Genomic DNA, 71,853 nt, shown 5'->3' with positions numbered 1-71,853 from the left:
TATAAAGAGAACACAGAGACCAAAAACAATACCATGGGCATGTTGCTAACAGAAGCACTGCAAAACTGCGAAAAACTTGAGCAGTCGGTCAGGCTGGAAGAAAGGTGAAGTGAAACCCCAGTACCATGATAATGAAGAAGCACCAAACTGTCAAAGACTGTGCTGGCAATTTGATTCCTGAGCAAAGCAAGAATGTCTGGGAGTAGAATGACACAGAGCAAAAGTATTGAAGGGGAAAGTGCTACAAAGTGGCTCATCCCTTAATGCTTCATGATTATCATTAAGGTTATGTTTCTTTCCTGCAGAATCTCTTTCTAACTCAGTGTGTTTCTAACGTGGTGAATTCCACTAACTTGTGTCTGGGGTTTCTCTTCCCAGAAGGGGCAAAGCAGTCATACGGAAGGGTGAAGGAACAAAGTATGAGGTGCAGACAAGTAGAACACCACCTTTCTTCTCTGCTACAATACATATACCACCACTGCCCACTCAAGAAAACTGATATTTTGACCTTATAGCCTTCAGCTGCAGCACAAACAGCTCTAGGGAAGACTTTGAAAACAAGAGAATGGAAGTGCTGAGTGACTATAGCCAAAATAAGTTACAGGGCAAGGAGGAGAACAAAGCATAAAGACTCCTCTAGTCTGTGGTCCATAGAATAGAAACATGCTTTAGAAAGTGATGTTATTGCCTTTACAAAAAAATGTTCATGCCAGCTCATATGGTAGGAAATCATTTTAAGCTTACAAAGAAATATATGGAAAAAGAGGAATCAGACCTAAGGAAGAGAAGGTGCTGATAAACTGTCTGTGAGACTGAAGAAAGCAGAAGACAAAAACACTGATCAAATTAACTTGAAAGAATTAAAGAAACATTAGTTAGCCTTCTGGTCCTTGTACATGTCTTAGAGAAATAATCCCTGTAGACGAATGAAAATAGTAGCTAAAATCATCATACGTACCTTCCTAATTTCAGTAGCAACATACCTAAATATGGGTTTGCTGCAGTTTTAAATAAATAAAGCATTCTTTATTTCTCTTTTAAGCTGACCTACAGGCCCTCTAGACAATGTTCAGCAGGCCACTCAGAAGTGGTTGTTCTTTAGTGAATTCCAGAACAGCAATACTTGTGAGAGTCAAAACTACACAGAAGAGATATTTCGCTATAATCCCATGTTTTCACGGACTCAGACCTCCCCAGGGGGAAAAATCGACAGAATCGTTTCATGTTCCTAAGTATAAAAGGAGCTTCCCTGCTGCCCCCACCCTCTAAAACTTGAAAATTATTCTTTGGACTACAAGGGTTTGCAAAGAGGGTGTATGGGCATGTGTATACCAAAACTACTTCAAAAGAAAACTAAGGATACACAGTCAAGCACTAAGTTAAAGTCAGCATTAAAGTTGCCAGGATAGCTTTTTCTCAGGCTCCCTCCCTTTTTTCTAATTATTATTTAGCATCATTAGCACATTCATCTTTTTTCTGCAGGACCTCTTCCTCATTGATCTCACAAGGTGGGCAGGAATCACTAAATGGACAGCTATTCAGGATTACCTTTTATCCTCACTATTCAGAAGGTGCTCTATGAGTTAATTATCATGTCACCCAAATCCTACCTTTGAGCTTTTTTCTATGATGCCCTTATTGTAATGAACTAGTTCTTCACAAACCATAGTAAATACATTTCACCAAGCTCCTGATGTGACTCACTGGTATTATACCTTACCACTTGAGGAACTTAAACAAAAAATCATTTAATACTTTATAGCACTTAATATGTATGCCCACACTGTCCAAGGAAGTCACCTTAAGGCTAGATTAACTGTCCATTCAGACAGCAAGCCTAGAAGCAGAAACCTAGACACAGCCAGAGGCTACCTCTGTCACACAGGAAACCGTCTGGGGGTTAGAACCCTCCGAAGCAGAGGGTTTCAAATAGAACCTTGTATTTTGGAACTGCAAGAGACTACTGGGCAATTTCACTGGAGTTTTTTACAACAGGAATACCAAAAAGAGATATAATATTCCAAGGACAAGTAGTGTGTTGGAGGGGGCATCTACCTCTGCCCTAGTTTCAGCTCGGATAGAGTTAATTTTGTTCCTAGTAGCTGGTACACTGCTGTGCTTAAACCAGTCTCTCTGCCTCTAATTAGAAAGAGCTGCTCTATGAGACTTCATATATCTCAAGCTAATACAAGGATCCTAGGACTACCCATGCAACAGAACTTGTCTTTTCATCACTTCCCTTCAGTATTCACAGAACAACATAGACATCGCAATGCTGATCTGTAAGGGACAGGAAAGGAGGAAATGGTCTCCATCCATTCTTTTTCCCCACTTCTATGCCATAGAGGAAGTACTGCCTAAATTTTACAGTGGAAATTGAGAGTCAAAGGCTGTATGCATCCATGTACAAGGGCACTACAGTACCACACTAATATGAATAATGGCTTGCATACCCTCAGAATCATGGTAAGGCTGGCAAGTACGCATCACCCATTACAACAATTATGATAAGAGCATTGATTGTATTAGCATGTAAAGATGTTGCAATGTATCAATTTTGTCTACACTTTTTCTGGCAGCTATCCTGCAATTCTTTTGGAAAAAGAATAACACAAGATGAAATGTAACTTCTAGATAGTTTTCCTAAAGCTGCTTTACTCTTATAAGGAGCATTTAACTGGAAAGAAAAGGGAATATGGAAGGAGAAGGTACGCCAGATTGTCCCTTAATTCCACATGCATCTACAGCATAGAGCAAAGAGAACATTCCTCAAAACAGGGAATGGGATTCTTCAGCAAGTCTCCCATTCTGCATACGCTTCACTCTTGTAAAAATCGGTGTTGTAAGTTTAAAACTCTCCTTTTGGATTGTGTGAGCTGCATTTCTTCAGCAGATTATCCCTGATCTCACTGCCCTTGGCAGCATTAGAGGGGTCACATTTTTACACGTCTGAACTACTTGAACAATTTTTTCAAAGTAGGAAATAAAAACATTCTTTCCTTCAAAGCAGCCATGAATGCTTTCTTCTTTATTCTGTTTGCTCAGTTTTTCTTTTTAAGTCAATAAACACTTTATACCTTGTATTCATTGCAAGGAAAACAAATTCTACTCTATTACTAGTGTCTACATTCTGCTTACAGCATCAGCTGCTGAAAATTAAATATTTCACGTGTCTTAGATTCTTTTCTAAGATCTAAAATGCAACCCCTGAATTATTTTATCCCCAGCAAAGGTTCTAATTGTATTTGGCAGGAATGGAGTGGAGAGTGACATATCTGATTGTCTTCTGCCAAGCCTCAAAGAGCTGCTGTGTCCTCTTTTCCAGCTCCCAGGAGAGCACCAGCACAGTAAACACCATCTTTTAGGTACTACGTGTAGCAGCAGCAGACGCATTTGCAAAGGTCACCTAGCAGAAGGCATTCCTGCCAACTTTTCTCTTTCTTTCAAATCCAGATGGTTACTATGAACTATTTAAAGCAGAGTCAGCTTAAGCATGGTACAGCGAACCCAAACTGCATGTTATAGCTCTATTTTTTTATAAATGGACAAGATTTACCCAGGTATTAATAGAGTACAGAAGATGGATAGGGGTATTGCTAATATAAGGTAACCAAACTCTCACTCAGTCCTTTTATACGGTCAAAATTTAGCACTTCTGTATATATGAGACCATAAAAAGATGAAACATCTATTCTTGAATGCTTTTCCTCTTTGAAAAGTGCATTCTCATACATGTCTAATAAAGGAGATTACCTCCAACATTGAGTCAACTTCTATATCTTTTTTTTTTATTTCCTAGACAGACTAACAGGATTATTGGTATTATATCCTGAAATTGATATTCAAAAGCAATAGCAGCTGAACCTTTGCCATGGAGACCAGTGCAGAAGGTGAAACAGTGGAGGGGTTTTTGTGTGGTTCTTCAGAAGGTATTAAAATGCAGTCAGTAATCTCATCCAGCAGAGAGAGACTATGAAGTAAATAGCAGTGACATGCCTGTAAGAATCCAGAAGGTCTAGTTGCTCTCAAAATAAGAACAGATTCCTTTGTGGAAAATTTTAGTTAGTTTACAAACCACTTCATCTGAGGTATATTATATTCGTGCACCCATATCCTCATTTGGTACAAAGTGTTCGAAAGCTAACATGGGCTCTTCCATTCTGTGCCAACAGCCTGTTCTGTCATTCCAACATACTTACCCTTTTTTTCTTCCAAGTCACACCATTATGAAGGTCCATTTCAATTTGAGCTGCCACAGCCCTTCTGTCCACAACCCTGTACATGCCAGGCCAACTCCTGCTCCATTTCAGTGTGGAAGCTGTCTTCTCCTCTTGCACTTTCCTGAGCAATCTATTATCACTTCTGCAGTCTCTGTCCCTGTATCCAGCACTGCAGGGCACAAATAGCAGTGACTGCAAATAAAAGTCTTACTGAGCCCTGCACCAGCACCAGAACAGTGCCCTCCAACCTGAAGACCGACAAAAAGATGGAATGTGTTCACTGTAAAAGGGGCCCTTTGAAGAAATTCCCTGTTAAGTCAGTTGCCACTGAGCACAGGTAAACTTATTTTTTATAAGTAATAACTATAATTATGCTCAGATTTATTTTTATGAGATATACTTCATAGATAGGCAACTTTGCATCTTCTTTTCTAGTGCTTTTTTTCTAGATCTGCTTCTCACACAGAAATACCCCCAAATGGACTGATTTACATTTTTCTTTTTTTTAAGCTGCAGAACCACATACTTTTCTGCAGTGTGCTTCTCAGAAAAGCCAGGAACAAACCTACAGAAAATAGGGTGAGTCTTCTGGCAGACCTGCAGCCCCAAAAAAGTTCAGCCTCCAAATTTAGCAAGGTTATAAGCTTCCCTAATTTGAGGTTCTGGGCATTATTAACCAGAAGGCATGCAACCAGCTCCAAGCAATACATTTCTGATGTCCCATGTAAGAAATAGTATAAGGGGAAAAGACGAAGTAAAATGACTAGATCTTGCCCTTGTAAGCAGCAAATCAATCTAGTTTACTTCAGTGGGCTCTACAATTACAAATGAGGGAAAAATCACCTGAAGTTTTTTAAGCTCTGTTTTCATGCTTCTGCGTCTTTCGGGTGACTGCCGGTGAGAGCCTGCATCTCTGAAACAGCCTCCCTAATGCATTATTTCCTGAAAACAAAGAATACCAAAAGGCAGGCATAATTATTCTCATTGTTGGATACTTGAAACAAATGGCAGAAGACATAAATTATGAGAAGACCTATAAGCCTACATCTGATGAAGAATAACGAACGATTGTAAAGACAAAAATTGAAGTGCAAAGGATGTAACATTTTGCACATTAATAATGTAATCAAACTTTCTAAGATCACAGATCTTTCTCAATTTTTTTTAGACTGGCATCAGGGTTTTGCCTTAGGACATATTTTATCTGGACCATTTCACCTACTGTCATTACCAGGGGACTGTAGGGTAACAGTCCTTTTCCTAATTGACTTATTTAAGCTTAAAGTACGTAAACTGTTCTGTCTCACAGAAGCAGGATACTGACAGCTGAAAACAGTTCAGTAACAGTTTGGGGTCTTTTTTAAATATGTGTGAATTTTAAGTAGCATTTGGTGCTCATCATTAGCACAAACGTTCAAAAGGCTAAATATACCCTAGTACATCATGAACTAGCATTACAGTTGCCACTGGACTTCATTCTGTAAAACGTGATTCCATTTCACCTTTCTCTAGCCCCAGTAAATCATTTCAGAGGTCTCCAGAGGCCCAAAAGGATAACAACAAGATCTTATTTTACAAAGCTGATGGCTGCAAACCGATCTTAGATGCTCTGGGGTTTGCCCATGGTTTAAATGCCAAGAATATTTCTGTGCTAGTGAACTCCTTTGCTAGTAACATATTCATTTTTCATGCACATGTTTGTCTTTACATACATGAACAGAAAAACTTCAATCTAAGAATTCTGGAAAACCAGCGCTCAAGTATTGGCTTGTGGAGTTTTGGTTTCGGGGGGTTTGGTTTTGATTTGTTTTTTTGGTTGTTGGTTTGTTTGGTTTTCTTTGTGTTTTTTGTTTGTTTGTTGTTGGTTTTTTTTTTGGGGGGGGGGTGTTTGTTTGTTTTAATTAGAAAGAAATTGGACACAGACTAGGTTATTTAGATCAAGGTCACTGGGACCAGTGTAATAATTTTGTTTCTAGTGGGATGAAGACTTGACCCACATCCCTGTTACTATTTTGGACCAAAAAAAAAAAAAAGCAAAATGTATGAACAAAGTTCTATTTCAAGGCTAAAAAAAAACAAAAATAAAAATTAAAGAGTTCATTGTCAAAATGCAAATAATCTTTTATCAAATCTTTTTAAAAAATAACTAATCCTACAAATTACAAGTACATAGATTGTCATTACAAATTCTTCTTCAGCGAAGTGTCACTTGGTCCGGTCTGTGGTTTACACTCAGCCTCCAGCATTTCGGATTTTGTTTACTACAGCAGCATATCTAAACTACAATCCACAAATCTAGGGGTCCAAGAGGAGAGGAGAGGAAAGGAAGGAAGGAAGTAAGTTCTGTGTTCTGTTGGGAGTCACTGAGTTGAGGAACGCAAGTTAACGAAACTGCAGATCTTCCTAGATCATGAAAAAACATACCTGCTGCATCCAGTGTTCAGAGGCTCTGCCACTGTCAGCATCAGGATGCTAAAGAGGTTGGGAAAAAAAAAACAAAATCAAAAACAAACAAAAAACCCCTAAAAAATAAAATAAAAATAAAAATAAGCAAGTTACCAAGACAGGCTGCAGGAACTAATTTTGCCATGCATGAGATCCTTTATTTCTTGAAATTTCCAGACTGAAGTAGTTATGCAAACTACCACAAAGTAAATGAATACAGCCAACAACTTCCCAACTTAAGGTTGGCTGTTCAGACAACGTGGTCCATCGCAAAATTTTTTAGTCTCTCCAAGAATGGGCATAAATATAGACCCACAGCCCTATTAAATAACAAACTTATTTAGAAAACATTCCTGATTGCAGCTGGGGTGCAGCCAGAAGCATGCCTGTAACCTCCTTGTTGAACATCTGGCACACGGGTGTATTGGAACAAAACCATACTCTATGTTACTTCACCAAAGCAACTAGTGCTTCTAGGACGACTCTCTGTCTCATGTCCTCCACTTCCCAGCAAACACTGTGGAGGTCAAAGCACTTCTGAAAAGTCTGGACCAAGCTCACTAGTTTCCTGAACATCTGCTAACATGCAATTCCTCTTACTTTTGCTATTAACAATAAATGGTCTACCAGTGCTGGGCAAGATGATGCAGCTCCGCATTTATGAAAGTATCTGAGTAATGTCAGCAGTATGTGCCAACTGTCAATGTGTTGTTTTTAAAGTGCTATTATAGTTCCCTGCATGTTTAATTTTTCATAGTTTATAAATTTATAACCATTGCTGTTTGCAGTGTAGGAAGGCATAGAATCAGAAGTTCAATACTGGGTCATTTTAAGGTCTAACCCACAAATTATTTCTTCCATGGTGCCAGCTAGAGAATGGAGTTGAGGAAGACTGTAGAGTTTCTGAGGAGAAATAGCACTTTTCTGAGAGTGGTCACTGCATTCATTAAGAACTCGGAAGCCTGTCTCAGATTTGGGCCAGAAGCAGAAATTACCACTCTCCCAGATGATAGCAGTGAACTACACCAGGCCCACCGGTAGCAAAATTCAAACAGAAGGTGATAAAAAAGCAGACAAAACAACACAATGCCAAGCATATTGAGTACTGCAGCATCGGGATGCCCATGACCCTAATCTTGATCTCTGTTCTGTGCTGCCCTTTGACCCTACAGGGCCTGAGTGAGCCTTACTTTGAGCCACTTGGACCTGCAGCTGTGTTTCTCCCCTTTGCTCCTGCTCCTTTCCACAAAAGACTCATGGTGGCTTCTGTGCAGGCCCTGTGGTCTAGTATGGGGACAAGCAGAAAACAAGGTGGGTTTTGCATCTCTTCTCTTTGGTGATGCACCACTTTGTCAGAGAAAAAGGGATGAGGTGTGACAGAGGAGAGCGTGTTTTGTATGTGAACTTGGAGACCCAGAGAAAAAAGAAAACACTTTGGGGCATGAAGATTTTTTATATGAGAAAGGGCCTCGTGCTCCAATAGGAGAGAAGCTCACATCCTGTGAAATCTTGCTGGGGTGGGGGACCTTGCTCTAGGGAAGATGTAAAATAGGGACCTCAGCACCCAACTGGGTGACAGCCTCTACCACAAAACAAGCCTTGGGATGACTTCTGAAATCACCTCAGTCAGACTCCACCAGTGATTTCAGCAGCAACTGAGGATGATATTTTGTTTGTTTTTAATGGAACTTTGACAGAAGACAGCTGGAACTTCAACATCTTGTATATTCAACTGCAGCCAAAGGGATATATCATCACACAGAAAACTAATTGCACAGACAGGGATCAGACACCCCTGCTCAGAGATTCTCTATTCACAGTAAAGAGACGAAGGGTGCTAAACATTTCCACCTGCATCCCCAATCACATATTCTCCAGCCACAAGACTGATTTTGGATGAGCTCTCTACATGGTGCATATTCTCGGTCCTTAAACAAGCCCAGAACTGCCCATGCCCACACTTTGGCACAGGAGATCACAGAATCATATTACTAGAGCCCTGGCAGTATCACTGGAACAGCTCTCCTAGGTGCCACATCTTTCATCCCACGGGGACTTTGCCTTCAAAGACACACTGCCTTTGCAGACATGCAACAGAGCCAAATCATGTGGCATTTTCTGCCACTTGTTTACTGTTCTGTCATTTACCAGCAACATTTCACTGGATTAGGCCCAAAATATGAAAAAGCTGATTACAAGGTGACCACAGACAGAGAAGACCATTTGCCAGTCAGGTCCAGGAAGAGCAAAATTTCCCCTCTCCTATGGCTACTGCATTCTGCAGATTAATTGTACACTGCAGGTCCAGCTGGGTTTCTTTCAGTGTGCAATTACCAGTGTGCAATAATTAGCAGTAAAAGAGCAATCAGTCTTCTGAAAACTGAAGTATTGATTATACTGACAGTAGAAACACAGAAAGTAGACAAAGCAGTTTTGGAACAGAAGTTTTCATTTTGTGTCAATTTGCCCTTATCATTGCATAGTGATAGCACAGGTCAGCGTGATCTCTTCAGATGCATCACAAAGAACTACTTCGGCCTGAGCAGTCCCCTAACAGCTTCCTGTTTTGGAAGGAGAGGATCTCTTTTTAGCCATCCAGAGCTTCTTTGCTCAGATCAGCTCCAGCACTTCCTCTGCATCTTCAGCCGCCTTCGCCATTCCTGCTTGTTTTCTCAGCAGTCCTGATTTAACATCTCCGCATAGCAACTGTCCTTCTGAATTAGTTGACATACCTTGTCAATAACACAGAGCAGCTGCATTTTTATTCTGTAAATACTAGTGGAAGATTATGTTATAGGGACATACGTTAATTCACTGTCAAATGGCTCAAGATTTAAAGCACGACAATAACATAAAATTAAATTAATGCAGAGTTGGATCAAAGTCAAGATATACTTGAAAATTTATACATGGACAAATGAGTTTTTAAAAAAGGCCTATTTGATATTCAAAGATTTTTTTAAATTATTTACTCAAAGAATAAATATTTGGAATAAAAAAAAAAACAGAAAACAAAGATTCTCCAAATATTCTAGAAAACAAGGGATACAGACACTTAAACTTGTGTCTATTTCAAGCATTTCATTTATTTTCTGTATGTGATAAAAAAAAAGAAATAAATGTTCATATTGACTTTAGTGGCATTCATTGCATACAGATGATTTCTCGTCCAAGGAACATTTTGGATACAGTTACATTCAGCTCTCTGGGAGGACTTTTTAATGTCTCTTTCAAAAGCAGTTGTTTACACTGCTCTTTCAGGGCCCATTCCTGCCATTGTTCATAAATGCATTGGGACTACTCACCTGCACATGGCACAGTCAAAGCCTTAGCAGATACCTAGGTAAATAAAGAAGCAGACAAGGCAAGGCAGAAACCTCACTACACGCCATTGCACAAACACAAGCCCTGCTGTGATGATGCGATGGGAGCACAGAAAGGTTATGCATACACCATTTCATATGCAGCAGCTCTCTGATGTGCATTTACTGTGAGAGTTATCTAGGTCTGCGGAAAACAGGGTAGGAAGAACTTTTACCAAAGAGTATGAGAACAGGCAAGTTTTCTCTTGAGCACTTGAAGGCTACACTATATCTTCTATACTTTGAAACTATACACTTCTTTTGACAAGAATTGCTTCAGCCAGAAGTATGGTAAAGTATCTTAGCAACAGTAGCAACGGGGTAGATTTACTGTACTGTAAAAGAATTAAAACAAAATGTATATAGCTGCTGACTGTTATAAATACATCCCTACCACTCTGAGGGGGTGTTCAATTATACTCCTGATTACTTTTCACATTTCCTTTCTCAAAGGGGTGGGGGCATTTCTCCAGTTTTCAGCTCACCCATGAAGAGCCCTAAGCATTTTAAATCCCCTTCAGCTTCAGCTCTGGCTAGTCAGGCCTTACAGTATAAACTGTCACTATCCCAGCTACATTAGCAAAAGCCATTACTGTCGCACTCTAGAGATAACCTCTGCGTGAGCTACTCCTGCAGGTGTTCAGCTGCCATCAGCCTAGAGCAGCATTTTCCAGCTCTGTCTACAGCAGGTGAGATTAGGCATACCAGGACTGCAATACTTCACATTCCTACTTGTCAGGCAAATAGAAGGCTTCCTGCAGTGGGGAAAGTTCACATAATTTCACCTTTTACACAGATCTGTAGTTTCCTGCGAGTAAAATAACCTGATCTCAAGCTTCATCTATGCACTCTACCAAATTTCCTAGTCAAACCAAGCCCTTTGCAGGCTTCCCACCTTTGGCACCGAGAGGTTAAGAGCACTACAGCACTTTCCTCCTTCTGCAGGGAGCTCTGAAGTAGCAAGGACAGGGCCTGCATCCCCCTCCTGCTGTGGGTGCAAGGGAGTATGCTCAAGCACTGAACTGATCTAAGGCAATAGCTACAAAGTGAGAGCGAGGGCTTTAGATTTGAAGTAACAGAGAGACAGAGTACTGAAAATATCAGTGGGAAATATGAAAACAACTTTTCTTTCAGCAGGGGCAGATGGGCTCCTGTATTCCTTTTAAGGATTATCCTCTGCAAGCAACTCTGGCAATGGCCGTGAGTAACACACTCACCTGAGTATCCTTCCAGCAAACTGTTCAGCCTTCCTGGGAATAAACACTACAGCTGTGCACCTTCTTGTGAAAGTTCATTTAATACCTGTGAAACACTTGAAAATCTTGTGGAAGATTATTCCCTCTCAAGGAAGAAAGGGAGCCCTTCCCATTTACTATGGCAGGGGAGGGATCTCAGTCCACACAGTTTAGAGCAGATTTACACACAAGGACAGAGCAGGTGGCTGCCTAGGACAGCAAGTTGGTTAGGAAATGCTGAAAGTACACATGACTTAGGCTAGATATTTTTCAACTTCATCTACCACAGAGTGGCACAAAAGTGACTCTGCTTAGATTTACCCAGCTTTGTTTTTCAAGGCTTTTGGACTATCTGCTCCATCCAATGATCTGACACTGTCATTACTCCAGAGGTGTGGAAACTAATTCATCCTAAGTGTTCCCGTATTTCGAAAGGCTGCACTTGACTGCTGTTATTAATTCTGTGCATGATGAAGACATTTAAAGCCTCGCAGGCTTTCTCACATGCGGACGTCTTTCATGCCTCGCTCTTACTAGTACAGCAGATGAATTTCCACACACACACGCACACGCCCGCTCCTCACACCAAACGCCACCGCTGTGAATCGCGGCTGCCATCAATCACCCGCGCTGCAGGCACACGCTGACACGGACACCCGTGGGAGAGGCGCACTCGCGTCCCCGAGCGGCCCCGAACCCCTTCTCTTCTTCCTCTTCTTTTCCTCCTCCTCCCCCTCCCCCCTTTACCCCCCCCGCCCAGCCACAGACTCCGCTCCACCGGGGTCCTGAGGCGGGTGCCTGCGCGAACCCCTAAGCCGGCCCCCGCGCTGGTGAGGGTCGAGGAGCCGCAGCCACACCGAGAGGGGACCGTAATCCCGGCCGTCTCCCGCAGCGGGGATCCCCTCTCCTCCGCTCCGCTGCTCTCCCTTTAAGGCTTTCGGAAACTTTTCTCCCCATCGCGCCGCCACGCTCCGGGGCTACGGGCTAGGCTAAACCGAACCGGGAAGTTTCTCCATAGGTGCCGGTCAGGAGCGACTTTCCCGCACGGTCCCCGGGCAGTCGGTAGAACCGCGAGGAGGAGCTCGGTTCGGGAGGAGGGGGAGATGAAGCCGGGGCGTGGGTAAGCCGCTCCCTCCTTCCTTCTCCTCCGCCTCCTCCCCCCTCCGCCCCGGCTGCTCCAGTCTAGCAGCCAGGCGGCCGCTGCCTCCGGCCGAAGCCGCTGCAATTGGGAAGCGCCCCCGGCCCCCGCGCTGCTGCCGGGATGGGGACGCCGCTGACGGCTCCCTGCCTCCTCCTTCTCCTGGCCGGCACAGCGGGGCCCTGCCGCGCTTTTTTCTCCCTCCCGCTCCGCGTGTCCCGTCCGGCCGCCCCCAGCGGGTCGCTACCCGCCCCGGTGGTGTTGCGCCCGGCAAGCAGCAGCCGGCAGCCGGAGGCCCCCGGTGGCGCGGACGGCTTGGCCTTGGCTTCGGATCCTGGGGGCACCCTTAACCTTTTAGCTATGGTGGAGAATCTTCAGGGGGACTCCGGCCGCGGCTACTACCTGGAGATGCTGATCGGGACCCCACCGCAGGCGGTAGGAGCGGGCCGGGAGCTGTGGGTTGTTTTTTTTTTGGGGGGGGGGGGGGGGGGGGGACACGACTAGAAGGGGAGGCAAACTTCTACTCGGTAGGCGGGAGTCCGGCGCCCCCCTCGGCCCAAACTCAACTTTCTCCCTTTGCTCAATGCTGGCGCCTCCCTTCCCCTCCCTACCCCAAAAGACGGTGCTCGTGCGCGGCTGCGGCGGCAACGAATTTCTTTTGGGCCGGGCGGGAGGCTCGTCTCCAGGTGCCCCCCGGTGCGATGGCCGGTGACTGCTGGGGAAATTCTGCGGGGCTGGTGCCCGGTTTCAGGCTGTGTGTGTCTGATAGCGGTTTGGTTCGAAGCGAGCTGTTCTGTCAGTCGAAATGGCTGTGGTTTGGAGTCAGAGGGTGCTTTTCTCATTCTTTCATTTTTTAAGCTGCGTTTCATTGTGATCGGGTGCTCTGAAAGATCCTCCCGGCAGAATCACTCGAAATCTTTCTGCTAAACTAAGTGATGGGCAGGCAAAACCAGCCCCTTCTTTCGGGAATTCATGTGTTACTGATTAACTACACAAAGAATGCGTGTGTTTAGAATAATTGTTTTCAAATAGACCGTGTTTCCTTCAATCTCCCCCGTATGCTTTCGCCAGCATTGCTGAAGTTTTTTTGCAGCGTAGTTGCTCTTTCATCTGTGTCATGAGATCCCAGGAGGAGCGGTGCTGGGCTGCTGGTGGGGATGACTAGTCAGCTGAGTGGGGATTAATTTCTTGAAAGCCCTCAGGGCTTTCCTTCAGAACTTCATGTTTGCTTTGGGAGTTTAGGTCCTTACGTTCCCAGTGTACACAAAAAAAAAAAAACAAACAACAAACCCTTGTTCTTCTTTGGCTCCTCTACATAATAAAAAGTCATTGAATGCCAAAAAGCCTAGCCAGCAAAGTGTTCAGCCGTTGTCACATTTCTGGACTTCTGTGAGCAATCTTTTTTACACCTTGACGTCACATCGTCACCATAATTGAAATACATGATGGTAAGATCAATACATGTATTAAGAAAGTGTAGCATTATTTTATGATCAATAAAAGGAGTTTAAAAAACGAAAGCTAACTGGGACTGATGTATCAAGGTGTGACCCGATAGCCACAGAGGCCATGAAATAATTTTTCTTCCGTGTTGTGTGCTGCATATTTGAGTAGCTCCATTAGCCTGGCATTGTGTGTGTTTCATTACTCCAGGGAGTGTGTTGGTTTCTGCCAGAATCAAGGTACCGGGTTTGATAGGACTAATAATCCAATTCAGGATGTCTTAAATGAAAAAATAATTTTAGGTAGAAAAAGTGACTGTCAAGCCTATCATCTCCTTATATGTCATGGGGGATTCTGAAATTGGAAGAAATGGAGAAGGAAAAATATGATAGGCTTTTAATAATGTGACTAGAGGTCTAAGAGGGAGAAATGTGCTGCCCTCAGTGCACCTGGAGACTTCACTTACACTTAACAGCTAGTATTACTTGTATTGCATGTGATGTAAGGTTTCAGATAAACGCCTTGGTGATTTTTTTTCCATCTGAAAAAAAATCTGAATCTGGTTGCAAAGCTTTTACTATTTTGAACTAGTTCTGAGATCTTGCAAAGTTAATTATTTAAAAGACCGCCACTGGTGTTTAGCGCATGTGAAGTTTTATTCAAGAGTAGGCCCACCAAGGTTGTAAGCAAGGTTATAAATGCACTTGTGTTTCCAAAATCAGATCTTGGCGTATAGTGACTCAGTAGAGTGCAGTTAAAATTTATTCTCTACTTCTGATGGAGATGAATTTGTTATCTCACTCCCTGCCTGAAACTGGAAGACTTAAAGATCACAAATGTACTTGTTGTTTTTCTGCTTCACAATGAATAGTATAAAGCTGCAAAGCCACTACAGGCTAGTGCTACTTGCATCCTTCACAGCGCTGGTACTAAAAGCAAGTATCTTGATACTGCCAAGCATTGGAATAGTCTTAAGCTCCTTGGGCAAGTAGTTGCTGGAGTCAGAGTGAGCCATGATCAGGTAGAAAAAGAAAGATGTCTCATATTGATTTAAATCTCCTCCCAACCTGGCTTTCCCTTATGTTAGAAGCTTCAGTGTAAAGTCATGCTTGGGCATCTTCCTTTGCTCTTGCACCCCTCCAGCATGGGACTTTCCTCCAGATGAGCACCCTTCCTTACCCAGGCCTCTCTCAAGACTGCCGAAACTGTACAGGGGTTAATGCTGCCTGACATTTTGCCAAGAGGAAGAAGGATGAAGCAATGATGAAGAGCTACAGAGCAGCACGGCTTCACTTCTGCGGAGCAGAAAGGTGGGCAGCAGAGCTGCTGCTCCAGATGGTGCCACAGAGAGGGGATAGTTAAACGCAAACAAGGCTGTAGTGGACAAAGACCAAATAGCAGGTTATGAGAAGAGGCACAAGACTTAATGTCATAGTTGCAGTAGTGCTGGTGCCTGTGACTTTGAAAGTGTGTGTGTTGTGTGTGTTAAGCATTGAAAGCTACTGGGCCAGCAGTGTTTGTGAAAGACTTCAGCTTTACTGCTCAATTGCAATTTTAGATTTTTTTTTTTGTTTAATTTCTGTTCTTGGAAAGAAGCTACTACGAAAAAAAATTGTTTTTCAGGTCATTTGAGGCAGACTATTTGGCTTACGTTCCAGTTCTGATTTGTCATATAGCAGATAAATACAGCACAGAACTGAGTTTCACAATGGCAGTTCTGAAACACTTGTTCTGACAATATAAAAATAGAGCAGCTGTGTGAAGTCAAATTTATTTTATTTTCAAAAGAGGAACCCTAAATGCAGTCAATCCAGTTTTACGAAGTGTTTGCAGCCAAAGTATTTCCGATCCTTTCCAGTCTTACAATACAGTGTCCTTCCTAATCGTATCAGATCTCCAGACTAGCTACCAGGTAGGTGTCAACTGTCATTAACCCCATTAATCCTCATTCATTCACATACAGACCTACTTAAGAAATGTGTGAAAGGTGAAAAAGAAGGTCTGTTGTATTGAAGAGTGTGATAGATTGGTCTCTTATTTCATGGATGTATTATTGTGTCCTACTTCTGACAGATTATGTGCTTTACACGTAGGTGCACTTCTCCAAGTCCAGATTTAACTCAGAGATGGCAAGAGCCCAATATGAATTGTGTGCACTGTTCTTACTTCTTCTTTAAATAATCTAATGGAATTCCCTTGCTCTATATTTTATTATTTTGTCTGTGCTGAGATTATAAGCACTGTGAGGAATTCAGTCAAAGATCATTTGGGGTTATTTCACTATTATCACTGCAGCTCTCTTCATATTAATTTTGTTTCTTGAATGAGCTTTTGACCAACAGAATAGTCAGACTCTCAAAGCACCCCATGTTCTTCACAGTTTTCTTGAAGTCCATCTGGAGTGCATTAAATGTTTGCAAAGGAAGTACTCTTGCCTCATCTTGCCTCTTGTGCTAGTTATCATTGCATGAGGTAGCGGTAGTCCTGCCAGGCCCACTGTATTTCCAAATTCTGTTTTTATTGAGACCAGGTACATGTTATTATTGCAACTTCATTGCGAAGAGAGTCTGGGCATGTGCCTTCTGAGAGCTGAGAGTCACGTAGCTGTGGTGTGATTGAAACCACGATAGGATCTGATTTGTGCTCTGAATGCCATGGCTCCTTTTTGAAATTTCAGTGTCAATTTTTCATTCTATGCATGAAGAGGTATGGTCTGTTGTTTTTCCTAATGGCAGTTTGTTCTGTGCAGGGGGTGAATAAAAACCTGGCCTGTAAACTTGCTCTGAGTTTTAAGGTCAACGTTTTAAGGTCTAATGGTTTTCACTGTGAAACACAGACTCCAGTTCCCATGTAATTGATTGGAGGGGATATTTGCTTCAATTTCTTCTGGCTATTAAATAAAAGAAGGATAAAGAAGGATATATATTAAACACCTCAAGTGTGTCATGTACTCTTATAATTTACAGCTTGGTATTTTGAAGGTGATGAACACACATATTAGTGAGTTCTGAACGTGCAGCCATTCTTCCTTAACTGTTGATAACTCTTATTTCCTGAGTGTTGGAAGGAATGAAGCCTATGAGGAAAGATTCAACTGCTCTTGTAATTTCATCGCTTCACTAGTCTTGTTATATTAAGTGATAAGGGCCCAATTTCTGGAGCAGTGCTATTCCCTAAGAAGCTAAGCTCTGCTTTCTTAATTTAGCCGAAAGGGGGTTTACTGTCTTTCTAGATACAGAAGTTTTGAAAATGTGGTCCTTCCAGGTTCAAGTACCAGAAGGCAACCTCCAGCTCAGCTCTCTCTCCCTTTCATTCTTTTTTTCCTTTTTCTTTTTTTTTTCTTTTAATAATTACGTGGGTCTTTTGTGTTTATTTCTGAGCTCTTCATGAAAGTTGAAAGGGAGGCCTGAGAAGCAAAGACAAATGCTTTGGCATATTGAAGTGTTTTGAGGTGGCAGTGTCAAGATCCCTCCAGGTCTCTCTCATGGAAATACTATTGAAATGCAAAATGCAAAATATTGCTGTCGTTACATGATGAGTTGGGTAGGTCTTGGGGGTTGTTGTTGTTGGATGCATGCAAAATAAAAAGGACAAGGTGAAACTGACCTTAATATTAGTGCTGAACTTATTACTAGTAAATTAGTAGTGACTAATACAGTACTGTGGTGTGGTGGAGAGTAGTGTTTTTTGAGCAAAGATAAAGCAAACAAACATACCAGGTTTGTGTTGACAGAAAGATCCTTGCCTTTACAAATCAGCATTCTGGCACCTCTTTCCATACAAAAGTAGCCCTTGCAAAAGGAACTGAATGGAGGTAGTGGAGCCTGTACTACGAAAATAATCTAAAGCGTGACTATTAATTGCAATGTAGCTCCCCTTAGTATAGCACAGTTATTGCTTTGTAGCAAGGCTTTGCCTTGCTGTGTTTGTAAGTGCAATGCAGTGTCCTGCTTTATCTGCGCAGGGTGACACTGAATGGAAGAGGCTTATCATGGTTGTTCCTCAGGATGTGCTCCTGTCCCAGGGTCAGGCAGGTTAGAGCCCCACTAACTGCTCCTTTAAAAGTTAGTTCTCTCCTTCAGAGAAACAGTGAAAGCTTTATAATCCAGGGTCATTGACTGTAGCAATTGTGCATTTGGATTCTGGTGGGTTGGGGCAAAAGGTCCGTGGTGGGGAATAGGAGTGGTGGCAATAGGTATCAGGTTCACGCTTTTCTCCACTCCTTGAATTTCACTCTCCATGAAGGCAAAAACATCAGTTAAATTTGAAAAGAGGGGAAGTAGAAGGTGAGCAAATAACTATTTTGCCTGTTAATAAGAAGTAAATTAATTGGGATTTGGAACAGAAATGAGATGGAAATGAACAAATGGACAAAAGAAAGGCCATGTGGAATTCCTGGATGCTTGGATGCTTGGGATTATGAAGGACTGTTTTTCTTTTTTTTCTATTTTGTGATGGTGGTTTTGTTTCCCCTCCTCTAACCACAGGGCTTAGAGCTCTAGGGATAGTGTCTGGCAAGACAGATTTAAAAACTACTGTGCCTTGCAGGGGTCTTTATTGCCATAAAGAGCGCTTGAAACTTCAAGTCTGTGAGGACATGTTAGCTATTATGTTGCCTCCACATTTTATCATCTGTGAAAATTTCTCACTTATTGTAGGTGAAGTGAATCTGACCTGAAATGTTATCTGGTCATTGCCAAGTATAGCCACATTAGGTAAAAAAGAAGCTGATAGAATGTTGTATCCTTGCCTGTGTGCATCTCCAGTATGAATCAGACATGTTTCTCCCTTTTCTTACTGGTTCTAAAATACAGATTTAATCATAATTTGTGTAAATAAATGAAGGAACTTGTTGCTCCTATTTTTGCCCAGAATAAGACAGATCTTCAAAGCAAGGGAGGCAGCACTCAGCTGCCTCAGAGAAAGGAAGTGTTTTTTCCTGCCATTGATGGGACTATCATACATCTTGCTGCTTTTCAGCCTGGTTTTGCTCTGGAGATCTGAATTCATGAAGCAAATGTAGTACATTTTCTGCAGATACCAGGCTGCTGTTATAATAAAAAGTTTTATATTTCAATTTTTATCCGTTAGTTCAGTGTCCCTCAAGGCACTTGAAATAGTCCAGGACTAAAATAGATTTTATTCGCAACTTTCTGCACATCAACTCCCTTAGTTTTAAAATAACGTTAGCTCCGTCTCCTCTTCTCTGCATATGCCTACATAGCAGCTACCCATGTGACTGGATTGAAGCGTTAAAGAACTGAGCTAGTAGAAACTAGCTTAACTCTGCTTGGTAACAGTCTGGTTGTGACAATGGGAACCTCCGCATGAGCGATCTCCTGTGCTTTTATGGGTGGTTCCGCAACACGGAGCAAGCTCCATTACTGCTGGCAGCACCTAAAGCATGTCTGCATCAACTGCGCAGTTTGGTTTTGCTACAGCAGCGGCTGCATGCTGTGCACAGCAAAGGCTGCAGCAGCCCAGAAACGGCCAAGAGCCTTGCTGAGGAGCTTGGTAAACTTTCTCCCCTTGGGATGGAAGTTTGGCTGCTGAACTTGCTACTGCCCATGTGCTCGCCTTTTTGACAGTCTTCCTCCAGGCATGTCTATCCTATGGGCTTTTAGCCACGTACACCTGAGAGCAGTCGCTTAGCAAAGTCAGCTCTTGTGGCCTCAGAAAACCTTGGGCCAGAGTGAGTGTTTGCTCCCTCTTTTTCCACAGGTTGATAAAATAATACCTTTTTTTCCCCTCTTCTCGTTCCTCCCTCAAGAGTTCTTCTCTCCATCTTCCTTTTGCCTGTCCTTCCTTCTGCTCTTGCTGTCTTTTTATGTCTAAGAGTATTTTTCTGGGAGGACATCAGATGACAGAAGTTCTAGACCTTTGTTTGTTTTGCCTTTTTTTTTTTTTTGTGAGAGTCCTCAGATAGATGAAATCTGTGGGGTATGGTGGAGAGGGAATTTCAGGAAAATAGGCTAGATGGGGGAAAAAAACACCAACTTCTTCAAGTGAAAATCACAATTCATTGAATACAATTTATGTGTCATAATTAAAAGGCTCTTCTGAAGGGAATCTGTTAAGACAGTAATTGCACTCTACAATCGTTTTTTTCCCCTCACCACTGCTTACTAATAATTAAGAATTGTGAAAAATAAATTACTGTAGATTTTGTCCCCTTTGCTCAGCTTGTGAGCACTAAAATTAGTTGATTTTATTTAGCTTTATGGCTGGTTTATTTTTGTACCTACTTACTAGCAAAAACTGCTGTAGCTAGACTACATGTATTTATGGAAAATGCTTGTCTCAAAGTTGTTGCTACTCTGGTTTTATTTAAAAAGAGGAAAGGTATTAATGCTGCAGTAACACTTAGTAAGCCTCTCCTACATAGAGACACAAATGAATCCATTCCTAGGGATCTAAAGCTGCTTGATAGCACTACTTTTTCCCACTGGCATTTTTGTTTTAAAGAACAGATGACAACTCAAGAACTGAGAGTCACCTCTCTACTTGAGCGGGAGCATAAGCCTTCTTGCATTAAAAGCTAGCTCCTGCCGTTTGACAGGGAACAAGTAATTGGATCCTTTTGGCAGCTATTTTTATTTGTGTGTCTGCCTGCAACAGTGGTCCATGCAAGAGCACCTTGGAGCCCGCCACTGTGCTGCGGCTTGTGTTTAGGCTCATGTCAAGGCCAAAGTTTCTCATTTTGCTGCCATAGGGAGCATTATACCAGAGAAGATCAGCCATTTGGGGCTTCTACAGAAACAAAAGGCTTACCTGCTAAGCCACTATATGGAAGGTCAGGTCCTGTGTGTCCACCGTTGAAAAGGTCATGGTAGTATTAAGGAAAACAAAATACATCAGGCCAGCAGGAGGTGTATTTTGAAGATTGCCTTTGGCAGCAATAGTTTTTTCTCATAGAAAATAATATACTAGGGTGTCTATTTCAACTGCAGGCTTCAGATTTATTTTGGAAATTGCAACTTTGAAATCTTTTGGGAGGTTTTTTTCTTTCACTTTTTTCCTACGTAATTGGAAACTTTACTTTTGAAATTCCATTGTGATACTTGTTGATACAGAAACCTTGACTGTTGGTGTTTGCAGCATAAGAAATCGATAGTTGTAGCTTTTTTTCAAGAGCATACCATACCAATTTGGAAGGTCTTCAGGGCAATATTACCATACTGCATAAGCATGGTATGAAAAGACCTATACTTTCATTTGCTATGCTGTGTGGTAGATGTCTGCTATGGGTATGAGTGAAATGTGAGGCATGTCAGAAAATGATTCATCAGTCCCACCGGTACATTTCTATGACTAGAAAGATTTTCATTTAATTCATTCATTTTTCTTCTTGGTGGCTCTCTGGTTGCAAATAACACAGAAGAGTCCAAAGGTGGTCACACTTTCCAAAAGTCAGATAAGTGTTGTAGCAAGATAGCATCTCATACAGTCACAGTGCTTCAGCTTATCTGTCACAGGATAATCTTCTCATTACTCCACGTATGCAAAGTCCTTCAGGGAATACCACAAACATTTTGCATGATTTAAAGCACCAGATTTTTTCATTTAAACTGCTGAGATAAATAATGTATGTGAGGGGAGAAAGAGTTCAGAAAATTTCTCTACAGCTGTAGTTATGAATATTGGCGTGTGTTACATGTTCCAGATGAAGTTAACTTTCATCTGCACTCTGGTGAGCCTTTGGGTTGACCTTTTTCTTGGCAAGTGACCAAGCACTAGTGATAACACCTGTACATTTTTGTTCAGGTTTGAAAATTGTCTCCACGGCAGGTGTGCACGACAGCATTTGCTGTTGGTAACAGACAAAATTCCACAATTCAGTGGCCTGAGCACCATGAGCTCCAGTGTGTAAGTAGCAATGTGTTGCCTTCCTTGTAGCAGCCCTGGGCTGCTGTAGAACACGAGGTACCATTATCACACAACGGATTGTAACCACTGGCCAAAGTAGAAGATAGCTTAGTCCTGTGTACTGGTTGACATGCGGAGCAGTGGGAAGTAGGAGATTGTCTTCTGTGTGTTGTTGCAGTGTGTACTAGCAGACTTAGTCTCAACCTGAGAGCAAGACAAAGCCTTTTAACTTCCTGCCCTACAAACTCAACCTGGTACCTGGAAATGAAGCTGCGTTCCTGCATGCCTCTGTGTTCTCCTGTGTAATAAAGATTTTTATAGTGGAACTTGGTTAACAGCTGTAATGATGTATGAACCACAGGCGAAGCTAGTTCATTTCCCAGAGCTGCTGCCTTTACAGCATTAGCCAGGGTAAAGAGTAAAGTGTGCATGTTTGAGAAGGAGAGAGAGAAATAAAGAAGTCCAATAACAGGGGGAGAGGAATGCTGCTGCTTAAATAAAAAAAGAATTTTTAAAAAAAATCATATCTTACTTTACTTCAGAATCAAATCTGCCTTTTAAATTGCCCTGCCAATTTTTTAAGTAAAAATGTTAGAATAAATACAAATAAAAATGATTGCTCTTATTTTTAATAAATCAAACACATTATTGTGACATAGCTTAACAGCTTTTGCTTACTCTCTCCATCACACAGTCTTCCTGGTATTATGGAGTGAAAAGCTGCTTTCTGTTTTTGTCTTTGAACTCATCTGTATAATTCTAAGAAACACCCATGATGACAATCAAATTCTGCTCCTTGGTAATATCCTAAATAGGTCAGGTGGAATGGGGATCAAAAGCCTTCCGTCTGTTGTATTCCCTTTATTAATTATCTGGGAAATAAAAACACTGGAGTTGCATCAACTTGTTTATGCTGAGACCTAGGACCACCTTCCTGTGGTTACTTAAGACAGCACAGACCAGTGGGCAGCTGCCTGACCATATGCCTTTTCCGAGAGATGTGGCACAGCTATTCTAGCAGGGAATACAATCAGAATAACCAAAGGCCAGTCCTTGTGCCTGTCATAGCTGGACTTTTTTGCAGTCCAGAAAGCCAACCTTATTCTGGGCTGCATCAAAAGAAGCGTGGCCGGCAGGTCGAAGGAGGTGATCCTGCCCCTTTATTCTGCTCTCATGAGACCCCATGTGCAATGCTGTGCCCAGCTCTGGGGCACTCAACACAAGAGGGATATGGACCTGTTGGACCAAGTCCGGAGGAGGGCCATGAAGATGATCAGAGGGCTGGAGCACCTCTCCTATGAAGACAGGCTCAGAGAGCTGGGCTCATTCAGCCTGGAGAAGAGAAGGCTCAGGGCTTATCTCGATCTTCCAGTAACTAAAGGGGGCCTACAAGAATTCTGAAGAGAGACTTTTTACAAGGATATGTAGTGACAGGACAAGGGGAAATGGTTTTAAACTGAGAGAGCATAAATTTAGATTAGATGTTAAGAAAAGAATTCTTTACTAAGATGTTGGTGAGGCACTGGCACAGAACAGTTGTGACTGCTTCATCCCTGGAAACGTTCAAGGCCAGGTTGGATGGGGCTTTGGACAATCTGGTCTAGTGAAAGGCATCCCCGCCCATGGCAGGAGGGTTGGAATTAGATGATCCTTAAGGTCCCTTCCAACCCAAACTGTTCTATGTCGCTTGGCTTTCATGTTTCATGTTTCATGTTTCATGTTGGCTTTCAGTGTATAGACAAAGAAAACACAAGAAAAATTATGCTTAGCCACTTTGGTTTTGTTACAGTGTTTTAGGGAAATTACTAGAAAGTATCATGCAAGCGTTCAGTGGTGTTCTTGAAGAAAATCACTAAAAACCATAAGCAAGCCATTCCTGAAGGCAGATAGAAAGTGCAGCTAGGAGGATGTTATAATGAGTGGCCCCCCTGTGTGGGTACGGCAGTGCTGTTCAGAACAGCCTGTTCTGGGGAGGACAGATAGACCTGATGTGTCAGGAGTGTCCTGCCTTCACCTCTTCTTTGTGCAGCTCTCCAGGTTTTGAAAAAAACCTTTGCTAACAAACACCCGTCTCCAAAACTAACATCTTGACAGAGGAGGGAAAAAAGCCTGAAAAGAATCATGTCGCTGCAAGAGCGCGTTGACAGGGGGAGGAGAGGGAAGAGATCAGACCCGGCATGCAGCCTTCTCAAAACTCTGATTTTTCTCACTGCCATCCTGCAAACTTCTTTTTTTACTACCTGTCTCTGAAATGCAGCCTTTTTCAAAGTTAATCACTGCCTTCAAAAGGTGCTTAAAAATTGCAGGAGCAGCTTTAGCGCTTGGTTTCACATCTCCAGTGCAATTTGAAATCAGGGTCTTAAATTTAAATTTGAGATTGAAGTTCAGATCTTTGGTGTGAGGGAGACCTTTTAATGGAGGTAGAAATATAGAAGCGAGACTGAATCTCTCCTGAGAAGTTTCTGCCCGCTACTGAAGGGCAAAGTTACTGTGGTGTCTTTGACAAAAGGGACAAAAAAAATGTCATGAGCCTATAGATATATTAGGAAGAACATTAGGAATGGACTTCATAAGCTGGATTGAAGTTTGAAACATAGCTGTTGATTAATTCTGGTATTTCCTAATGGCACAGGGAACAACGGCAGTGACTTACAGTGCAGGAGCTTCTGCAGCAGGAGAAAGGTTTAAAGATTAGTAAGTTCAGGTCTTCCTGAATTTCCTTAGTATAGCTTGGTTCTGTGCAAATGTGTATAAAACCCAAATAAATAACGTTTCTGTCTTACAGCTGCTACAGTTGGAGGGCTGCTGCTTTAGTTTCAAAACAAACCTTTACTTTTTTCTTATAATGTAGGGCTTCTAAAGCTAGGTAGAGAAGAACTGAAAAGGCCTTTTCTTTTTCAGACAGCAGTTTCTCTGAGTCTAATGAACAATAGAGGTAAAGAAAGGGTGACCTGACAAAATAAATTGGAAGCTAATTTTGGAGAGCAAAAGCCTCAGAAGATTGAAATTCTGAACTGTATGCAGTTTCTATCTGTAATCATTCACTGGGTATAATGCATTAACATGGGCTTACTGATTTCATTTCCTTAAAAAAAAACAAAAAAAACAACTAAGCAAAACAAAGCAAAAAGCCCTCCTTGGATATCGCATTCTGAAAGGCAGTGTATTAGCAGAAGTCTCTTTCTCCTTTTCATTTCCCTAAAAGAGAACACAACTCTAAAATAGATTGACATAAGACTATTTTTGTAGAAGTATCATGGCCTAAGTAGTGCTGGTAAACATAATAGATGTAGCAGACATTTAGCCTAAAACACTTGAGGTGGATGGTTTGTTGTTTTTCAGTGGGATGGTTGTCCTTTTTTACAGAGAAAGTTTAGCTTCAGGTCAAGTGAAATAATTTAACAGTGGTTTTCTTCAGGAATGAAGCTAGACAGGCTGTGGTTAAGTGCAAGGGTACAAGTGTATAGAGGTTTGCTTGAGGGAGCTCTCTGGGGACAGCTAAACCCTTTTGACTTGGCCAGTGACGTCTGTGCCCCTGTATTGTGAAATACACTTGAGCAGCCCTTCACCCACCTTGGCCATTTTCGTGTTTTCTATGGAGCTAGAAGCTATCCCTTCCCTTAGGTCCTGCTACAGCACCCATAGCACTGTGGACTAGTAGTCATCAGATGTGTGTGGCCATTGCTCCAAAGAGTTTAAAATCCTGCTGAGCAGTGCCCAGCAGATTTGCTCTGTGGTGGCTATGCTTGGTGACTTAAGAGTGAGAGAGAGGTTTAGGTTGAGACAGCGACTACGAAATCAGTGATGGCATTTATGAGTGTTTCTCCAAGAATCAGGCTGGTGGTAGAGGTGTAATGCAGGCATTTCTTCAGTTTCTTTATAGCTGTTGAGTTAGTAAATAAATAGCCAAAATACTTCTGGCTGCCATGTTCTCTGGGGACAAAGGGGTGATCTCTGGATGAGATGCATACTAATTTAGATGTGGCACAATGCTTAGACATAGCCTGTCTCGAAACTAAGGCTGCGTGGGCACTGATTCCTCATGAGTCTTGCAGTTAGACATGAGAGTTAGTCCCAGTGGCATTCAGCTTAGTCTCACTGTCTCATCAGTGCTGTACTGTAATTATCAGAAAATTGATGAATTTAATTCCTATACACCTACTAACAGGTGAAAACTTGTTTTTAGATTTAACAAGAGCTCTGTGTGTACTTAAGTGCAAATAACTGATGTCTTGCATTCATTCTTGAATTTCATGGTGTGTTTGTGGGGTTTTTTTCAATCTTCCGTTCATTGAGGCACTCATTAATCGTTCAATTCAAGAACGTGTTCAGTATAAATACAGAAAATGTATAGATTTTCCTCACTCAAATTTGTGAACATTTGGGTGCCTTACTGCTCTTAGTAAGAACTAAAAGTGTACTTGATGTTAACATGCAGTGCTGGCTACACTGAGAAAGGCTGGTGAAGATACCAGCTGGCTCATATACAAGCCCTTTTTTTTTCAGAAAGATGTGGCTCCCAGGGGGTCTCTGTGACAACCAAACATCTGTTTATCAGTTTTCCTCAGTTGTCTCAAGCCAGTTCAAGGCTTTCAATGGTTATTTACAGGTGAGATTTTTATAGACTTCTACATCATTGTTGTTACTGTGCTTGTTCTAGTCCAGATTTTCCTTAAAGCCTTGAGCAAGGCATGGCTTCAGCTGTGAACTAGAGGGTTGCTTCACCCACTTAGTTTTTTGTCAGCTATAGGGTCTGATATGGGAGAGGGACTTGTGTCAGGGAAAAAGAAAAAAAAAGGGGGGGAAAAAAGGTTAATCTTTTCTAAAAGGCAATGAGATGAAATTGCTACAATTCACACAGTTCTGAGATAAGCAAGTAATAGCTCATGTTCAACAGCAAAACATGTTCATATAGCATGAATAGGATGGATGTGCTGTATGATAAATCTAGACACAGCAAATAAATTTCAGCCTGAAAAATAAGATACCACATGAGACGGCATGTGCAGAAAGAATGCTAATGTTTAAGGAACCAAAGGCATTGGCAGAAAGGAAAGCACAGAAATGAAGAATAGGTATTTTGGTTTGTTACCAGGATTGATTGGGTGACTATTTTTTTTGTCTTTAAGCCATTATAGCCTTCCCTTATTGTCAAAATGATAATATATATAAAGCACTTCCTGTAATATTTCTCTTCAAAATGACTATTCATCAGTCCCAGAGTCAGATGCTCATATTTCAACTCACAATTTACTTTAGCAAGTTTATCCTTCAGAGCAATCAGTCACTTCAGCATTTGTATTTTAATACAAGTCTCAACTACAGAAGCACGCAGAGCTCTTAAGCACGGATAGATTGGCTAATCCAGATAGTGCTTTGTAATCTTCTGGCAAAGAAAGAGATTATTGCTTTTCAGAGAGAGAACAAAAAAACAGTATTCTTCCCAGTCTAATAGTGCAGATCATTAAAAGATTGAGGGCAAAAGACTCTCAGTCTTCTGCTGGGCCCACTGCAGGTGTGAGACTGTCCAGGGGTAGCTGAGTGGTTTAGGTGGCTGGGAGAGAGAGTGAATATAAAGGTAGGATAGATATGGGGTCAAATCCCAGGTTCTGACACCAGTTGGGAATGTGCTGAGGGAAACGACAGCGAATGCCAAACGTGCTCTGGTGGGCTTGATCTGCTACTGCCCTGAAGAGCCTCCATTCGCCACTTGTTCTGTTTACTCCATAGCCAACACACCACGGTTTCTGTGACAAACTTCAGCTGTTGCGAAAGCAGGAATTATCTTTGATAGACTTGACCTTCTGGTTTGGCCAAGTTTTTATGCTGCCATAAATCACATTCCTCTGTGTCCCCAGTCTGATGTTGCAGTGAAACGTGGGCACCACCTGCTAAACAAACAGCATTAAAAAGTCATTGATCTCTTCCATTTTTCTTTCTCACACCACCTCTCTTATCTTGGTTAAACCCTTCTTATGACTACAGGAGGATGTTTTTGGAGGTAGTAGCAGATAGGTATGTTTTCTCTGGCAAGGTGACCTCCCTCGGAGCACCACAGGAAATACTTCTCCTCAGTGTAACATGTGGGCCCCTTCCTCCTCAAAGATGAAGTATGATACCATCCAAGCTGCAGAGAATCATTTGGCTCTGGGTGGGGTGTTTCTCCACCGTCATGGCCATGCAGTTTTCAGCCAAAAAGCTGAGTTGTTTTCTGGATTGCTCTACTTGGCACGGCTGAGGCCACACCTGGAGTGCTGTGTCCAGCTCTGGGCTCCCCAGTCCAAGAGAGACACGGATATGCTGGAAAATGCAGTGAAGGGACAAGAAGACATTTAAGGGATTGGAGCATCTCTCCTATGAGGAAAGGCTGAGAGAGTTGGGACTGATCAGCCTGGAAAACAGAAGTCTTGGGGGGATATCTCATTTGTGTACATAAATACCTGAGGGGAGGGTGCTAAGAGAACAGAGCCAAGCTCTTTTCACAGGTACCCAGTGGCAGAACCAGAGGCAATGGGAATAAACTGAAACACAGGAGGTTCCCTCTAAACATAAGGAAAACCACTTTTTTACTGTGAGGGTGACGAAGCACTGGCACATGTTGCCCAAGGAGGTTGTGGAGTCTCTATCCTTGGAGATGCTCACGAGCTGTCTGGGCATGGTCCTGGGCACGCTGGCTCTGGGTGGCCCTGTTTGAGCAGGGGATTTGACCAGATGACCTCTAGAGGTCCCCTCCAACCTCAACCATTCTGTGAAGTACTGCAAAGCAATGAGAACTTGGCTGCTCCAGTCCAGGGACTGCTTAGGAGCAGTGAAATACAGGAGAGTCCTGTCACTGTCCCAGTGTTCAGGGGCAGTGTACCAGACTTTTTTTTTACCCTTTTTTGTCTTACCTGTTCAGCAAATTATGTATTATTCTGCAAGCAGAAATGTGGTGTTGTGGGAGCTTTTTCAGTTTATGTCTAAGTTTGCAGGCCTCTACATCTAGAAGCACTCCCAAAGATTCCTCTAATTCATCTTTTAATTCAGTTTTATTTCTGTATCTTAAGAGAAACAGATGAATAATCTATATTAAAGCATAGACTTCTGAATCTGTTCATTAGAAATTAGCCTGTAAATGCTAATTCCAAGTAACACAGGAAAAAAGGTGTACAGTACGTCTATGCTTAAAAAGCCACTGTATATTGTAATATCACTAATTTGTAGAAACAAATTGCTGAAACAACCTGACTGACAATCTGTGCCAATAATAACACATAATAACTGTGGGCAAACACAGCATATACTTGCTAGTATGTTTTCTTTTTCATGTGATGGTTGTAAGCAATTCTTGCCAGATGGGCTGATAATGTAATTAGGAATTGTTGTGTTAAATGAGGCAGTATTTAAATTGGCAACTAATTTTCCTATCTATTAACCAGCTTGAAAAAGAAGAGCTGTTACCTAAATGATTTCTAGCAGCTAATCCCTAACATGAAATGTAGCACTTCTTTGCACCCTTTTTAAACACTGCCTAGCAAATTATTTTCTGTAGGGCTTATTATGTGTCTGACAAAATAGGAAAGAGAGGGAGTTAAGAGATGTTACAGGTTCAGGGGTTGTTAGATGGGGTGGACTTCCACTAAGTCAGTATATCATGATACGTGGTAACAGCTCATGAGCCAGTAATGGGATGCTTCCTATTTATAGTCTCCACATGTGGACAGGACAAATATTTTTACTATGTGATAGTTCACTGTGTGGCATACTCCAGCAAGCAGAGTAGGACTATAAACCCTATTTTAAGTCTGTGAATGGGAGAAATCATGAAAGCACAGCAGGACATGATTTTGAATGGCATATGAATGCTACTAGTGCACAACGGTCACTTTCTTTACTGGGGACAGGAGAGGAAGGAAAAGAGTGGGGTGCCCTTGGGTCGAGTTAAAATCCCAGAGAAGGCATGATTGCTTGTAGTTTTCATCATGAATTCTTACAGAGCTAGCTTCTTCGGTCTACTGGCTTGTGCTGTAGAAGCTATCAATTGCTTATCATTAAGATTTTGACTGAACCCCGGAGTAAACATAAGGCTGAGTGAGATTGATTATTATATTTATGTCTCTATCTGTGAAAACCTTATTCCTCCCCCCATGCTTCAGCTGAAGCGGGGCTGAAGACCCAAATACTTTTTTGCAGTCTGATTTTTTTTCTGTCCAGTGGTGAAACTTTATTTCTTGACCTAAGAGGACCAGACCTGTTAACTCGAAAAAAAAACTACACTGGATTTTTTTTTTTCCATGGGCCAGTTTTTTAAAGGGGATGAAGATTATCATTAGCTCAGTGTGGGAATCACATCAACAGCAACAGTGTGACAGGGTTGCATGGAAGCCCTAGGATTCCAGACCTGGAAAAGGCTCTGCATGCCTTCTCATGCAGACAGGTACTTCAAACAAATGCATTATGCACTTGTAGCCATGAGTTTTGTTTTGTACATTTTTCTGAAAGTTACCAAAGCGTCACAATCAAACTAAAACAAGTAACGGATAGGAAGTCTGAGTAGGGCGTAGATCAGGACAGAGGCCAGGCTGTCCCTACATGGAGGATGCTAGCAACCTCTATTCGATAGAAATGGGATGATTGCTATATTTAATCACTTTTCCTTGAAAATGTGAAAGGAGTTACTTTCTGAATGCCTGGTGGGGTAACTGCAAATTGCTGTTTACCAGGCAGTTAAATGAAGCATAGATAGTGCTGAGTGTTGATGACATCATGTTGATGTCACTTGCTGTAACAGGTAGAGCAGGTGCCTGAACCGCAGACAGACAAAGTTTTGCTGAACGAAAGAAAGATGACAGATCAATAGGGGTTTTTTGTTTTGGTTTTTTTTTTTCCTGGTAGCAAAATATAACAATATTTGGCCATGGAAAGCTTAGAAATATTAAAGATACCATGGTAAGTTAAATTATTGAGTCAGGATAGCATACATTAAGTGCTATTTGATGTTGGCACTAAATCAAGGACTGGAAAGTTTGAGTGATTCTTGAAGTATTGGCAATGTGTTTGGCTACCAGTTGAAATAAATCACTGCAACCGGGTTTTTTTTTCAGTGTGTCTACCCCTTTGGAGTAGAAAAAATATAAAATGCATGGCCTAAGAAGGCTTCTGCTTTCAGTGTTGGTGACTTTCAGTAAACAGGTGTGGATTTGTTTCTTTTTATAAGCACAGCCTAATGGCATATAGATAGTGTCAGATTTCCTCTTTAAGTTTGTCATGGCAGAAGCGGATGTTACAATCTTGCTTATTCTATAGCAAGGGATCTTTATTAACCTCTTATTAACAATAACAACACTGTTACCATATAGGAAATGCATCCAGCAAAATAATCTCCAGGTATGATACTAGGTGCAGATTTTATGTCCCATGGCTGTGATAAAGGTGATGTTCAGGGGGGAAAAAATGGCCTTTTGTGTTTGCTATCTGCTTTCTGCTGTATAGGTCGGAAATTGAACTTGGAAACCACAATAAAAAAAAAACCCTAAAGCCTTCTTTCTATCTCTCCAAAAGCAAAAGGAAAGTAGTTTTTCACTGTTTTTAATGCTGGGCACATGATCAGTCAGCAGTCGTTGGGCAGTTTTTTCCTTCATAGCCTCATTCAGTGGTGTCTCTCAGACCTCAGCTTTTGCAAAATCTGGCTTCATCTGACGATCACTGGCAAAACAGGGTGAGCACTAAATAACCAGCTCTCAGTGACAGGAAGTGATTCATTTGTAATAAGCCCATGCCTGTAATAAACACAAAGAATGTTCTCTGCCTGCCTGCAAAGCTCTGATTTCACCATCTCTGGGCCTTCACAAGAAGGCAGCTGGAGAGGATGCTACCACCGCTGTTGGCTCTGCCTTAGCATCAGGGTCTTCTGTTCCTGTGGTAGAAAGGTAGAGACACAGAGAGGTATGACCACACTCTGCAGCTGTCATGGCGCATAGCTCAGTAAATCAAGTTGAGGTGCCACTGATTTCGGTTTTCAATAGTAAGTTGGGTGGTGAAATTCAGCATCTGGGGAGCAAGCATGCAGTGTATTTGGCCTCATCTTTTGGGAGAGGGCAGTGCTGACCTCTGGAGATGGGGCAGGATGGGAAGCCCTAGACTATAGCACCTTTGGTTGCTACCTTGTGACTCACCAGAGCTGGCCTTAAATTCTCCCAATAGCACTATTAAACCTCCAGCAGGCAGTATGGAACAAAGTAGGCTCCAAAGGTGACAGCATGAAAGTGATTCTTAGTGACATGTGAAGGCACTAAAGAAAATAGCCAGGAGAGAAAGAGAACTCAGTAAGTTATACCCACCCCAAAATGAGCTGCTAATCACTGGTGCTATTGTGAAGATTACAATAAATCAGTGTCTGCCCTGGCTGCCTGCATCTCATTATGCAAACATGCAGATAGAGAATGTCAGCCTCAATAGCAATCTGTCATGTGAATGCTGCTGTGTCCGAGTGGGCTGGCACTCTCATGGTTAGCCAGCTTTGTGTTTTCTTTTCTTTTTTTTCTTTTTTTTCTGTGGGGGAAATCTATTTTCTTTTGGAAATGTTGATTTGCTTCATACTGTGGGTAGTAAAATTGCCCTTTTCTTCACTTATTTGTGAATTCTGTGATGATAACATTGTATTTAAGGTGTGGGGGTAAAATATCTTTAATGTATGTCATATTTAGTGACTGGGGGGTTGCTTGGGGTTTGGTTTTGGTTTTTGTTTGTGAGTTTTTTCCAAGTCCTCCCCCGTGTATGGTGTCATGCATATTACTGAAGCTAAGGCAACACCTACATGTATTTATGCAGCTGATGTATAGTGCCCATTACTCAAGCCTCAGAAAGACTAATTAATTTAAGCCCTGCAGCACCCCTCTGAGGCAACTTTTGTTGGTCCTGATAGATGCACACATCGTAGCTGCTCTTTGTTATTTATTTTTAATATGATTTCTATCCCAGAGGGGAGGGGAAATGAATAGTTCTTACTTCATTAGGTAGTTGAAAAAATGTTAGGCTTTTGATATCATCAAAATAAAGTATGTAGCAAACTTTGGATTTTACTGTAAGCCATGCCTCAGAGGTTCTTATTTTCTTTTAAAGCCTCAGATCCTGGAGCCAGGTGAACCTGTAGTTGTCCTGTTGTCTTTAAACATCCATGTCTACCTCACATGGTTGCAAAATAAATTTTAATGTATTGTCTCAGCTTAATGTAAAATCTGGGATGCAGTGAAGCACTTGACTAAGGTTGTGAGTTTGTTTCTGTTTAGTCTTTAAATCTTTGCATGGTTGGAATACCTATGACAGTGTGCATGCAGTTCAGAAGAGAGTGCCACAGATTACTTACTAGTTGTTTTTCTGTTCATACTTTAATTCAAGAGCTTCTCATACTGTATTAACTAGGTAAAACAAGACTAACCATCTTCTTCCTCTCCCTCCATGAGCAAACCAAGTGTTTTTTAACACCGACTCATACCCTTTTTTTGTTTATGCTTGGTCTTAAACTTATTAAAAAGAATTCAGCCTATCTTCTCCAAATGCTTGATCATCCTTTGTCCTTTCTGAGCTCAGCTCAACTTCCTTTGTCAAAACTAAATTCATTTCCCTTATCATTCTCTCTTACCCTTCCCATATCCATTTTCAGTGCTAGATCCCTAGCTAACTCACATCTTAAGGATTGATGAAGACTAACGAAGTGGCTTGTTTGAGCTGGCTTTAAACCCCAGGCAACCCAGTCCTCATGCCTTACTCCTTCTTACAAGAATATTCTTAAATCCTGGGGAACAGGTGTCCCTTACTGCCTAGGGCATAATTTCACAATCGTTTTAAGCCAGTCTGAGACCATACTGCCACCAAAGGAGGCAGTCACCCTTTCTGGTATCTCAGTATCTGTTCCTACCATCTCTTCTCAAGTAGCTGATAGAGCAGATTGCTTTTTTTTTTTTTTTTTTTGGTAGCTGTAGGTGAGGAACCAGATTTGATTGCTTCACAGCTCCATGGGCACAAATGTTCATGCCAAGAAGCCCTGGGAAGCATCCAGCCAAGAAAAGGGAAAAAGTGTAACCACTGCTTTTGGTATCAGTATAGACTCTGATTGACATAAATTATCATTTAGTGACACTACATTTAATGTAGTTCAGGGTCTCACTGAAAGAAGTGATCCTGCATCTGACCACTCGCTCCTGTGCTGTTACCTTGTGCTGTCATGCAGCTGTGGAGAACCATCCTGGTTACCTGAGCCAAATGGGGAAAGGAGGTATCTTGTTTTGTCTGTGTGGTTTTGCTAGGCCATTTTTTGGCCTAAGTTGTCATCCCACTTAACCAAACAAGTGGCCTGCTCTAAGACTGAAAACACTTTCAATCAATGCTTTTCACAGCGTTTATAAATCTGCCATCCTCCTATTTACAGGCAGTGAAGGCTGTAGTAGGTTGCTGCTGCTGAGGATGAAGTGGGCATCATTCCCATGCTTTGTGTTGCTGCTTATTTCTGCTCAGACTAGCATTCTGCCCCTACCTTGAAACCTCATAAACTCTAAGGCAAACAGTGCTTGAAACAGTACTCAATTCAGCCTGTGTCCCAGAAGAGCCAGATTGCTGAGACACATGGGCTGGGCCAAAAAGAAATTGGAGATGGTTGTGAATTTATCTGCTGTGCAAATATGGGCTTAGTGAGTTATTCCTCTTCTAGGAACAAGACTATTTTAAAGCATTTGAGCATGATCAGCTGTTTTGAAGGGGCTGCAGCAGCCTATCTTTCCTAAAAACGACACTTTGTATTTATTTTCAGGGCAACTTTCGTCATAATTTTAAAGCTAAAGGTAGTTTAGATAAAAACTAATGATTTTGTTTGGTTGGTTTTTTGTTTGTTTAGTTGAATATGAAAACCACCTTATCTTCTGTTTTGGCAGTTAAATATTCTGGTTGACACTGGGAGCAGTAATTTTGCTGTAGCAGGCGTACCTGATCCTGATGTCACCTCCTACTTCAATACCGAGCTGTAAGTACCTGTTCTGCATGCAATGAGGGGTTAGGATGTCTCTTAGATCCTGGCTCCTCCATGTAATGCCGCAGTTTTGGGGGCTCCTGTGACATCCCGTGAGAGTGGGATGTCTGTAGCCTGAATGGGAAGATTGGCCTTGCCTGATGCAGAGTCAGGCCCCCCATGAACAGACCCACTGATAACCAAACAACTGAGCTCTGAGTGTAGAGCTGATTAGAGCTGGAGAAAAAGGAAGAAGATAACAGGGTAAAAATAGTTTGCAAAAATCATATCAATTTCAGCAAATTTCTTATCCAAATAGTCTTGGGAGGAATTGAAAGTTTAAATATGCTTTCTCTTTGTTTAAAACACCCCAAAAATTAAAACACAGTAATTGTATCTGTCAGTTGACATTTCATCCAAGACCAAGATTAGTCAAAACTGGTAACTTACAAGATACAACTTGGTGGTTTTGGTGCTTGTTATGCACTGAATTTGCTGTGTTTAGCATGAGCTGATATTAGTCACAGCCAAGCACAGCTTTGTCTGAATCACTCTCCCTTCTTTCTTCCTTCCTTTCTGCCCTTGTTTAGTTTCAATTATTTCAGGTAAACTTCTGCAAAACACAGTTTCTATCTTTAGCTGAAGCATACAGATGATAAAAATACTTTTGAGAACTGAGAGGCTGGAAAGTATCACCATTCTCCTTACCTCTTTGTGTATTTTAACATAAGGTTTTGCACTTTTTTCTTTCCCAATGAGATACACTAGTAATGGAGGGAAAGCCAGTATTTCTGTGCTGCTTCCTAGAATAGCATTACCTGCTGCCACATACTCTGGTGTTAATGGAGATATTTCACATTTCACTCTGATATGACACAGCACTGGAAAGTACAGAATTTTTACTAGAAAGCAGTTTCTGCACTACTGCAGAGTTCTACATGCCAGCTATCGCCTTTCATAGGTAGTGGCTAGAGGAAACTTAATTGCAAGGAATTAAACCCACAAGCATTCATTCTCCCTTTTCTCTTAAATGGTGTTATTTTGTCTGGGAGGGCCAGGCCTCTCTCAAAAGAACTGTAAACTGTTAGAAACAGCGACAACAGCAGAGGTTATGTGTTGGGAAAGGTTGTGAAATTGCTTGAAGGTTGCAGTCTCTTATCAAGTGTTCTCAGTGTACACTGTGTTTTGAGAACTTTACTGTAAAGTTAATATTGCAACCTTGAAATTTAGGCCCTGAAGAGTTAAAGGGTGCTTTGTAAAATGATTCAAACTCAAGTCATAACAGTTCAAAGCAATTGCAGTAGCAATTTCTGGTTTGGTTTGGGTTGGGTTGATGAAGTACTGCAGTGTGCTCAGAATAAAGTGCAGCCATTAACATGTTTGAACCTGGCTACTCCATGCTTCTCCCATTTTAAATACTTTAAATAGATTCAAATAAATGTCATCTGGGAAGGGTCCTGCCCCCCAGAAATCAGATGTTTCAAAAATGTTGTTTGCAGGAAACCTCTGTAGGGTAGCTAGTACAAATCCCAAATGAGGCAGATCAGGTCAGCCACAGCAGAGTACAGCCACGTCCTGTAAATATTTAAGGGTGAAGAATCTGTGATCTTTCTGGGCAGAGCACTTCAGTGTTGTGCCACGCTGTCCTTTGGAGGAAGTATTTCCTGTTATCCAATCTGAACCTCACAATGTAAGTCATGCGTTGCCCCTCGTGCTATTGTCTGGCACTGCAGAGAAAGGTTTGGCTATGTCATCTTGGTAACTGCCTTTGAAGCTGCTGTAAACTGCTAAGAGAAGAGAGTTACCAGGCAGAACATGGAGAAGGGAGTAGTGTCACTACAGCATCGTAAACTAGGAGGCCTTTTTCTTTGCCTCTGGCTAAGATACCCTCTATCCTGCTGGAGGAGTTGAATTTCTTATTTTTTTATTACAGCCAAAACGTGTCGTTTGGAATTTTTTGTCCTGAGTGTTTGTTTTAAAACACTTGTCCCGTGAATTAGAACAAGTCTTTAGGTTTGACCTCTAAAGGAATTTCCTTCTTTTATGTCAGTGAGGTGGAAAACTATGTGCTGATTACAATCCAGACGATGGAGTAGGAAGTGGTTTTGCGGAACAGAATGTAATCTACTGACACAAGGATTATGTGATATACCTTCTCACATTAGGAATTTTGCTCTTTGAAGGAAGTAATAACGCCTTCTCATCAATATAGCATTTGTGTGCTTTACAAATGAGATGAGTATCCTCATACCCATTTCTAAGGTGGGAAAGCTGAGGCACAGGACCTGAGGAAGCGACTTGTCCTGCCTTTCCACCTGAAAGTTCAGCAGCCGTGTTAGAAAAGAAACCCAGTGGTTCTGTGTCCTGGTCCACAGCTCAATCCACCATGCTGTTACAATTTACAGAAGAAGAGCTATGTGTTGCTACTGTTGCTAGTCATGCAGTGTCTGTATTTGCAGATTCTCTTTGCTTTGTTCTCCCAGCTCTCAATTTTCTCTTTTATTTCAGGTGTTTCCTCTTCTGTTGCACAGCCAGACACTTTTCTACATGAAGAACCCTGTATTTCCCCTTCTTTTTCCTGCCCCTTCCCCCCTTTTTTCATGTCACTAATTATTCAGACTTCATTTTGATTTATCAAATCTACAGCCAGTAGCACAGTGGTGTTCTGAAGGCCCTGCCTGAGCAGAGATGTACCTTCGTCTAAGTGTCAGACAAATGCAGATTTACACAGACAAGTAAAACAGCATTAGATGACCACATACAGGTAGAATCATAGAATCATAAGGGCTGGAAAGGACCTTAAGATCATCTAGTTCCAACCCCCCTGCCGTGGGCAGAGACACCTTACGCTAAATCATATCACCCAAGGCCTCGTCCAACCTGGCCTTGAACACTGCCACGGATGGAGCATTCACAACCTCCCTGGGCAACCCATTCCAGTGCCTCACCACCCTAACAGGAAAGAATTTCCTTTTTATATCCAATCTAAACTTCCCCTGTTTAAGTTTGAACCCGTTACCCCTCGTCTTGTCACTACAGTCTCTAATGAAGAGTCCCTCTCCAGCATCCCTATAGGCCCCCTTCAGATACTGGAAGGCTGCTAGGAGGTCTCCACCTTCTCTTTTCCAGTCTGAACAGCCCCAACTTCCTCAGCCTGGTAGTAACAGTATCTCTGGAATTTGTGTTTTTTGAAATGTGATCAGTGGGGCCTATTATTTCATGTATTTCTGGTGTCTTGGAATTTACAAACGACTGAGCCCTGAAGACCCTTGAAGGGTTAGATGTCAGGAGCATCAAAAACTGCTTAGGGTATATCCTGGCCTCTTACTACTCCCTCCCTCCCTTAGCTAATAGGAGGATCAGTTGCATGGGCCATATAGCAAATTGTGCCTCAAGATTAAGTGTATGCTTGAATGGATGGGGGGTGTCTGCATTGCCATCTAAAGATTGTTCCCCATAATAGACAAAATCACACCACTTTCACTCTGGTGAGCTCAGATACAGGGGCCTCTGAAGACACTTAATTCGGCTGTTTCTGTCAGAGCCGCTGTTAGATAAAGCTGGGTTGATAAAAATGCCCACACTTGATGAACCACCTGCAGTTTCTGTTGGTTTACAAACATGTAAAGGTGGTGCTATGAAATTATTTTACACTTGCCTTTCCCTTTTTTTAAATTTACTTAAAAAAAAGTTGTCAAGTTAAAAGTCTGTCCAGATGAACCGAGAATGGTCATCCATCTCTTCAGAAAGGGAAGCTGTAGGCTGAGGAATGGGACCAAACTAAATTGTGAGGGATCTAGAACACCTGTAGCTCTTGAGCAGTGTTGTAGGTGGAAGAAGATTACTATATTTATACTACAGTATTTTTAAATGACATATCTATTGAGGTTTTTTCCTAATGTTTTTGTTAAGCCTTCCCAACAGGATTCTTTTCCTTTCTTTGCTTCCCATACTTAACTGCTCCTTTGCCCTGGTCTGGAAGGAACTCTTCCTTTCCTGCTCCAAGTCAGTAAATTATTTGTTAATAATATCCAAGTCTACATACTTCCTGATAGATAGGCCAAACTGCAGATATAGAAAACCTGTGTCTTACTGCTGATACTCACAATAATATTCCAATTTATCCAAAATTGATTTTTTAATAATATTAATGAGGTATTAGTCTACAGCTGTTCAGTTAGCTTGGCACTTCAATTTTAGATTTGAATTCAGAAACTTTTAATTTCCTAGCACCACTTAATACATTCCGTCTCCAATTAAAGAGTATTGTTCCTCTTGTGATGGACCAGTCTGAGTCAGGGACATATTGCATAGGGTAGCATAATAATACCATGTTGGATTAGGTAGCATAATACCTTAGATTTAAAAAAAAAAACAACAACAATAAAGAAAAGAAAAAGACACACATTGTGAAGATTTGAGTCATCGATAGCTTCAGAATGAGGGCTTCAAGATTTTTTCTTTCTCCTTTTTACTGCTTGTACAATGCGTACCCCTTCTTCTGTGGGTATACGTGATTGACTTTGCAGACTTAATTTTTTTTCTCCTCTCTGGGAAAAAATTGAGATTGAATATACTCTCTTGCATTATAAACGAACAGCTTGTGCATAAGTGTATCTTTTCCTTTTAAAGGTCAAGTACTTACAAATCTCAAGGGATTGATGTCACAGTCAAGTACAGTCAAGGAAGCTGGACTGGAGTGCTTGGTACAGATGTCATTACTATCCCAAAAGGAATCTATGGCAGCTACACCATCAACATTGCTACCATTCTTGAATCGGAGAACTTTTTCTTGCCAGGCGTTAAATGGCACGGGATTCTTGGTCTTGCCTACGATGCCTTAGCCAAGGTAAATTATCCTTTCCCCAGCTATTGTCTTTCACAATGACAATAAACAGAAATCTAGCTATTAAAATAAATTGAGCAGATGATCTGTCAGCATTAGACTCCTCCCTTCCAGCCACTCTTTTGTATGGATCTTTTGTGTTTGTTCCAGAAAGAATAAATTGGGAAATGATGGTACTGCAGTCCTATGTGAGGATTATGGCTTTTGTGGTAATGAAGGCTCCGATTTCAGGTCCCGTGGAATGAACAAGTTTTTACAGAGCTTTTAGTACCAGACTATGGGAGTAATGGCTGCTGGCATGTGTTTGAAGGGTGTATATTAAGGCTCTGATGACCTCCCTCAAGACCTGTCAATGGACTGATGAACTTACTTGGCAGAGCACTTGGCAGTTCTTTCTTAGGCATTCTCCATTCACCAAGTAAAAGTTGAGATGGAAGGCATATATACGGATAATTTCAGAGCAAATATTATTTATGGTGTTTTCATAAATGTAGAACCAAGCACATCCTGTTCTCAGGTAGAAGTCTTAACATTTATTACCTTGTAATCTAAAACTGAAAATCTGATTGGAATACTATGTTGTCATAGTTTTCAACCCATGCATAGCTCTCTGAGAAATTCACTAACTGAGATATACTAAATTAGAATAAATAATTCAATACTGCCCACCAACTATGAAATTAAAATGCTTTATTCAAGAGGTATGTAATCATGGTGTTGACTTATGCCATATTGCTGTCATACACTGTCAACATACAGACAAAGAAGAGCTGCTTCTCAGACTCAGGTTTGGATAAATAGTGCATTCAGGGCATTTATTTTTCCCTTCTTCCAAAGACTTAAGTATTGTTGGCTTCTGAGGCTGCTCTGTCCTTTTTGCAGTAAAAGCATTTGACACCTCTCAAGCTAGCCAGGATCTCTGCCTATCATGAGATGTACCTACATGAAAGTCAAAATTATAATGAAACTGCAGTGCTCTAGTAACTGCAAAGGAAAGCATGACATGAAATGTAGGAAAGAACCTATTGGCCAGTTATCAACTGAAGTGAGTGTGCTTGGGTATAAAGTTCTTTAAAAGAAAGAAGAGGAAGAAAGGGCCATTAAATTCAAAGTTCATTAGAATTAAACTATGCTTAAAAATTGAAAATCCACACTTTAAAATTCTGTCCTTTAACTGTGGAAATGTGTGAAGGGCAAGCTACATTTGACTGTTCTAATAACCCAAAGCCTTTTCCAAACAGAAAGCATCAGTGAGAGTTTCTGCCTGAAACTGAAACTAGTATGTGAGTTTGAAAACTGCAATTGAAAAATACTCACGTGTGTCAGAGATTTCTATGACAGTGGTCAAGAGTAAAAATGTTTTTAAAAGCAACAGAAACAGAAAAATGACAGATGTTGGGGTTTTAATCACTTGTTATTTCTTGAATTTTCATCACCTGGTTGTCAGAAATTCAGTTTACTTGAGAAAAGTTGTCTTGTTTGAATGATTTGCTTTTTTCTGCAAAGAAATTTTTTAATTAATAATTCTCCAATTCTTTTCTGTTTTGTTTTTCAACACCTTCAAGCCTTCAAGTTCTGTGGAGACATTCTTTGATTCTCTTGTGAGGCAGGCAAAGATCCCCAACATTTTCTCCTTGCAGATGTGTGGTGCTGGATTACCTGTTTCTGGGAGTGGTACCAACGGAGGTAGTCTTGTGGGTATCTGTCAATCTGAGAGGGAAGATGTTTCTTCGTTAATCTCTCTCCCTCTTTTCTATGACTATCCTACTTCCAAATTTAGTTTTTAAACGTGAAATACTTTAGATTTTTTTAAGGAAAAGTTAAGCATTTAAGCAAAACTCAAGTGTCAATTTTCATTCTCCATTCTTACTTACTTTTCAAGCTTGAGTAAACTTCTGCATTTCAAGGTAAATCTTAACAAAGAAAAATATAAATGTTACAGTGTTTCCTCAGGGCAGATTCTGCTACCTTTCTCAAACTGAGTAGTCCCTTACTCAGCTGCTCAGTTTGTTCAGTCTTACCAAAATGCTGCAGTACTTTTTTTACATGATGTGAAAAGGGGGAGAGGAAACAAGGCTCTTTTCCATTTTTGTAGACAACATGTTAAAGCAAAAAGTCTGAAGACCAGATTTTCTACTTACTGTGATTCTGGAAAGTCTTTCCATCAGTTTTAGTAGGACTGAGAATTGGCCATTTTTTATCTGGAATAGAGATTTGAATGACTGTTCCCAAATTATGCTGAAAAAAGCATATCAGCACATGAGTTGATCACAAATAGTTATTTTGTAATGAATCCATACACAGTAAATGTTAACAAACATGAGATAGATGAAGCCCAAGAGAGAACTGGCATACATTAGTTCAGTTCAAAGTCTGATGGTCTGGTATGCTTCCAGTCAGCTTCAGTGTACATTTTGATGGAAGCTAACAGTGACAGCAGTGATAGGATGGTCATATTCCATTTTGGCTGTGTGTAAGAAAAATGAAGTGTTCTTGAACAATATTAAGGTTTTTCTGATCTGATAAAGTGTATTTATGATGTGCAAGTTTAATATTCTGTCCCATTTTTATACATTGGCTAGATTAAACCACTGAAGATACTGTTTCAATTTCACACAATGGAACTTTCATAATAGGATCAGTGTTAGCTTGTAGATGAATGCTGGTAATTTGGCCCAATGTAGGAATTCTTTTTGAAGCACAATCTATGTAATGTCTAGATGTTTCATACTGGTTTATTATTGACAAAGAATTTGCCAGTAAAATCCTTACAAATGGTGCCAAGTTAAAATTTTGATGCCCTGTGTATCACAGTTAAATATTCTGCTTTTTTTGGGTGCTTACTCCAAATCTAAACATCCAGGATTTTAAAGCATGGGAATTCCTTCCTCCTTTCCCTCAGGTTCTGGGTGGAATTGAACCAAGTCTGTACAAGGGAGATATTTGGTACACACCGATCAAAGAGGAGTGGTATTACCAGGTTGAAATTCTCAAACTGGAGGTTGGAGGACAGAACCTTGAACTGGACTGTAGAGAGGTATTTGCAGTTACGTGTTTCTGTCTAAGAAAAACACTTAATTGATCAGTTTTGACTTTGCAAGCAGGTGTGTATTGCAGTCTCCTCTGAGAATTAAGGCTACATGGTAACTTTGAAAAGAAATGAATAAGCCATGTGAAATGAAGGGTGTACATCAAGCATGCTAAAATGGCTTCAAAGCGGACTTTAAAGCCGTTAGTGGTATTAGTAAACTAAGAACTAGGGTACAGTTGTTAAGTGAACAGTCCACTGAAAATAAGGCTGCTGTGGCTTGGAAGGGCTCAGCCTCTTGGCTAGTTTCAGTTGTTAACAGATGTGTCTTAACACTGAAGATGGTGCATTAATTCCGGGAGACAACAGACTTAAACAGCTACCATGTATGGTTTTCTGTTACACAGCAAAATAAGCCGAAGGGTTTTAAAGCAATTCTGGTCAAATAAAGAAAAGGAAAGATTTTTGGATTGACTCCTGTAGAGGTATAAGCATGTAATTCACGGTGGCAGTGGACAGGTGTCAACCTGGGACACTTCCCAAAGGATCTCATTCTATGCCTCCTTTTTTTTTATTTTTGTAATCCACTTTTTATCGCTTCAGCCTTGCCAGGTATTATTCCTGAAGGACATGTTTTCTGTTTTTATTAGGAATAACGTTCTGCTATCTCTGGATCAGCCTAATGAGACTGTGTTGTTGCAATTTTTATTCCAAAGCTGTTTCTTTTTCTTTTTTTTTCTGAAGGATATGTGCGTATGTGTGTGTTTTATTTGTTTCCTACTGTTGCTCATTGCTATTCATGCTCTGATTTTAGTTCTATGATTTTCATGTCCTGTTTTCATTAAACATCTTAATTTTATCTTGTGCTTGTTCTCTTAGTTGGAAATCACTGGGACATCATAATTCTAAAGTTTTTATAATTCATATAAATTAATGATAAAAACCTTATGTGTGCATAACTATTTCCATACAAAGTACAAAACTCATATTGCCATATAAAATATTTAAAATGAGTCATACTGTCTTTCAACTTAATAAGCAAAACAAGGTCTATTTAAATGCCTCTATAAAGGAAAGCAAAACCACTGGTCCTCTAACATAAATGTTTATGTTTGCTTTTCTTTCTTACCTTACAAAAGAGACAATATGTTTTTGAAGAGGAGCCCTTGTACTAATGGTTTAATACATGCTGTTTCCAGAAAACAACTTGCCTAAAAATCTAGGGGTGTTACAAAAATTTCCTGTTATTGTTGCTCTTTTCTAAGCCAAGGTTTGCTTTCACATTGTTTGTATTAGCACAGTATGCTAATCACCGGTACAGAAGCATCATTCCTTTCTTGATCAAAGGAGGTCTTCCTGTAAAAATTTAGAGGAAGAACAGTAAATTAGAGCTAGTATAATTAAAGTTTGGCTAGTTAGGGGCTTGCAGAGGATGCATAATTCACTGTATAGGATGATGAACTGTATGCCCTCTCTCCTGTTAGTTGTTTTCTAGGAAATGGAACATTTCTTTTAACCGTCATCAGAGACTTCTTCCTTTCCTTGCCAGGGAAAAGTAGTCCCCTCGCTTCAATGCTGGGAATCTGTCCAGTATTACACTGCAGATGTGGCCTTGAGCCTTACAGACCAGGCAGGGCTGAGAGAAGTACTGAGCTGCCAGCAGTGCAGGCTGCACAGAGTGCACTGTTAAACATTAACCAGGAAGACTAAGAAGGCAAGTTGCTGCCTGCTGCAAGTATGCTGTACACAGCACAAAAATCCAGGTGCTCAGTCCATATCCGAGCAATCGTGCTACTCCAGGCACTTTGCATGGGTTTATATTAGTGGTGACCCTCTTGGCTGGGCCTTATACCTACTTTTTTTCCAGGGATGGGTTTCTAGGACAGTGGCAATTGCGTATTTGTGGTACCAATCTGTTAAACTGGACTCCACAGTGCCTTGATACTTCTCTCCACTCTTTAGAAGCATTTCTGTTTATTCTAAATGGTTTCCTGTTTGCTTTTCTTTCAGCTCTGCTTGGCAGCCTATAGCAGCTCTTTCTAAGTTAGTTACTTTTTTGTTTGGTGGGTTTTATTTTCATCACTGTGCTAAAGCTATTCTGTATGACTTGATAACATCTAAACCAAAGTATTTTAAATTTGCTTGCTCTTTAACCTCTTCCTAAAAAGCCTATGCTGTATATTATTCTCTGTCTTATGATTATGCCATAAATATGTCACTGTTCAGTTCTATTGATCTTACTGCCTAAGCTAGCAACAAAAGTAGTTAATTCAAACAGCTGTCACTGCTACTTGCTTCCCCTCCTCCCCCAGTTAATCATAGTTTTTAAGGAGTTCATGAAAAAAATATATACCTTTTAAAATGTTTATTCTTTGCTTGATGTATCTGAAATTGGCTGAAATATCCTCATCTGAGGGTTTGGGTTTTAGTAATGAAATGTTTGCTATGGGGTTTTAGTGCCAATTTTGAGGCAGCCAGATTGAAATTTCAAGGGGATTTTATACATGGGGGTTTTTCCGTGTTTTAGTGGTTTTCAGCAGTCAAGAGAGAAAGGTCTGGCACTTGTCATTTGTACTCTTGAGCCAGTACCAAGTGTGACTTGTAGTGAGGTATAATGCTCCCCAAGTATTCTTGAATTAGATGTACCAGCCATTAAAAGTAAGTCGCTGCACTGTGTTTAAAATAGAGTGAGTTGTTTCCATTCTAGCAGAGACCTTGATTCAGGGCTTGGACATACTTGTAAGCTACATCAGCATACTTAGCATCTGTCTGTACTGACCATGAGAGTACTTCTGCCCCAAAGCATGTGGGAAGTAAAGCAGATTAGCTCACAGCTCTGACAGGGGCTGGGGTTTACTTCTTTTTACAGTGGTTTGGCTATTTGTGCTAGCTGTGGTAACACACAGTAATTTCCCGAGTGGTGCAGATAAACTCAGTCTTGTGTCTAGGCTGACCGTATCCTGCTTTTGCTCTAAACTTCATTTGAATTCAAGCTGTCAAGTAGAGAGAGCTGCTGACAGATATGACATGTGGCTTTGGGAAGACAGCTATCAAAAAGGAACAGCTTTGTCATTGTTATGAAACAGTGGAATCTGCATTACATAGCTACAGTGTGTAACTTCTTTAATTTTTTCACCCTCCCTAGTACAATGCTGATAAAGCGATAGTAGACAGTGGAACCACGCTCCTCCGTCTGCCCCAGAAAGTCTTCAGTGCAGTTGTGCAAGCGATAGCTCGCACATCTCTGGTAAGCTAATGTCATTCAATCTGCTCAAAATGTTAAATTCCTGCTACATTATCACATCTTTGAAAGGAGTGTCATCTTTGCTATCTACCTTGTAAGTGACAGGGTTTTAACCTGGGGGGGGAGCAGAATCTTTCCTGATCTACTTCTGTTAATAAGTGAGGAGTGACTGATAGTCTTAGGAAACAGAAAAGACAAAGGAAGATGTGAAGATGGAAAGGGAGAAGGGAAAAGGGGGGTCCAAGTACAAAACAGAAATATGTGTATGGAAATGCGTCAGAAATAGTGCAAAGTTGGAATATTTTGTTCTAAGCATTTCAGAAACATGAGCATAATACCTGTTGCTCTGATTCAAAGTATAAAGAGTGCAAAAATCAGTCCTTTCACTCAAAATGGAGTGTTTATAAAGTGGAAGAACCTGCTATTGCAAGCAGTTTCTTTCCAAGTATAATGCCTATTGTTGTATAGAATGGATGCCATTCATTAGGATTTTTCATATCAAGAAAACTGCTTTTGACCTTCATTATTGAATTATTTATGTTTAAAGGCGTCTTTCTTTGGAAATAGAGTGGGCTTTAGAAGTAGGGCATGGAAATGGTGGATTTCTGTGAGTGTAGAATAACCAAAGCAGCATTTTCTGGTTAATATAAACTATTCATAACTTTTGGTTGAATACAGTGAACAGCGCCAAGAAGGTTAAAGATGAAGAATAAATCCCAGATATTTCAGTGTAAACAATTTAAACATTTTTGTCACGGATTCACAATCAGACAGCTGTACTTGTTGCAAATCACAGGAAATACAGTAACTGGACTATTGGCTAGTTGTCCAAAAGACAGAATATTTGCCAGTATGCTGATAATTCAAGATTTAGATCCTTTTCCTACCTGATTGAGAGCAGAGATTTGGCATGAAGTGTTCTTCACTGCCTTCAGGTGTCCAGCATCTGATATAAATGTACTAGTTACTTTATGTAGCTCAACTTCCCTAGTTGAAAAGTTTTCTGTTTGCAAAGCACTTACGTATTGACTGGAACAATTTCAGTCAATGAGAGGGGAATTGTAAGAAGCCTACCCAAGATCTCTTGTAACGGCATCTTGTGGTAGGGCATCCTCCTGTGAAGTGGATCACAGCGGTCCACACTCCTCTCTGGTCTTGGTCAGGACATTTGAACTAAGACTTTCCACATGACAAGTAAATAGTCAACTGATCAATAAAGTATTAGAGGGAAACCACTCACTTGTTCTGCTTGACAGTTTCTGGTCGTTCTATTAAAAATGCATAAACTAGCTCTTCTCTTTTAGGGTTTCTTTTTAATCTCAAGGACCTTGCTGCTGTACCCATTTCCCTACACACACACACACAAAACCCCAGCTTTCACAGCTCTAAACAAAGGAAATAATCTATAAAATAAGAGAGCAGTTACAAGATGTAAGGATCAGATTCCAGCTGTGTACGAAGAATGTCAAGACAATGGATATTTTCAGTAACTGTACCATAGCATCACAACTGTACTTTTAGCACTTTGTGCTTCTGTCAGGCTATGTACCACTGAAACATAAAATCATCTGCTGTAGTCAGACATACTTCTCTGACCACAGGTGAACTAGGTTAACAAGTTCCTGCTCCTAGCAGCTTGTTATGAGCTTCCCTGCAAGATGTTATTGCCCCCTCAGGTATACTGAGATAACTGCATGTGAAGCGTTCCTTTATCCAACTCCATAAAAATCCAAGGCTGTGAGCTTTATGCTCTTCAGTGGTGCAGATATTTTTTTAAACCTTACTTATTTGGACTGACATATTTTAGGGAGAAGTTGTAGATGCAGAGATGCAGCTTGATACTGGCAAGTCTGAAGGGTGGTGGTTTGGTTAGGTGGGCAGAGGTGAGCCTCAGAGGGGTGGCATTTACTGCACCTCACTGAGCTGAAGTCAAAACAGCATGTCTGTTCATACAGAGTGAAACTTAGCATGTAATACAAAGTTAATAACTTGAAGAAAGGAAGTCTCAAATAAACCTAAAAACTTTATTTTAATAATCTTTTAGGTGTCATACAGCCAAATCCCTCCAATGCATTTCTTCAGCATACAGAAGTAAGGCAAAGAAATGCAATGTAATAAACAGTCTTCCTGGGAAATGAAAGTAGACACTTAACACAGAGCACTTCATGGGCTTGGACTGTCCAGTGTGGGTGCTACCATGCAGTTTCTTCAGATCACAAGCTCTGCTTTCCAAGAGAAAATGAAAAGAGAGAGCTGTATTTTCAGCAGGTGTGGCCTGGGATTTATCTGTGAGGGGCAGAGCATTCTGACCTGTGCCAAGAAATGTACTTAAGCACACATTGAGAGCTAAAGGTAAACCCAGTCTGTATGTGAGGGTAAGTCTCACTGTGTGCTTCCATGAATGTAGGCTTTCTGGCCCAAAACCAAGAAATAAGCACCTGGAAGTACTAAGAGCCTAATATTGTGCAAATATTTCATTAGCAGGTATGTGGGGTGGGGTGAATACTTGTGACCTGTTAAAATGCCATATAACTAATGTATGAGCTGGTGTTTACAAAATAATCAGTATGACAGTTAAATACAAATGAGGGGAGTGGAGAGGATGGATTCTATCTTTCTCCTTTCCCAAAGGGGAGGCTTTGGCTGTGCGGCATCAGAGCAAGATACTGCCTTGGATGTTCCTTCATGTGGGAATGAGAACCAGTGCAAAGTAATGCACTCAAATAAGGCAGGTTTTTCATCTGATCTGGCAGCAGATCAGCTTCAGGGAGCAGGAACATCAGGCAAGATGTTTGTCTTAGGCAAACAAGCTCTCTCAGGGTTTGCTTTTTGCTTTATTAGTGACATATTATATAATATATTAAAAACAACTGTTAATCTTATTTCAAGAGCATGTCAAGTTGTATTGGCAGTGAGTGGCAAGGCAGCAAAAGACAGAGGGATGTGTTTCTTTCCACTGACCGTAGCAGACCTTGATTCCTGTAGATGCCAGGAGATTCTGGCTTAGACCTTGTCTTCAAAACCCTGAAGCTGAGTAAGAAGCTGTAGGTCTGTGAGGAAGTGAGATGACTCCATTGCATATTCATGGGTTTTGTATTTTGGTTTGTGTTTCTAAAAAGTGTCTGCTGCTTCAAAACATTGGCGTTTGTTCAGAGCTCTTCAGAGAAGATGTAGATGGGTAGTAAGAGCCTCTTGATGCTTTTCCTCTGTGGTACTGATTTCTCAGGGAGGTTCTACATGTCCACTGCAGAAGTGGAAGCAGTGAGACACAAATGGGGAAGGAAAGAAGAGCTAAACTTACTTTGCCTCTTCCCCCTTCTTCCAAGTCACAATGGGCTATGATACACCTTGATTTGTGTGTTGGGTTTTTGCTTTGATCCTCAAAGAAAAAGCTCCCTGTAAGACTTGTGTGCATGCTTGAATTTCTCCATGGGAATTGAAGAATTATCAAGCAGTGGTAGATATAATTTACAAAAATCTTATCAAAATGTCTGTAATCTGTATGCTTTTTTTTTCTTTTTTTTTTTTTTAATAGATACAAGAATTCTCTTCTGGTTTCTGGACTGGTTCACAGCTTGCATGCTGGGATAAAACTGAAAGACCCTGGTCCTTATTTCCGAAACTCTCTATATATCTAAGGGATGAAAACTCCAGTAGGTCGTTTCGGATCTCTATCCTACCACAGGTCTCAACATTCTTTGTTTATTCATTTATGCATTTATTTTTACTGTTATAAAGCACATCCTCTTAAAAAAAAAATAGGAGCTATTTTTAGCCATAATAGAGAACTGTCTTATTGCGTGCAAGGGAAATCTTTTAAAATGACATTTTAAAAATCAGATTGTAAACAGGGAAGATAACATACTTGTCAAACCTAAAACAAAAAAGGAAAACAGTTTCCCGGTGAGTGTGCAGTCCATGTAGTTGGGAATGATTTTTTCAAATTGTCAGGAAAAATAGGCAAGTTCTTGTTTTGTTTCATGAGCTTTAACCATATTAAATGTGAGTACAGAATGTGTGTGTTTTGTTTTGATCTTCTCATTTTGGGAAGCAGATTGATCTGGTTTCTGTGGCATTCATGTGATGTCTTCACCATTTTCCGTAACTTGGTTTGCTTACCTTTTATTATTATTCCATCCCAGCTTTTAGAAAAAAAAAATGCCACTTTTATTTTTCCTTTCTGGCTTCCACTCCTGGTATAGGCTGCAATACAGGCTAGTATCCTCTAACATTGCTAATACAGTCTTTTACCTCAGGGGATGGTCAGGAGCAGAGGGGAGAATGAACCTATTAATTAAGTGTATTTTTAACTTGAAATATAGTAAAACCTTATGATAAGCTTTTTCTGTATTGATCATGTAGCTTGGCAATCTTTCATCTTCCCTGAGGGCAGAAGGGGTAAAATGTGACTTGAATTTATGAATCTAGAGCCTTGAAGCTGACACTGAATGCTTTCTGAATGAATTCCATCCTGATAATCTTTTAAGTAATAGAATTATTCTCTAATTTGAGTTCATATGCCAAATTCTTTCTCAGCTATCTTTCCCTTATGGAAAATACAATAAAAAGTGGCTCTCGTGAATTTGCTGTTGACCTTCACATAGTGACCGACTGTGTTCAAATTTAAGCTTAGAATCTGAGAGCTTTACATCTTACCTGCATGTAAGCTCTGACCAGTTTTAAATCATGTACAAAAATCTGCTTGCCCCAATTCATTCTCTATTTCCAGTGGAGTTTGAGTGCTTGAATATCAAAATCAAGAAGTCTGAACTTCTAAGTACTGTGTGGTATTGCTTCTTACACTCTGTCATCTTTATTTTATTTTATTTTTTTAATAGCTTTATATTCAACCTATCCTTGGAATAGGAGAGACTTTACAGTGCTACCGATTTGGTATCTCTTCCTCCACAAATGCTCTAGTTATTGGTGCTACAGTCATGGAAGGCTTCTATGTAATATTTGATAGAGCCCAGAGGAGAGTGGGCTTTGCAGTGAGTCCATGTGCAGGTAAGTGAAATACAGTTCAGGACTTGATGGGTGAGGAAACACCTGGTCTCTCAGAGAAAACCTTGACACTTATCTGATGGGGAAAAGCGTGATTACTTATGATGTGTGAAGGGTGTATTTTTGAGCAATCCCAAGTTATTCACATTTCAAGGGGAGAAAAAAAAAAAAGAAAAAGCTGAATTGCACACAAGTCTTTTGGCATGAAGTAAATCAGCCTCAGCTTTGGGTATCTTAGCTGCATTATTCCCTCTGAGAGATCTTTTTGAGACATCTGTCTCTGTGTGCAGTTTCCCCAGCAGTTACATGAGACAAGTTCCTGTTTTTAATGCAGCTTCATTATTGTGTAGTTCCTGTTCTAATTTGCCGATAAATTAATTCTTCAACTAACTTTTGGAATGTGTAGTAAAGTACCTTACTTGCACTTTTCTTTTAGTGTAAACTGTGCCTTTTCAGCCTCTCTTTCTGTCAGTAAGAAAGAGCTAAGGTGAAAATGGGACTTGGATAAAGACTTGTGTTTGTGTTGGCTCTAAACAAATAGGTTTCTCAGTGTAAGTAGAAAGTCATTGATTTTTTTAATTATCTGCTGAGGAAATGTGAAAAAGCTCCTTTTTTTTTGCTTTTTGTTATTTTAAAGTGCTGTTCAGTTTGTCTTTTCATGATTTCTTTTATCTCATCAAGTGTAGTTAAAAACAGAAGTTTTGAGGTTTCCTCCCCTGTTGTTGAGGCATTGCTTTGTCACCACAGGGACATGCAAGTGGGAGAGGAGGGAAGGGACATGAACCCATACCCAAGTTTCTGTCCTAGACAGAAATGGTGACGCATGGAAAACATTGTATCATCTGAGATTTTCATGAGAAAAGGACTACTGCTGACAGTGCTTCTTTAATCCCCAGTATTTGTGTTAGAGAGGGTAAGGGCAATAAGTAGTTGAATGCTTAATGCAACCTGGTAATTGAGGGGAAAAAGAGGAGAGGGACTAGGTAGCCGAGTTGTAGCTCCAGGGCATTTTAAAAGCCTTTTTTTTTTTTAATCTCTCCATTGTTAATGGGCTGAAAATTGTCATCTTTGAGTTTACTATGAAAGAAAGTCTGGATATTGATGTGGACCTCTATGAGGTACCATGCAGTGATGAAAGACACATTTTGAATGTGTCTGAATATTTGTCTTGTTACACTTTAGTTCCAAAATGTGTCTGGAACTAAAGTGTAACGAGATAAATACTACAAGCCAGGTTTTCCTGCATTTCATTTTTCTTTATGCTTTCTAACTGCAATTTCAGCAAGCGTAGAGCTGCCTCTTGTCCCTGTCACGCTGCAACCATTAATGGAGAGGGGAGGGGGCGTTTTGACAGAACATACTGACCAACATCTAGTCAGCAGGGGCCACAAGTCAGCTGATACTCATAAGAACACTTTGACAGCAGATCTTTGTTAAGAGAAAGAGCTGGTGAACCATAATAACACCTTAATGTTAATATTGCTACGTAAAAGTATAGAGTTCGGCCATTCCAAGTAGCTCTGCCAACCTTGTGTAAAGAGGAAGAACTGAGCTTGCTGAGTAGAAATGAAATCTGAATTTGCATGAGCTTGGACACATAATAATACCCAGCTGGTGCTAGAAGGCATTTCCTCCTTATTTCTTTGTCCATGCTTCATGCATATGTCTAACCTAGCATCATGGGAATTTAGCTTCTTGAGAAATCAGATGACACAAGCCACTGACTGAGACAAGATACAGTGATCTGTCAGACTCCACTCACGGGGCAGATGACATTTTGCTGGATATGCCAGTTGATTTGAATTCATTCCAACACAGCTTGTGATTTCCGTTATTTAACACTGCTTTCATCAGAAAATCACAACTGTGAGTGGCTAGCAGTCTCTGCAGTGTGAGGGATTAAGCTGCCTACCTGGCTTCCTGTGGAGTCCAGCTATGTCCTTCATAGCAACTATATTAATGTAATTTATTTGGAGCTTTTTAGTCTGTTTGTGGACATAAATTAAATTGAATGACTGGTGGCATAAATTTTCAGAAATATTGAAATACAAAAGACCATTTGGTGTGGCTTTGCAATGACCTATGCTTTCTTGTTTACAATAGAGTGTTAACGCTAAATTTAAGCCCATGTTTTTATAAGATGTTAAACAGGTATGTGATGAATATAAAAATGAGGGGAACAGGACTAAAGGCTTTAACATCATTGAACTTCCTGTTGAGACTTGACTAGACATGAAAACTGGCTTATTCCGCAATACTTGCACTGTTTTCATTCTCCAGGATGTACCAAGAGTTAGGAGAGTTAGATAGATTCCTGCAGGAAGCTATTCTATTGTAGCAGGAAAAGAAATTTGCTTTTTTCTCAATATGGGAAGCCCTTGAAGACTTAATTCTGCTCATTACTAATTTCAGATTGTTTCAAACTGCCTGTTGATAATTTCAGGGATAACTTACTATTTATAGGATGACTAGAAAAGGCTTGGATCAGGTTCCTTCTTGAGACAATATGTTTGGATCAACTAGGTAGCATTGGTGAAGCGACATAATAGTACCTTGGCATCAAGCACAATTAGACGTCTAGTATTTTTGTAGTAAGTGAGAAGATCCTAAGAGCAGCACTTAGATGGTTTTTAGGAAAGAAGTGCACCAAGCACTCTAATCTACAGTAAACTGTGATGAGACAGAATACACCCATATCTGTGGGCACTGAACCTGGGAGAATGGATGGCATGATGAATAGCAGAGCTTCAGTCCAGAAAGGCCTTGGTAACCTGGAGGACTAGGCAGCAGAAAACTCAAGTTTCAGTGAACAGAAGTGCAAAGGTTCTGCACCTCAAGCAGAAAACCAGCATTCATGGGTACAGTCTGGGAAGGGACTGGCTGAATAGCAGCCTTGCGGAAGAACAGCTAGGTATTATAGTGGGCCCTAAACTGAATGCAAGTCAAGATTGAGTGCAAGTGAAACTACATAACAAAGGACAACACCCACCAGTTACATTCAGGAAGGCTCAAGTTGGACATGAGGAATTTCTTCTTCACCAGGAAGGTGGCACAGCACCGAAACAGGCTGCCCAGGGGGATCAGTGCATCTCTATCCTCAGGGTATTACCAGACCTGGCTGGATAAAGCTGCAAGTGACCTGATCTATTGATGGTGACAGTCCTGCTTGCAGTAAGAGGCTGGACTAGGTGACTTTCAGGGGCCCCTTCCAAGCCACAGTTTACAATTTTATGATAAATTTGATCTTACTTTAGGTTTGCTTCCTTTCCAAACCACCCAAGATGGTGAGTGAGTGTGTTAAAATTCTACACAAATGTCATAAACCAGCATTTTCCAGAGGTGCCATTTTTGTCCTGTAATCATCGATAATGAAAATCTTATTTATTTGACATCAAGAATTTATTGTAGGTAGCTACCAGATACTCTTAAAAAATATGCCAAAATACCCTAATTCATCTAATGTGTAAATAAGCTACAGGTGTGTGACTGTTAGTATGTTAAGGGCTTGTTTGAACAATTTAGGCAAATTTCTTCTCTTTTGATTTCCTCTCACTTTCACTGGGAGTGGAAGACAGTGAGGGAAAACTTTTGGTTTTGGAGGGAAGAAAGCAGAGGCTGTGCTGCTATCAAGTATTCTCAAAATGTAATTTAAAATGTTGGCCACTATGGCAACAGTTTTCTATTGCCTTTTTTAATAGGAGTAATTGTTGCACTCAAGCCAAATAATGAGTAATTAGGGACTGTATATTTTCAAAGCTGTCTCCAACATGGAAAATTATGCTGCTTTTTTCACTTCTTCAAAACACTAAATTCCTAGGTAGTAGTACTTATACCTTGCATTTCACATTAGTATTACATGTTGTTTAGCTTGGTTTTGCTGCAGAACTTCATAAAGACAGATTAAATGGTGCAAGGGGGTGAGATGTCCAGAAAAAACAATTACATGGTAGACAAATTGCAGTAGTGGGACTCTGAATAAAACTGATTTCTGCCACAGACCTCCTAGGTAGTCTTTTACAAGTCTGTCCACTTCTGTGCAGCTCCCTTACAGTATCTGTGTAACAGCCATGTCTTGGCAAAGATATGCTGACAATATAAGGTACATGGGCCAGTTTATTGCCATCTGATGAGCTGAGATACTATATGTTTGATATTCACCAGTGTTATTACGGTGGTTGTGCATGCAGCCTCAGCTTTCACCTTCTCCACTCCAGCAGCTTATTGCTGCTAAAGGAGTCTTCCCACGCTTGCAGCTGGAGAAGGGGTTGGTTCAGTTGTGTGATTCTACAGAAAATTCCTTGTTTGGGCATTTTGTTTGCTATGAAATGTTGGTTTTCTGTATAGTCAGTGAGTTGCCCTGACTGTCCTTGCAGCCAAACAGTTACTAGCACCAGCACAAAAGAGGCACTGAGGGCAAAAACTGAGGACAAGCAGGACTGTCTCTTTCAGCAGCAGCATGCAATTAACTTGAATTAAGTCTCTTAATTTTAATAAGACTCAAGGCTTGAAGTAATATGAGGTGTTAGGAGGCCAGAGACTGAATGCCAGCTAAAATCTCTCCCAGTAAACTGCAGGTAGAGCAGCCCACCTATTCTGCATTTGTTTTTCCACAAAAGATCTTAAAGACCACCTTCCTGCTTTTCCAAAACACAGATTTCCCTCTTCCTTCCAACGGGTATTTTAGACTAAACTCTTTAAACATGCTTTCAGGAGTCACGTCTAAGATATGTGTAAATAAGAAACACTGTTTTCAGCAGGCAGGATCGCTTAGAATTTGGCAAGAATTTGTCTGTGTATAAAACAAACAAGAAATGAAGCAGGAAGGTTAAAACTGAGGCCTTTATAAGAAATACGCAAATGTGTCTTGAAGTACCTGACCAGAGAAGTGAATTACAAGTGTTTGGAAGGTTGGTTAAAATACACAGATAGTACTAACTGCAGACTCCTAGTTGCCCCAGGCACGCCAAAAGGTATCCGTCCTTCCCTGGCCACACACTTGCAGATATGAAATGCTCTAAATTTTTGTTGCCCTAGGCAACTCAGTTGCTGTGCCTTTACAATACGGGTAGCCCTGTCCACAACTCGGGTGAACTTTGCTGCTCTTGCCACGGTTACTGTGACAACCATGAGCGGCATAACTCTTTTTAGCAGATACTGGTGTAACAAGTAGGGGATTGTGATGGCAAGGAAACAAGTCACACAGTCTCTGATGTTACCGAGATGGATGGCTGTTCAAGAATGGAGCTGCCAAGGCACCCCTTCGTGCTTTTTGCCTTACCTTTGTCATCTCCATTTTTTGAGCTGCTTTGTTAGCTTCTCCCTCCCTGGCGAACAGCGCTGCTCCTTCATGTCCCAGCTCCTCAGTCCTGACACTGACCTTTTTCTCCAGTGTTCCCCTTTTCTGGACCACCTTCACCCAGCTCTTCTGCCTCACTTCCTCTTCCTTCTGAATTTTCACCTCCACTCACAAGAGTATCTATGCTGCTTTCCACCCTGCACCTTGTGTTTAGGATACAGCCCTTTAAGGTACCTGTGAAGCTAATGAACCTGCATGCTGCTCCCTAAGACCCTGGTAGATAGCAAACCCAGAAGATGTAAGAATCATCTGAGGTACTTTTCCAGTTGTTTCGAATGCTGGAAATAAAGTTAAACTGCCCAGGACCTGACCTACTCCAGTGTAGATGTTGTAGGATTTTTAAGCTTTGTTAAATTGACATTTCTGAAAGGTTAGTCCAGGGACAAAAGGTGATTCAGTGGCTTGGGCTTTAACTTCATCTGCAAGAGATCTGATTTAACTGTCCTCTCATTGACAGTCTGGGTAGATGTGGGAGTGTCATGGTCTCCTTATGCTTCAGATTCCCATTTTGTAAACATGGGCTACTATCATTTTTATTGCAATGAGAAATATAAGAAAACATGAGATGTATGATAATGGAAGGAGAGAGATACATAGGTATTTAGGCTAGATCTCTTGTCATTTGCTTTTAAATGGTGTCTGTAGACTTCATGTTTTCCTTTTTGTAATTTCTCAGAAGTTGATGGCTCGCCAGTATCTGAGATTGAAGGCCCTTTCACAACAGCAGATGTTGCAAGCAACTGTGTTTCGAGCGTTTCTTTCCATGAACCAGTGTTGTGGATTGCTTCCTATGCTCTGATGAGCCTGTGTGGAATTATCCTCCTTATATTGATCATCCTGCTGCTTATTCCACCACGGTGCCAGCATCGCTACACTGACAATGACGTGGTCAATGACGAATCCTCCTTAGTGCGTCATCGATGGAAATGAGAACTTGATCGTCAAATTTGGGACTTAAACAGAATGAAAAACAAAGTACTTTGCCAAGGGGAAGAAGCCAATGCCTCAGTCCTTTCTACGTTCATTACAAATTGCTGTTGAAATCCAGCCAAATATCCTGCATTATAACTTTTTAAACTTTATTTTCTAACACTGATTCTGAACCAAAGCACTGTTAACCACCGCTTAAGTGCTACGGTACTGGATTTGCTACTGCAGTAAAATGAGCCTTAGTGCTCACAATAGTACCTTCTTCTTTTTTTTTTTTTAAAAAAAAAAAGAGAGAGAAAAACCCCACACCACGCTGTTCTTCCACTGTCCATCCCTCTCACAAAAAAAAGAGCTGTCAGTATTTTCTAACTAATCAAGCCCTGACTGTAGAAAAAGAGAAAAAACTTAATAATCTTTCTTATTAATAGCATTAAATGAATACTGCTTTATGTTTACATCAATTCATTTTGAAACTGTGCTTATGGTGCGGGAGAGGGAGAAAGGCCAGACTTAAGCAGTAGAGGAATGCAAATGAGGTCAGGAAGAAATGTTGGTCTGTGGGTTTTTTTCCTCAAGATCACTGCTGCCACTTGAGAGGGCAGCCCTTCCTGAGTGTCATTACAAAATAGTTTGAGGAGGTGAAAACTGGGGAACAAACCTGTTCAGCCTTAGTGTAAAACAAGACTACCTCTCTTAATCCACAAGGATGATACCACTGGTAAGCCTGTGGCTTAGAACTGGTCTTGAAGCACAAGATGCTCATACAACCAAATACAACTCCTTGGCTTTGAAACAGTGGATTTTATAAAAATTAACACTTCATGACTTTCCACTTTGGTCCACAAAAGAAAAGCCTCTCAGTTTTCCCCCTGATATGGGGTTTTGTGGGGTTGGTTGGGTTTTTTAGAGTTAAGGATGACTGATACTTAGAAAAGGCTGGTCTTCATATGTATTGGACAGATGATAAAGTTAAGGTCTGTGTTCTGCCATGTCTTCTGATATATCTGAAAACAAACATCGTAAAACTGAAAACAATAGTGGGAGAGAGCAGGAAAGAATGTATTTGACCAGACCTCCACTGTACAAGCACAAGTCTTAATGCCAAGGTCAGAACATGGTATTTTCTTTGCAAATAGGACAATTTTTCCTGTATCAAGTCAGTGAGCATTGTAGGACCTCCATCTCTTTCTTATAGCACTGGCATAGTCAGGTTGAAAGATAAACAATACAAGGTTGAGGAGTCCTGTGATAACTATTAGTTATCTGGTTTGGGGGCATGGGAAGGGAATAAAAAAAAAAAATGGGAAAAAAATTCCTTCGCATTTTGATAGCAGAGCAGTTTTCATATTTGTGTGGGAAACAAGGAGAAAAAAAAAGGAAGCTTGGCTCTGAATCTGCCAATCCCTTGCCTGGAAAATTTTCTGCCTATAGTCCCTTCAGTATGGCTTTCTTATTCACACTGCCTCTGCATCTGACTGCATGGAATAAGCAAAGACTTCTTCTTTTCAGAAATGGTGCTTTTACAGAGGTGAACATTATGTGTGTGAAAATAAAGCACTCTTGGTTTTTATTAACTAACTCATGTATTTCACTTCATAACTGGAAGTGCCTGTGGTTTTCTTTCCTTTTTAATTCTTGTACTTTAAAATTGCTTGGCTGAATACAGTAAAATGATAGGTGTCGTGATCCAATGTCTGAAAATTATTTCTCTTGGAATTAGGAGGAACTTTTGAGTTTGCCTCCCTTCTTTGCCTCTTACTTTGTAAAAGGAGAAAAATGATGAATTATAGGAAATGTAAGAAACTGTAGAACTTAGGTGTTTCTCTGTATTCTATTTTCCATGTTTCTTTTTTAATGTCTTATAATTAGACTTTTTAGTACACTTATAACAAAAAAGAAGTCCCCTTGAGTTTTTCTTAAAGCAGTATACTTTGCTCTGAAAAGATAAGAGTGGTGTTTCCAATTCTGTGGTTTGGTTCCGTATCCTCCTCCCGTGTTTGGTTATATACATAACAAATAATTTTAACATTGTATTCCTTCTTCTACAGTATGTTAATATAAGTAATGCTTCTGTCACCTGTTTCAAATAGAAACACAGTGTGAATGTTTCAATTGGTACAGTGGTAAACAATGAGCCTTTTTTCAATTCAGAAAGTAGTAACACTTGTATGCTCTTTAAACTGTTTCTTAGCTGCTTCCCTCTCCCCACTCCCTCGGATCTCCTTACCATAAAGAATACTAGGAAGGAATTTACTGGGAAAGGTTCTTGGTATACATTCTAATGGCAAGCAGGATTTCTCTGCAGTTGCTTAACAAAGTACTTTCAGTGTGCTAGATTTTATATTAAACCTTTCAGTTTTGCCCTTTCACTTTGAATGTCATTGGTCAAGACATTTTAATAGAAACACTTGAATTATAGGAGCAATAATCAAGTAGCACAAATGAAATGGTGATATATTCTTGAATTTCAAGGCATCCCTTGTCACTAAAATTTGGCTTTTAGTAAAAATGCTGTTAGCGACATCTGCTAGCAGCACAAACTTCATCTCAGCTTGTAAATTGATACTTACACTGGCAGATATTTAGGTGAGTATTGCTTTGTTGCTCTGGCAACAAGAAAAGCAATAGAAACCCTTGAGGGTTCATTTTTAGCCTACAGCACATTAAGAAAAATAATGCTCTCAGGCATTTTTCTATGAAAGATGAAATACAGTAACAGATTACAGTGTTACCAGTGTATCTTACTGGTGATATCTTTACCTGATATATTTTTATTTAAAGGAGAGTGCTGGCAGGTATTTTGTGTTCCTCTTAACTAACTTCAGAAAGAAGATTAGACCATACCTAAAATATATATATATATATATATATATATATATATATATATAAATCAGAGCATTAAGTAAAGATGGTGCTGGAAAATATTCTCTGTTTATTATGAAAGACAGAATGCTCCAAATCGCAGCACTCTATTCCTTATATATGTATCAATATTTCTTGCAGAACCAGCATTCTCCTAATGTGAATGTAATATCATGTACCATAAAAATGTCAGGGACTGTTTCTTAGGATGCAGCCTTTAGATAACTGATGTTATCAGTGCAATCGTTAGGGGTTTGAAGATGCGTGATTTGAGTTCAAGTAGTCAAACCTGAGTTCAGGTATGCAAATATGTTAGTTCGATCCCACTGCCTTCACGAGGTTTAGAAAGATTACAATAGGCTTTTTGGCTCAATTTAAATGCTGAAGAAAACAGAAGAAAAAATATTAAAAGCCTTTTTGTTTTCAGTCTCTGTAAAAGAAGTTAGGTAAAGGAGATTGTTCTGTTTTTAAGGTGAAAGAGCTGGAATTAGGATTTGCATGCTGAATCAATCTAAATGGAATATATCAAGGCAGCATACCATTCCAGTTCGCTGCTTAGATGCTGTGCAAGTTAACTAGTAATAATCACAGAGCCATCAGTTTTGGTATTTCTTATTAATGTAACAGTTGCTTAACAACAGTAAACTCTTTATCAACTAAAGTCAACCTATGGGTATTCTGCCCAGTTACTTGCTGTGTGTTGGCTGCCTGTGTTTGACTGAAGGATGAGCCGTTTGTATACTAAGCTTTTCATTTAAATATGAAAAGGTTCATGAGAATTGCTTAACACAGCAAGTTTTCAGAGAGAGTGGTCCTTAGATTTTCTGATAATCCAGTATTATTGTGCTACTGAACGTTTCCTTGATTTCTATAGGGGCTTCCAACAACTAGGTTAGTTGGTCATATCCTGATCTCAGACATGAGCCTCGTATTTATAAGTAATGATACAAGCTGCATAATGAAGGGCACTGATACAATGACATAATGGAGGTGAAAATAAAGGAAATTGTGGAAAGATAAAAAAGTAAACTATCCTTCATTAAAAATACTGAGTGCATAACAGATTGATCATTTTAAGAAGGTCTGTACAATTTACCAAGACATTAGTTCCTGTCAAACTTGACTCTCTGAGAAGTTGTTCATTTCTCGCTGCTGCTGTTCTTGCTGCTGCTCAGAGAAGTGAAAACAGATTGGTAATGGGATATGAGCAATCTTCTGAGCCAGTAAGATTTTCTGGCTTCTGTGGCCTACTTAGACATTAGGTCAGGCTTGCGAGTAGTCCAGAGTCCTGGTAATGGCTTGTCAGTAACATATCTGAAATACAGTTGGTGGCTTCAGCCAACCCCCTGAGTGACACAGATCCGTACCACAAAAGCCACTGCTGTGGCTTGCACTAACTGACAGAAGGACTGTGGTTAGCTGAAGCTGGCTGGTGTTGTGAACTGTGGAGATGCTAAATAATTGAGCCTTCTTCCAAATCAAGGCTGAAGCTCCTTGGTAGTGCAGAAGCAGAGAGCAGTTGCTGACAAGCTGCTGTAAGTGTAACCTCAGTCAGTCACCTGGCTTCTTTGTGAACCTTCTTTGGTAAGGGTTCACTTGTCTGGATATTTTGAAAGCCAGTGGACTCTAAGGTACCTATTGCTGCTACTGGGAATTATCCACTCAGAGGTGAAGGAGGGGCTTGATCATCTTTAAGTAAATCATTGGCCAGTTACTGAACATTCCCCTCACCAAAGTGTGTATGCCACACCCCTAGCAATAGTCTGTCAGCAACAAAACAGGTTATATTAAAATACGTTGGCATTGGTGACTATGCAGTAAGATAAGAATGTTTTGTGTTTGCTTTTCTTTTCCTTTTCACTCTATCTAGGCTTTGGCTGGATCTTTGTGGTTGAGTAGTTTTTTAAATACTGGGCATTTTAGATTAGACTACAAAGGCACATGCAGAATTTCTTTTAAGCTAGCCAGAAAGTAGAACCCAGATGCTAATTTTTAGCATTTAAAAGGAAGTAGCCCTCGATATGTGTTATCTCCATTGTTTTGTAATTTATGATAATCACTTAAAATTAATGTATTTTATTATGGCTCCTGTCCTTCTAATTTACTGGCTGTAAATCTTCAGATTTTTCTGTCTTATACTCCCCTCATTCCTTCCCCCCACAAAAAAAAAAGGGTTCCTAAAAGAAGTTCCTGAAAGGTCCTGGAGACCTCTGTAGCCAAAATTTAGCCTTCTGACAAAAGAGATGTTTTCCTTTGTGACCATTCACAGACCTGTTTTAAAGTAGCTTGTAAGGCTTTAGAAAGTAACTCTAGGTTTAAAATACTTGCAGTAGTATTAGGAGGAGAATTGGAGCCAAAGCTTCATCTGTGTCAGTGATCCCTGAATTTGTCTGTGTGCAAAGGACTCCTTTGTGCATTTGACTGCCTTTCCTAAACCTCTTTCACTTCCAACTTGGAAGTACTTAACCGCTTGTTGCTGGTCCTGTACATTCTTTGTCTCTATCCTTGTGAAATATGGTGGTAGAGAGGAGGACCGCAAGATACTGTGAGAGTTAGTACCATTCCTTAAACAGATGAACACCCCTTATTTGAAGGCCTTGCCATTTTTTTGTACTACCACCAACTGTAGTGCACCCTTACTATCTGTTGGCTCTTCTTGCCATCTGAGACACTTAGCTTTTTCCAGTTGAGCAACTCAGCCTGCTCTGATTTTAGAGCATTGTACTTAGGCAGAATACTTGAATAAACTGCATTGTTTGTAACCACCTTCTCATCATGTCCCTCTTTGAAGAGAGACATTTTCACAGAGCCATGGAAAACCTGCAAAGGATATGTTTATTCCTGTGGTTTTAGAGAGGAATTACATAGTTGAATGTTTAAATGGCCATATTTGCAACGTAGCTGTCCTTTGGAAAATACTATGATGAAAAAAATGGACTCAAGAAAGGCATGTTGAAATGGTACTGAAGAGAAAACTTGACAATTTCTTGACAGCACCAAGGCATGAATTACTGAAAAGTGTCATGGAAAATATTGCTTCACTAACCAATATTCTGTGTATGCATAAACTATACAAGGTTGAGTGTTTAAATAAGATTTATCTGAAATGGGCAGTTCATGTTTTTTTATTGAAAATTTTACATGGAGGTGCAGAAATCCTTTAAGTCTTTAACACTACATCAACTGTTATTTGATAGCATTTGGGAAGTGTGGAAAGGATTTCACCTTTAAGAAAATTATTTCATCTTGTAGAGGCATTTCTTCACCTGATTTTTTTTTTTTCTTTTTAATAGGCAATATTTTTAACATTGACTGAAAGGAAAATGGGATCAAAACTTTGAAAGAAAGGTGTATAGTCTTTTTAATTCAGTCTTTGGGTGATGTTAAGATGTCTATCCCACTTACTGTCAAGCCCCATAACTGAATTTTCCAAGAATTGATACTTTGTACTTTCAGGTCTTTCCATTTTCAGATAAACACTATGTAAAAATTCAAATTTTATGCTGCATAAAATAAATTATTAATTCTTTGAACCTATTATGTATGTCTTTTTAAATCCTGTTAAGATGAACTTCAAAGCAGATAAATTATATCCATCCAAATTCTTCCTAGTACTTTATGATTTTCAATTCTAACTTCCGGCTTTAGCTCTGAAAAGAATTCAGAACTGCCTTAGATCTCATCTGAACCTTGGAGGGAAGGGAGAAGGCAGGCAACTTTAGCTCCAAGGTGATTTTTCCTGCTTATGCTCAAATAACTGGTATGTTCTTGCTTCAACTTTTCATCAATTCTTTTCAGTATCGGACAGCAAGCAGGTAGAGAAAACATCAACTTGAGAAGATCAAGCTTCTGATCATCTGGAATGGATTCAAGTAGTCTTTTGGACTGTTGCTGTCTACTGACCTAAGCTATAAATCAAGAAGGTATATAAATGGGATGTCCCTGTCCTTAAGACAGTCAGCCACCCTCAGAGTGTTGGGTTCTGACCTGGGAGAGCCCGGAGAAGCATGGTTACTGTGCTCGGTGTTTTGTACCCCGGGAGGTGGCGCACATGGTTTGTTTTTCACGCAGGAGAGTTTTGAGCCCTTTCACAGCAGTTCTGTTGTCTTGCTTGAATTCTATTAAAAGTACTTTCAATTTCTTTTTCTTTTTTGAAATATCCTATCTAAAAAGATTGTTATCTTGGGGTCTTCTAATCATTTATTAATATCCCTCTTCCCTCCTCCTAAAAGCCTCTTTTAGAAATTCCATCCTTTTGAAGTCCTGAGCTTTTGTCTTTAAAGGTAGCATGGTGTCTAACTCATGCTAATAAGCTTAGGGAATTGATTAAGCAAGACAGATTAACGCCAACTGTTTAATAACGTGTTTTTCTTTCAAAGCTGCCTGGTTTTCCTTATTACTGTCCCAATATTCAGCAAAGACCACCTATTACTATATATCTCTCTTCACAGGGGTACTGTACAAGTATTCAGTATTTTCCTTATGCTCCTCTTATGCTTTTGAAATTGCCATCATCTTCAGAGCACCTCAGTCCTTCAGGCTTATTGAATCCAAAACTGTAAAACTGTCTTTTCATTCACACTTGTCTTGCTCATCTTTCCCCATTAAAACTGGTCCATCTAGATAAAATACCTTGTAAGTTTATGTATGAAGCATGAAAGAATTTATTGTAAGAATATGGCTTTTTTGATGCAGCAGTGAAGTGAATACAAGTAACATGAAGGTTTACAATTCAAGCGCTCAATGTAATTTTTCAGGACAACTTGCAATTCTGATGCCCACTTAAACTGTAAACATTAACTACTCCTCCATTTCTGCACCAAAACAAACTCTTGTAAAAATAAATAGCTTGGAGTGTTGTTTTTTTTCCTTCTAGAGGCTTACATCATACCTTGACTCATAATTTGTTTTTCTAGGAAATTAAATAGCATTTCCCAAGAAATACAGGTTATTGTAAAGACCACAAGAATCTATGCTGCCAGCATATAAATCTATGCTGCCAGCATATAAACAAATGTTAAACAAGGGATTTAGGTTAGATATCAGGAAGAAAATATTTTTTGTGAGAGTGGCGGGGAACTGGAACAGGCTGCCCATGGAAGTTGTGAATGCTCCACCCCTGGCAGTGTTCAAGGCCAGGTTGGCCAGGGCTTTGAGTGACCTGGTTTACTGGGAGTCATCCCTGGCCATGGCAGGGGGGTTGGAACTAGATGATCTTGAAGTCCCTTCCAACCAAACCATTGTATAATTCTATGATTAGCATATTGGATTTTTATAGTTGTTAGCTAGATAGAACTACTTTTTTTGTGAATGAATAAGGTATTGTGATTCTTCAGCTTTTTTTCTTTCATGCACCCAGCACTGTTCTGAAGTACTATGCATAAGAATACTATTTACTTTTTCTTTGGCTTAAGGGTTTTTTTTAATTATAAGCCTAACATTAACTTCAGCTTTCCATATTCTTACTGTATATTTTTTAAGTTGTACATCTTGAACATCCTCTCGGCTGGTGTTTTATACTGATTTTTAACTGTTGATGCATTTTTACAGTCTTCTGGTTTACACGTATATTCCCTTTCATTGACTACCTTATGCCCACTTCTTTCCCACAGTCCTGAAATATCAACCCACTGTGACTGCCCTTGTCTGTTGCCATCCTGGCCCACAGGTAAAGCAATACCCAATTTTTGTCTTTCCACTTCTCTAGAATACAGTCTGAAAGAAATCCAGCTCCCTCACTGTGTGTGTAGATTGGGCTTCAAAATTGGATTTGCTGTGGTTTTTTCTCTTTTAGAACTCCAGCATCATCCTTGGGTGACTTCAGCCCATCACAGTAGCATCAGCCTGGGTCCTTGTTGAGAAATCTTATTTTGGCAGAATGGTTCAAGGGAGAGCCCTGGGACATAGCACAGGATGTCATCAAGCTACAAGCACTTTGGGACTGCTGATAGCTGGGACCTTGCCAATGCAGCTCCCTCAGGTAAGTCCCTACTTAATTGAGTGGTCTTGCAGATTTGTTTATATCCAGACTTGTCTGTAGATCATGTGGTATTGCACAGGTTCTGTGCTAATAGAGACCTGAGGCCTTACGACTCTGCTGACAGCAGCACTTCAAGAAAACAGACAACAGAGATCCTGTAGGATTGTGCAAAGCCATATCAAGGTATCCAGCATTTAATATATGGATTTTTCTTTCCCTCTCCTCTTGCCCTTGCCTTCCTCTTCCAAAAAGTTTGGGACACTGTGAATTAAAGACAATTGGATTTGGGCCCATAATGTGTTAAGCTATTGCTGCTAATTCTGAGGAAATTTTGCTGGTCATCATCTTCTATCTGAGTGAAGTGCAATTGAATGTATTTTCCTTGCATATCTGAATGCATATTTGGATTAACAAAGCTAAGAAAAACAAACAAATATGCCCTACCTTTGTATTGTTTAATGGTCCAGCAATTAATGGTCCTGGGAACTAGACTCACTAGCTTTACAGGTTTTCTAGCTTACCAACTGAAAGTAGTCGTTGCTTGCTTTTTTGCCTTTTGTTATATGATCCACTGTTGCATATTTGGGGGGAAGATTTTAACATATCCACAGAAGAAGTATATACAAGCTGTCATAATCTTCTAAGTATTTTCTCCTGGGTATAATAGACACCTGGTATACCAGAAAAAAAAAAAATGGAAAAAAAAAATTGTATTAAAATATACGTTTAAATCCCTATTTCTTCACATTACTGTTGATGCTATCACAATTCAAGATGCTGAGGTTCTACCCGAATTTTGGGCACAAGCACATGATGGAGCATGACTGTTATGGCAGCTTAACGAACTGCTCTTCCTTATTGCCACCCCTATTGTCAGTGTGTATGTGTATCTGTCCCAACTCTTAGGTAAAATTAGTTAACTTAAGCATCAGTTGCATATTTTATGTAGGTGATCTGTTTTTTCTGGTACCTCTTGAACTCCTTGTCACCTCTACATGCAAAAATTTGCTACAGTACTCTTTCTCTGCCTTACAAACTCTGCCTCCATTTTAAATCATTAAGGTCTTTTAATCTATCCTAGCAACAGTAAAAATACATTGTTGGCCATTTGTGGATGGGCAGAAAACATGTAAGCTACAAGGGCTGTAATGCCACTTTTGCTAATTTGCTACCCAAGTGCAATAGATACAGAAAATAACTCTGGAGGTATAGTGGCTCAAAGGGAAAAAAAAACTTGATCTCTTGTAATTTTACAGTGCTAGCAAATGCCAATAAATTTGTCATAATGACGGCAGCTTTGTGTTGATAAGACAAGAATAACACTTAAGCACCGTATACATACCTTCACCTGTTCCATTTAGTGTCTGCAAGAGTTATTTGTATCCTGGGCAGATTTACTGCGCTGCTTATCACCAAAGGGTCTCACAGCCTCACAAGCATTGAGAGTGAAGATTCATGTTTTGAAAATTTTTCTCTAAGCTTCCAAATTACAGAATGAATGGTTACAGAGCAAGGACAGAAAAGATACTTCAAAAGTGTTCTACATCCCACATCTCTAATTAATTACTAGAGAAAGAACAGTATTGCTTTTCTTTTGCAGACACAAAACTGAAATACCTGAAGTAAAACATTTCAAAGTTCCCTGGTCCTTTGGAATCTAAATTGCCCTCAGCTAGATGCCGCTGGATCCCTGGGCTTCGGCAGGCAAGCAAAGCAATTTCTGTGTTGCCTGGTTTTGTAGCAAATGCTTGAGTGTAGTTCAGTGCAGCTGTGGCAGTACTGAAAATGATGAAACCTACTACAATTTTCTTGTGGCTAAAAGCAGCTAAATTGGCAGTTATCCAACAGACACTGATTGCTAATGATGGGGTTTTCAACAGAAAGGTGTTGAGAAAGTGACGAAACTCCTAGAGGCTTAAAATTTTTATCCATGGAGGCTGTGACCCCCCAGTGCTCATACAATAAATTTATTTCAAAACTAAATTATCCTGATTCTAATTAATTTTCCTTGCTTTAATAAAAGTAGCAAAATTTTTCATCTGGCTACCACAAACTGTAGCATTTTGGGTTTAAGACACATTATTTTTACTTTAAAGGTTAGAAATGCACTCTTCAATGGTTTCAATCATTTATTAGCAGATGCACCATTTTCTGATGTGCTGTCTTGCAGGATAGCAGTTCCTGCAGAAATAATTGCATATTTGGAAAAGTAACCCAGACCAGTGTTGTCCTTAACTTTCTCTTGCCCACTCATAACTCTTTTTCCTTTTTGTCCTGTGCTTTTCATTTCTTCTGTTTATTTGTCCCATGCTTTAGCTTTAATTATTCGCACACCTAGGTTTCATTGCACGTTGCTTTTCATTTGCAAGCTCCAGTACACTGGAAAATAACCAGCAGCAATTACACCCTCAGGCTTCACCTGTAATTTATAGGATACTATAATACCCCACTTCCAGAGAAGGACAAGAAATGCCTCTCTACCAGGGACTGGAACATTTATAGCTTTCATGAGCGCCCTGGGAGGAAGGCAAAAGCCCCAGTCTGGCTGCAACCCTGTATATGCCCTCCTGCAGGATTTTATTCATCTGTTTGCTGAGCTAAACATAATTTCTGTGCCTCACTAAAGGCAGAGGGAGCAAAGAAGCTTAAGGGATACTGTAGTATCCCTTCTCATTCTAAATTCTAATTCACAGTGTAGTTTGAGCAATTTTCAAAATGAAATCACTAGCTTCCTTGTTTGTGTTTTGCCCAGCTTGAAGGTATTCAGCTCAGTTTCCTGAATATGTTTGAGTGGCTACTTCAGTCCTTAGAAGCTGTTCTTGATGTAAGTTGTAATTTCCTTGGTTCATAGTCAGAGCTGACTGGTACTGGTGGGGCTCAGCACCCACACAGACCTCCAAACATCTATTAATCAGAGCATGTTGGAAACTGGAAGTTTTAAAAACAGAAAAGCAAGTCCACGATGTGGGGATCTTGATGGGCAGCGCCTTTGTTTCACATTAACTGACACAGACTAGAAAATATGCGCTGCCAGCACTGTGCTGTGCTCACACTCCTTACATCTGGCTTTGGGAGGCTGGGGAGTTGGAGTAAATCATAGAATCAGAAAATGGCTTGGACTGGAAAGGATCTTAAAGACCATCTGTTTCCCACTCCTTGCCATGGGCAAGGACAGCTTCACTAGACCAGGTAGCTCAAAGGCCCATCCAGCTTGGACTTAACACTTCCAGGGATGGGGCAGCCACAGCTTCTCTGGGCAACTTGTTGCAGTGCCTCAGTGGGGATATTGCCCACATCTTGAGTATAAGTGGTGCCAGGTTTTTTGGTGGGTTGTGAGAAACCTGCTCAGCAATCAAAATTTCACAGATGGGAATTGTGAAGCAAAGAGCCCTTTAACAGCAGCATGCTGGGTGGATCATCCTCGGGCAGATGAGCACACCCACTCTAGCAGATATTTACAGTTTATATACCTTTCTAGGTTTTGTTTCTCAATTATGCCCGCTCTCTTCTGAGAAATGATTTACACATTCCAGGAACCCAAACCCCTCCCCTCTGACAGCTCTCAGAGGGTCACTGGTGGTCATAGGGAAGAAGGCTCCGAGTCTTCCTCATGAGTGAAGCTTCTGGTGCATGTGTTCAAGCCTTGCAGTTACATAAACTCCTTATCTGTATAACATATTGTATGCAAATGTGCCTATCACCGACTTGGTAATAATTATCCCAACTCCCTTGGCTGGGGCCCACATCCTGGAACCCCATGCCCTACAGATCTTCCATTCTGCCGATAGCTCGCTCATAATAAAATCTCCTACATTTTTCTTACAATACTCACACGGGTGATGGCAACTGAGAACTGACCAAGCTACCACAGGGAGAAGGAAACATCCAGACAAGGCTCCATGACACTTTGTCTGCAACACCAGCAGGGCCCACGACAAGAAAAGATGATTCAAGGGTACAGCCGGGTGAGCTGGTGCCCGTGATAGGACTTGAGTCATCCCGGCGGTGACTGAAGGAAGGAAGGGGCTACAGTGGGACTCTGCTGTGCCACAGCGATAGCTGAAACACTAGGCAAACCCTGGCCATTACCAGGACAAACCCCAAGCGGCCGACAAGGTGGCCTCCCCGTCAGAGGAAATGGCCCAGGACGGCGGGGCTCGGGCGGCGGTGCCGTGCTGTGCTGTGCCGCCGGCGGCGCCGGGGCGGTGCGGCGCTGACAGGTGGACGCTCCCCTTCCCGCACCGTCCCAGTGGCTGCAGGACGAGGCGGGGGAGAGGGACGAAGACGAGGAGGAAGGGCGGGTGAATGATGTGGCTGAACCGGCAATGTGAGTAGCAATCCCGCTGGTGCTGGGGTCTCGCCGCCGAGTGAGGAGGGCGCCGGCGTAGCCGCCCGGTACCCCCCGCCGAGGCTGCCGGTGCCTCGCTGTCTCCTTGCGCCCTCCTCAGGTGGGTGATCTGGGGCCGCTTGCCGGCTTACCGGGCCAGCCCGTGGCAGCGGGGACGGGGCAGGAAGGTTGTTCCCCACGGTGTTCCCTGAGGCCAGGGTGAGCCGAGCTCCCGGGCCGGGGAGGAGGGGCTGGTGCCGGGGCTAGGTCTCGCAGCTGAGCCTCGGGCAGCGTCTGAAAGAGGATCAGCACCCAGGGTGTCCTCCTTCCTGCTCCTCTTGCCTATCTGGTACCGCGAGTATCGCTGAGTATCTCTGCCTGAGTACTTCTCTGTGGCAGAAACAGAGAGAGGAAGGGTTGTGCCACCTCTCAGAGCGCAGGAAGCACCTCTGTGGCACGCTGTCCCTATCCTGCTCCTCCGTGTTGTGCCAAGTAGTGGGTCGAGGAGCCACAGCCTTAAAAATCAACAAAAACACTGTCTTGTTTTCGTGAATGTAGATTGGACTTTGCTTTTTATAACTCCCAACTGCTGTGGATAGCAAATCTTAAGCTCCCTTAACTATCCTATGTTTACCTGAGTTTATGGCCTAACTGCTGTTGTGTAGGGTTTTCTGCATGTCCGTGCAGGTACTCAAAAAAGTACACATGTGCAGGATATGTAACCTCAATAAAGCTAAGATCTGGCTGGACCCAGCAGATAGAGTCAGTGCAGCCCCCCAGTGCATTATGAACCTAAGAAAGGAAAAACTGTTGAACTGTGTAGAAGATTCAGTAAATGTATTTCTTAAACTTTAGAAGTGATATTTGAGAAAAGTTTAAGCAACTTGCTGTTGAAATAAAACATGGAATATAGCAACAGAAGTTAGATAGTCTGTTGCTCCGACAAGGGGATTGGACTAGATGATCTTTCGAGGTCCCTTCCAATCTCTAGCATACTGTGTATTTTCCCTTCTGCTTAGGTAAAATGCTGAATTGTTGAGCCTATTTTGCCACAGAGTTGCTCCACAATTATGATGAAAAACAGTACTAAATCACTGTAAAGATAAACCTGCTAAACAAACAACAGAAAAAACAAAATAAAACCTGGCTTGTTGGTCTGATAGATCTTTACAAAGCACCCCACCCCATGAAAAGAAATAATTACTGAAATCTTTAAATAGACTTGTAGTTTCCACATAATTCTTCCTGAGTTTTGTCTTTGAAAACGGTGATATGGTCTCCTTTGCAAATTATGTTTTGTGTATAAATCTGTTTTTACAAATATATATATGTAGTAGATATTATATATATTTTTATATGTATAAAAATATATTTTTAATATATAGAGAGTGTGTTTATACATATATATATATATATATATATATATATACACACACTCAAAATAGAAAAGACAAGTAAGTTTTATTCTGCTTGGTTCCAGCAGCTTCCTTCTTTGTGCACATGAACTTTGTCAGTGTTCTTGTCCACTTTCACTGTATGAATGAAATGTTGACGTAATTTTCAGTATTGCAAGTTTGTATCACTACCA

At 40.7% G+C, this 71,853-nt stretch overlaps 2 protein-coding genes across 5 annotated transcripts in view; both read left to right on the top strand.

Moving 5' to 3' along the window:
• Positions 1 to 12,374: 12,374 nt before the first annotated feature.
• On the top strand, positions 12,375 to 59,946 carry BACE2 (beta-secretase 2). Of its 2 annotated transcripts, XM_061453537.1 has the most exons (9): positions 12,376 to 12,835; positions 34,615 to 34,703; positions 39,321 to 39,537; positions 41,100 to 41,228; positions 42,437 to 42,571; positions 45,708 to 45,809; positions 49,342 to 49,491; positions 50,645 to 50,813; positions 56,843 to 59,946. In XM_061453537.1, exons 1-9 carry the CDS (start codon positions 12,524 to 12,526, stop codon positions 57,094 to 57,096), a joined length of 1,557 nt encoding a protein of 518 aa, XP_061309521.1. In that variant the 5' UTR covers positions 12,376 to 12,523; the 3' UTR covers positions 57,097 to 59,946. The 2 variants fall into 2 exon arrangements, with proteins under 2 accessions (XP_061309522.1, XP_061309521.1); XM_061453538.1 differs by lacking the exon at positions 49,342 to 49,491 and having other exon boundaries at positions 12,375 to 12,835.
• Positions 59,947 to 69,926: 9,980 nt separating this feature from the next.
• Positions 69,927 to 71,853, top strand: part of FAM3B (FAM3 metabolism regulating signaling molecule B) — a 10,409-nt gene continuing 8,482 nt past the window's right edge. Inside the window, exon 1 of one of the 3 annotated variants that reach the window (XM_061453534.1) lies at positions 69,927 to 70,265. In XM_061453534.1, the coding sequence (XP_061309518.1) occupies positions 70,244 to 70,265 (22 nt within the window). In that variant the 5' untranslated portion in view covers positions 69,927 to 70,243. The remainder of the gene's footprint in view (positions 70,266 to 71,853) is intronic. The other 2 variants (XM_061453535.1, XM_061453536.1) reach the window with 2 other exon arrangements.

Source organism: Pezoporus flaviventris, unplaced genomic scaffold, assembly GCF_033815535.1.
Source record: "Pezoporus flaviventris isolate CSIRO_AGI_PZ_B2104156 unplaced genomic scaffold, CSIRO_AGI_Pfla_v1 ptg000015l, whole genome shotgun sequence".
In the NCBI taxonomy this organism is placed as follows: domain Eukaryota; kingdom Metazoa; phylum Chordata; class Aves; order Psittaciformes; family Psittacidae; genus Pezoporus; species Pezoporus flaviventris.
This window is presented reverse-complemented; position numbering and strand designations above follow the sequence as displayed.

Bases quoted from the DNA above. Each gene is read 5' to 3' on its own strand.
- BACE2 (XM_061453537.1), top strand. From the start codon at position 12,524: ATGGGGACGCCGCTGACGGCTCCCTGCCTCCTCCTTCTCCTGGCCGGC. The intron at 41,229-42,436 runs GTGGGTATCTGT...CCTTTCCCTCAG, and splicing joins GTACCAACGGAGGTAGTCTT to GTTCTGGGTGGAATTGAACC. The intron at 50,814-56,842 runs GTAAGTGAAATA...GTAATTTCTCAG, and splicing joins TGCAGTGAGTCCATGTGCAG to AAGTTGATGGCTCGCCAGTA.